This window comes from Chionomys nivalis, chromosome 17 (genome assembly GCF_950005125.1).
Source record: "Chionomys nivalis chromosome 17, mChiNiv1.1, whole genome shotgun sequence".
Lineage (NCBI taxonomy): Eukaryota > Metazoa > Chordata > Mammalia > Rodentia > Cricetidae > Chionomys > Chionomys nivalis.
The window spans coordinates 37,926,818-37,983,217 of record NC_080102.1 but is presented as its reverse complement, the minus strand read 5'-3'; the positions used below and the strand labels follow the sequence as shown (position 1 = coordinate 37,983,217).

General features: G+C 53.3%; 1 protein-coding gene across 1 annotated transcript; it reads left to right on the top strand.

The window, feature by feature from the left end:
- The first annotated feature begins 833 nt into the window (after positions 1-833).
- Positions 834-26,810, top strand: Cyth4 (cytohesin 4). The gene is made up of 14 exons (XM_057792486.1): positions 834-892; positions 1,398-1,596; positions 7,111-7,193; positions 9,020-9,084; positions 10,171-10,237; positions 11,513-11,631; positions 12,476-12,556; positions 13,756-13,868; positions 15,399-15,547; positions 20,893-21,004; positions 23,043-23,119; positions 23,934-24,005; positions 24,401-24,555; positions 25,297-26,810. Exons 2-14 carry the CDS (start codon positions 1,578-1,580, stop codon positions 25,367-25,369), a joined length of 1,185 nt encoding a protein of 394 aa, XP_057648469.1. The 5' UTR covers positions 834-892; positions 1,398-1,577; the 3' UTR covers positions 25,370-26,810.
- Positions 26,811-56,400: the final 29,590 nt, after the last annotated feature.

Genomic DNA, 56,400 nt, shown 5'->3' with positions numbered 1-56,400 from the left:
GCCAGAGTGCTGCAGAGCCCAGCCAGCTCTACTCCATAAGTCAGAGGAGTGCCCCCTGCTGTTGATCCACGAAACTGTACCATCCCCTCTGCTAGCGTCTGTGGGTCAAGAGCTCAGACTCCAGGGGGCAGAAGGGCACCTCCTTTTATCTTATTTATTTGTTTGTTTGTTTTAGTGCAGGGCCTTGGATATGCTAGACAGGTTCCCTACCCATGAGCTATGGCCCCTAACCGTCTTTTTGCTTCTTATTTTAAGATGGGTTTTTCACTAAGTTGCCTGGATCGGCCTTGATGTTTCAAACCTCTACCTCAATCTCCCAAGAAGCCAGGATGACAGGCCTAGACCCCTAGGTCAGAGAAGTGTATTACTCCAGGAAGGAAGTGCCTGTGGGCTCTGTATCTTCCGCAATACCTCCCCTCAGTCGGTTCATTCATTCATTCATTCATTCATCCTCACTTGAGCACTCCCATCCTCCTCTCATTTTGAGAGATCCTAGTTCACAGAGTAAGCCCAGACGTGACTTGAGCACCAAGGAGTGAGCCTTCAGCTGGTGAACATTTCCTTGTGCCACCCCCTTTCCCTCTAGGATTTAAACCAACATGCCAGAAAAGAGCTAAGCAATGAAGTTGTGAATTTCCATCAACAATGGGGGAAAAAAGCTAAAGCCCAAAAGGAAAGCATTTCTTGAGCACCTACTGTGTCCCAAGAACTGCACACTGCCCTTGCTATGTTCCCAAGACTGAGTGTGGCCACTCCCTTCACAGACAAGCAAAGTGAAACTCAAGGCAGATGCACGGCGAGCCCAAAGTCACATGAGTCCCGAGTGGAGGAGCCGAGAGTCAGACGACTGAATCTGGCCTCAGTCACACGGAAGAACTGAACAGATTTGATGGTGAGTTTCCCAGCAGCCTGGGGAGAAAGGGAAACTAGATACTTCATGAGATGGGGTGGGGCACATGTCTTTGGAGGGAGGGAACTGAATGAATTTGTCTTTTCTCGGGTGAGAATTGATGAGGAATTCAGGGAGGACCCTAGAAACGGGACATCCTTTGGCTTGTATATAGGGAGGTTGCTGGGTAAAAGCCCATTCATTCCCAGAGAAGATCTAGCTTCAGCTCCTTCTTCCCCTGTGGCTGAATGTATGTGTGTGTGCATGCGTGTATGTGTGTATGCCTGTGTGTGCGTGCATGTGCATTTGTGTGTGTGCGTGTGCAGGTGTGTGTATTGTGTGCATGTATGTGTGTGTATGTGTGTGCATGTGTCTGTGTGTACATGTGTGCATGTGTGTATGTGTGTTTCTTTACCAGGTCCCAGCCCCAGTGTCTTTCACCACTCCACTTTCTTTAGTACTCAGATGCCAGGGTCCCAGCTAACTGGCGAAATGCAACTGTCTTTAGGAAGTGTGTGCTGCGTCAGGAGCCTGCGCACAGACCCCTGTGGCCAAGGCTGGCTTCCTCCCACAGGGTCTGGGCGGGGCGGGCAGGAAGGTGCTGTGACCAGCCCTGTCAGCCACCCACCAGAGCAGCAGCTGAGCTAGCAAGACAAACAGCTGGACCACCTTCCCCCAGGGCTTCAGAATGGACCTGTGTCATGCAGGTAAGTGAACGGGGCCCAATCATGGGCCTCAGCATTTCTTCCTGCAGAACAGGGAAGCAGTGGTAGCCTTGCAGGGAGGGCCCCAGAGAGCACAGAAGTAAAACTGGTTTTAACCAGTCCCAAACATCAAACCCTGTGTGCAGATTGGGGACCAGGCTGGGCTGCTGGTTCCTGGGTTCCTGGGACCACTCAGGGATCTGAGTGGTCGCTGACCTCCTGGGTCAGCTCCGGGATGAAGGGTAATGTAACAAGGGGGGGTGGTGAAGAACGAGACAGGAGGACACAGTGTAGGGAAGAGGACATTGGGAGGCCTCAAGGGGACACAGCTTGAGCACAGAGAGGGTTCTTGGGTGTTCTGAGCAAGAGTGTTCAGGCAGAGGGAAGAGCTTCTTGCAAGGGCCCAGAGGCAGCTGGACAGAATGACCTCTGGTGAAGGTGGATGCTGTTGGTGGTGAGATTTGTCTGGATGGTGCAAGGGCCTGCAGCACATTCTCTGCTCTTGGGTCTGGTGGCCTTTGATGGAGTCTGGGGACACTGCCCGGAGGAGTAACGCGGACAGTGAGGCCCTAATGCAGTAGGCGTCATTCACTCAGTAGCCAGGGTGCTGGGCCTGAGGGAGAGAAAAGAAGGAGGCCGCAGAGTGGTACAGGCGGGACAAGCTAGTGTGGTCCTTGAGCGGCAGAGACCAGGGCTATGGAAGGAGCCTCAGAAAGTCCCCCTGGAGCTCTGGCTTCTGAGGGACGGCAGCAGTTACCTGAGCTGGGCTATGTGACTCTGAACTGACCCAGACCCATGCCTTTCTCCAAAAGAAACCTAATCCCTGAACATCCTGGCCCCACCCACAGGCACTGGGCGTCCCCAGAGTCTACGCCTAGTGCTGGGGACCCATCAGGATCTTTGGACGGCCATTCATTTATGGACCAGATACATAAGACTATTAGAGAACATGGCTCTGGTCACCTTGCCCAAGGCTCTGGCCCCCTCTCTGGGGTTTTATGGGAGAGGGGAAGGTGCATCCAGTCCCTCAGAGACTGAGTGACCGGGCTGAGGTCGGGGGCCACTGAGAAGGCAAAGGGACACCGGGTGACAGGCAGGCCCCGCCCCAGGTCACTCAGAGTCCTTTACTCACTGGGGTCCTGACATAATGAGGTAACAGGACAGTCCACACTTGGTGTAGATAAGGAACCTGAGGCTCCCAGAGGGGAGCTAAGGGTGTGGACTGGCTAGGCTCAGGTCATAAGACCAATAAACAAGAAGAGCCTAAAAGAAGGGCCTGCCTTAGACAGGGGCTGCAAAAGGCTGGGATGCCATTCAGGCCGATCTAGATACCTGGATGGACAAGGGCCAATCCGTGGAGGATTTGGGGTTTCCATGGATTGGTTTGTCTTTTGGTTCATTCATTTATTCATTCATTTTATTAACGGCCCTGTGATGCGCTTCACGGGAGCTGACATTCGAGGGTGTTGGGTGGATGGAAAGGGGACTCTGACCTATACCTGACCTGGCACAAATGGGCAGAATGAGAGAAGGGGCTGGGGACTTCCTGGAGAAGGCCTCTGGGAAGGGGGCAATTGTTCTGTTTCCCAGAGCGGATCCCACAGAGTTCTACACTGGCGGGGGACTCCCCTCAGACTCATTGTCTGTGAATGGCTGACCCTTTGTCCTCCCGGCCCGCCTCTGAGAATAAGAAAATCTGCCCCGCAAGCGCCAGGGCTGGGCCTCTTCCTTCAGCAGGCCTTGGTTTCCTTGTGATGTTTATGGATAGGACGGTGATGAGGACTCTCTCAGGCTGCCCCACCCCACCCTGGCTCCTGTTGTGGACCTGTCATACAGGGAAGCAAGTCAAATCCCTCCCCCAGGGCCTATAAGAAGGTGAGCCCTGAACGGGAGGAAGCCCTGCCTGATGAAGGCCGGGCGGTGAGCAGATGAGGGCAGGTGGGCTGAATCTAGAGGCCTCTGGCAGTGAGAGGAAGGTACGCTAGTGTTCCCCGTTTGATACCCCTCAACCCAATGCCCCTCAGGAGCACCCTCCCTGTATGCCCATGGTACCCCCTCCACCACAAAGAGGAAGTGGAGCCAGCTGTCCTGGAAGCAGGGTTGCAGACACTAAAAATATGATGGAAAAGAGGAAGGACAAGGGGGAAGTGGTGAGGAGCTGGGGTGGTGGCTTCAGGGCAGTGGGCATCAGGCACTCACTGACCTGAGACTTGTTCACAGAAGACAGAGCAAACAAGGGTGAAGGGTTACAGGAGGCTGGGAGCACAGAAGGTAGAGTGGGCAGGGGTGGAGGGTGATGGGAGGCTGGGAGCACAGAAAGCAGGGCAGGTAGGGGTGGAGGGTGATGGGAGGCTGGGGAACACAGAAGGCAGAGCAGGGGAGAAGGGTGGCGGAGGCTGGGGAGCACCATGGGAGGATCAGATACTCATCCTATGGTGATGTCTGTATGTTTCTAGTGTTTGTACTGTTTCAAAACTGCCTCTCCCAGGACCCTCACCAGTGCCTGAAACCCACCCTTGGTGGGTCGCATTAGAGGCCCCTGTCTGGCAGTGTCTACATTACCCCCATCTTAGATCCTTAGATCTGGAATTGGGGGGGGACTCGGTGTTTTGACGAGTGACCTGATGAAAAGTCAGAGGGTCCTTGTGGCCCGCATGGCCTGTGTTGGGGCAGCAGGCCAGAGATTGTGGTTCAGATGTACTTGAACAGCTGAAACTCGCTGGAGACAGGACTTGGGGAAAGGGGACAGTTTCCTCAGAGGGTCCCTGAATCCTTTGTCACCACAGAGCCTGAGAACGGCTGAGAGGGCAAGGTTCAGGTCACCCCTCACTGCCCCTGCACTGCCCCCTCCCCTAGGAATCCTAGTTCCTTGTATCTATTTCCAACCCCTCCCGTGCCTCAGTTTCTCTCAGAGGAGGTCCTGCTGCAGGCTCATTCCTGCATCTTCATCATTTTCACGCTGTTGCAATTGGCACAGGGTCGGAACACCCAGGCTTATGGGTTTCACAAGGTTACAGGAGGGTTGGTGGCTCCAGCCCCAGGTGGGTGGAATGTAAATCCCAGCCCTGTCACTATCCAGCTGTGCCAACTGAGGGAGGCCATTGAACCCCAAGAGTATCATACATAGGAGGAAGTTAGAAACCCCTTCTGCAGAACAGTGGGGATTGGGAGATAGAAGAAGGCATACAGTGGGTCCTCAATTGAAGAGCAGGCTTGGGGAGCACCCAGATCTGGCACGCAGAGGAGGGCATGGTGGCACTGGAAAGCCCAGCTTCCACCTTGGTAATCGGATGATGGTAGAGGCCATGGAAACAGAAGACTGACAGGACCTGGTGGTTGGGGCGGGGGGAGGTTGAGTGGAGGGGAATTCTCAGAGTTGTTTGGGACCCAGGTGGGGCTTGCTGGCCAGCCAGTCTGGGTTCGTGAGAGATGCTGTCTCAAAGAAGGATGATAGAAAGTGGTTGAAGAACACATATGGTGCCAGCCTCTGGTCTCTGTGCAGGTGAGCACACATGCTCATTCACTCCCCAACACAGATATGCATGTGCATATGCATGCACACACATGCACACACAAGCACATACACACACACACAAACCTGCCTCACCTGGGCAGAGCTGTGTGTCTGTAACCCTGCTGGAATCCCACACTGCCTCTTCCCAACTGCGTGACCTGGGATATGTCACCTCACCTTCCTGAGTGTCTGTGTCTTAAATTGAAAACAACCCCCTTTAAAAAAAAAAAAAAACCACAAGGGTTGATTTCCTTGGCTATTCGGGAGCTAGGATTTCAATGAGACTGTGTCATAATCCTATCTGGCCCACCTTGAACAAGACCTCTAGCCTTGCAGGGATAAAAAGAAAGCTCTGTCAAGCCCACCAGGGCAGCACTCTTGCCTAAGGAGCCCTGCAACCAGCTGCATGTGTCATGAGGAGAGCAACAAGCATCCTGGAGGGACCATTCAAGTAGGGGACCTTCTCCACTGCACCGCCATGAGGCTGCCCCATTCTTGTCAGCAGGCCTTGGTGGTGACAAGGGTGGGGACAAGTAGGTCCCACTGCACACAGCCTTTGCTGCAAAAGAGGCTCTTTGGTTTCACATGGTCCCATGGTGTGTGAAAGCCCTTGGGTAAAGGAGTGGAGCTACCCATGTGTGCCTGAGCCTCTGTGGACTCCAGCCAACATGAATGGCAGGCCAGGATGGGGCTCAGGGGTCGAGAATCTATCCGGCATGTTCAAAGCCTTTCGTTCTATCCTTAGCAATACAAAAATAAAAATAAAAGTCTGACCAGTCTTTGCTAAAGCAAACATTCAAGTCCACGGACCTTCTGGAGAAATTGTGGCACAGGGCCAGTGTCTGATGCTGCTTGGTTGGACATTGATGGGTGGTAGTCAGGGCACCCAGGAAGGAGTCCAGCTTCCTGCCACGCCATGTAGCTACTTCCTTCAATGTGCCAGAACCAAGGTGGCCCAGTAGGAGGCTGGTGAACGCATTGATCAGGTCATTAGTGGTGTTGTGTTTTCATGCCCTTCCTGCCTGCCCGCCTGGGGGTGACCCCTGGTGCCCACCTTCCTCCATAAAGTCACCCATGTCTTCTCCCAACTTGTGTCCCCATCTTTCCACTGTCCTTTCTCTTGGCCTTGGCTTCCACTAGACACTGCTGCCAGGAATTCAGGGGTGCCCTCTCTTCCTGAACCTTAGGAAGTAGTGACCTCATGGTCTTTCTGGGAAGGCCTGGAGCTCCTTAGCTGCCTACATTGCCCACATTGTTGGCCATGGTTTACATTTTTCTTTTCTTTTTTCTTTTCTTTTTTGAGACTGAGTCTCACCCTATAACCCAGACTGGCATCAAACTTGTAATCTTCTTGCCTCAGCTTCCCGAATGTCATGATCACAAGTGTGAGCTGCCATGCCTGGCTCTGTGGAAGTTCTGACTAGAGGGTGGTAGGTAGAATGGGGGAGCATTGTCCTGGTGGGGGGGGGGTCAGAGTCATACTGGCTCCAGGACCATGGGTCTCACTTTGTTTTGAGGGTCAGTAGGATAGCACAAGATTAGAAGCCTGTCCAATCCAGGGTCCCGGCAGCCTTTGTTGCTTTGCCCCTGTGCAACCTTAGCCATTTTATTTCTCTTTTGTGAGTCACAGTGTCTGAGAGCAGAAACTAATCCCCCCCCCATTCTGTTTCCCTTCTTACAAAGTCAGGACAACAGGAAAATCCCATAAAGCTCATTTGCCAGCCTCCCTTGCAGCTAGGTGTGGCTTGGTGACCCCACAATGGCCACGGGAAATCTTTCTTCAGGGAGTGAAAGGAATTTTGGTGGAGAAGCGGGGCTATATAAGTGGGGAATTATGAGGGAGATGTATCCTATCTGTGCAGGGATGACCAAGAATGCCTCTCAGTGCTGGTAGCATCCAGTCAGGCCCCAGGGGTAACAGCAAGTGTCACACTAGCTCCAGCGCCATGGATCTCCCCAGGAGGAGCCCTGGGATGCAGAACCAAACAATCCTCTCTCCTCAGATCTCACCGAGCTCAGCAGCGGGGAGGCCAAGGAGCTCCAGCAGATCAAATGGCACCGGAAGCAACTACTGGAAGACATCCAGGTGTGTGCACACATGCTCACATTCATAGACCCACACACACTCACACTCACCAGACTCATACATGTTCACGCTCACACACACAAACACACATGCTCATACTCACAGATCCATACACATTCATGCTAATTGCTAAACTACACACACTCACAAGTCAGCACTAAACACTTCCATATCTCCTGCTCTCCTGACCAAATGCTCAGAAAGCCAGCCAGACCTTGTCTTCTCCTCCCCGAAGACCCAGGCAGCAGCTCCTCCCACCCCCAGACCCAGGCAGCAGCCCCCTTCCCACCAGTCCCAGAGCACTGACTCTTCTTGTCCTAACCTCAGGTCCCAGAGCCCCTCACCCTAGCTCCAGAACCCAGCCTTACTCTCACCTCAGAAACAGAAAGGAAAGTGGACTGAAACTGCCAGGGACTGAGCGGCCAAGCCCAGGGCAGACCAGCTGTAAGCCCTTGACTCTTCCCAAATGTACCCTTTGGACAAGGTCACACCTGCCCCAGGCTCAGCTCTTGGAAGCTCACCAGTTTCTTAGCTCCCAAGATTGCCAGTGACCTTCAGATTCCTCAATCTGCCTTGCTCGGTCCAGCCTCTGCATACACTCCTGCCTCCACTGGGTTCCTCCCAGTTCTCACACTCCTGCTCCTTCTCCTTCCCAGACAAGGTTCTACCTCCTCCTGCAGGCTGTCTACCACTTACACACACACACATGCGCACACACACACACACACACACACACTTGATAACATCCTATTTAGCACATACATATGTCAGGCTCTCTCTGCCACTGCTGTGACCACTTGCTGCAAAGCTACTTCCTTCACCCCCTAGCACCTTCCCATGAACCCAACATCCCCAAACTGTAGCTCCATGAACACAGAGCCTGGGCCTTGCTCACCACTGGACCTCAATCCCATAGCTATAGCATATAGGCACTCAGCTCTAGTGAAGATGTCCCTGTCATACCTACAGGTGGGAGCCCAGCCAAGATCCCTGGGAATAAGATCTGTCTGACCTCAGAGCAAGGGGTACTGTGCCAGTTCTGATCTCCAGGAACAACCCAGGGGTACCATATCCCAGCACCCCTCATTTCGGGAGAGGGTGGATGCCTCTAAGGTCACTTGCCCTGTTCATCTACTGCCTGCAGGCGATGCCAGGACATCTGCCCTCCTAGCAGTTCAGCAAATGTGGTTGATGGGCAAGCTGGGGGTTTCTTCTGCACTGGGCAATCGCTGGAGGCAGGCTGAGGCAGGCTGGGGTGGAACCGGAAGCCGCACAGCTCTGGAATCAGTTCAGCAGACATGGGATGGCCTCGTCGACCATGGCTGCTTCATCTTCCCTCTGTCCCACTGGACCACACAGTTCCTGTGCTGCCAAGGCCCTGGGGTACCCATAGCACCTAGCCTGTGACAGGCACTTACTGACAAGTGACAGAGAAGACAGGATGCCAGAGAGGAGGTGTGGTCTGTTCCCTCGAAAACCATAGGGAGATCTGGGCCATGCTACTGTGGGAAGCTGCCAGCCAGGTTGAGTGAGGGCTTGTTGGTGAATACAGAGGGCAGTGGCCGGCTGCTTGGGAAGAGAGAGAAAGCTGGAAATAGGGTCAGGTGAGGTCACAGGGACTCCCACCCCTGAGGTGAAGGCCAGTGGAAGGACAAGGGCACACAGAGGCATTGAGCTCCTGCTCTCACGGGGAAAGGGCAGAGGAAGGAGAGGATCTGAGAGGGTTGAGTAAGGCACAAAGGGAGAGGCCTGAACCCCAGGCAGAGTGGGAGCTGTGGGGACATCGTGACCTCCAGGCCAACCCTTCCTTGCATGTGTGCCCACAGAAGCTGAAGGATGAAATCGCAGATGTGTTCGCCCAGATTGACTGCTTCGAGAGCACCGAGGAGAGGTGAGGGGCCCAGCTTGTGGGAAGACAGTTCCCGGGTACATCTCAGTCCCCATGTGCCATGGATGGTACCACGGCTCCATCTAGACTGTCTGAGCCACTCCCCGCTGACTCCCAAGTAACTTCCACTCTCTCCCCCTGTACCTCCCTCCCCACACAACCACCCTACACATTATTGATCAGGGGCAGCTGGAACCAGATGAGCAAAGAAACTTCCCCTTGGATGAGGGTGAAGGAACGCTGGTAACTGGGGACCAGAAACCTGGCCTGGAGTAGGCTCTACTGCTCCCCCATCCCCAAGTCCCTCATCCCTCACACAGGAGGGCTCCTGCTGGCTCTTTGTCCTAGAACAGGACTGTCTCCCTGGGCCTCAGTTTCCCCATTTGTATAAAGAGGTTAGGTTCTCACACGCCTCCTAGACCACAGCCTCTCAACACTGTAAAACCAACACAACGATATTTCAGCTACAAACTGGGAAAAAAAAAACAAAAAAAAAAAAACCTGTGTTTTAAGTAAGTTTACCTTTGTGTTGGGAGACATTCATAGCTCTCCAGGGCCAAATGTAGCCAGGCATGGCCAGTAGGCTGGACACGCCCACTAGAACTCTAGGGCACTGAATTAAAGAACTACACATGGTTTGCTAGTTCCCTGCCCCACTCCCGAGGCCTCTGCCTCTCCACCATCTCATACCCATGCATGTATGCACGTGAACATACACATCCCCTGGGTGAGGGCAGCAGTCGGTTCTTACAGAGAAGGAAACTGAGGCCTGGGAGGGATGAAGCGACTCCCCTCTAGTGGCCAGGTCCCAGAGTATAGCAAGACTTATGCTTGGAAGCAGCCTCTGAGGCCCACATTCTCGCTGGTCCTGCCATTCCTCAGCCTTCTGCAACCTCCCCAATGAGCTCTGCCTGCAGCCCCACCCCTCGATGCTCCCCCCTTCTTGCTCTCCCAGGTGGTCCAGTCTCAGGGGCTGGGGATGCATGTGGAGTTCCAAAGGCATGTTGACCCTCCCGAGGAAGACCCCCTGAGGTCTTGTGGGGGACAGCAGCAGCCGAAGCCACCATGCTTGTATCTCCCTGTTCACAGCCGAATGGTGCAGAAAGAGAAGGAGATGTGTATTGGGAGGAAGAAATTCAACATGGACCCTGCCAAGGTACACATCCAGGGGAGGGGACATGGATCCCACCGAAGTGGGCATCTGGATGGCCACAGGAGGGGAACATGGGCCTCACCAATGTGCACAGCAGAGCTAACTAAGGGCGAGGCTGCCTTCTGGGTACCTTTGCAGCTGATCCCACAACCCACCCAACAGAGCAGACAGCTGAGACCTCTCAGGGCCAAGACTTTGGTCCCTAACTGAGGCTAGTCTCTGTCCATTGCACAGCACTGCAGCCCCAAAATGGGAGGCAGTGAAGTCCCCCCGAATTGAACTCATTCCCTTTCTTCTCTGGCCCTATGCCCTCCTCTGGAACAGTCTTGAGCAGTGAGGTCCTTAGATGGCAAACTCTGTCCCTAGCATGTCTTCCAAGCCCCGGCTGCAGAAACACATCCTAAAGCTTGGTTGCTCATGATCTCAGAGCCAGCCTGCAGCCCTTCACTCTGCCAGGTGGCCATGGGCTCGCTCTCCAGAAGGGGCAGGCACAAAAGGAAGCCACACACTGAACCAGGGCAAGGGTCCAGGCAGCCACAGGGAATGCCAAGCTCTGGCTAAGACTGTCTCAGCTGCACATAGTCCCCTGGCACAGCGTGGACCACTGCTCCCCTTACTGGCCCTCATACAGACATGCACATATGTTCCCAGCTCTGGCCACAGGATGCCCAGCATCCTCAGCCTTCTATCTAGGAACAGCAGGGACACAAGGAGCCAAACACCAGAGACTACCCCATGTCCTCTACACATCAGGGGGTGACTCTTTGGGCCTGGGCAGCAATGAGAGGGGCTCAAGAGCCTATCATATGACCAAAACTAGCTTCAAGGTGTCAAGAGGCAAGGGTATGCCCCCCCATCTCCTAGAGAAGGGGCGTGAAGGTCATTGCCATGGAAGCTGGCTACCTCCCAGGTGAGGTCTGTACCATCTCCCCCCCCCTTCTGATTTAGCTGGTTTGTGTGACTTTTACACAATGGGCACCGACTGCTAGTGTGGTGAAATGAAACTATTTGAAATAATATGAATTTGGAGGAAACAAAGGAGAGGCTGAATCACCGAGTCTTAGCACTGTAACTCCCGGCAGCCACGAGAGGCTGTAGTCTAAGCATGCCAGGCTGCAGGGACCCTGGGAAGCACATGGCACAAACATGTGTCACTTAGCACACCTTCAGAGATGGGGAGGCCTCTACCTTCCAAAGGCAGCTCTAGGGCACCCCTCCTCCCCGGGGAGCCAGGGGCCTATGCTATTGGGGCACACATGGTCTCTATGTCACCTCCAGGGCATCCAGTATCTCATTGAGCACAAGCTGCTGACCTCTGGTGTCCAGGATATCGCCCAGTTCCTGTACAAGGGTGACGGCCTCAACAAGACAGCCATTGGCACCTACTTGGGGGAAAAGTAAGAGGACCCCAGACAGGGAGCGGGAAAGTGGGGGTGTGCGGGTGGAAGTGCCACTCAGGGTGCTTGGAAAGAAAACCACCATGCTTAGGACTTGAAATGAGCACTGGCTCCAAGGCTGGACCATTCATTCATTCATTATGCTGTTTGTGTCTTCTGTGATCTGAGCTCCCTTCCAATTGGCAGCTATAGAGGAGATAGAACAGAGAATATAGAATAGAGGAGATGGTCTTCAGGGACAGGAACTTTCTGCAAGACAGAGGGACAGAAAGCTCTGTCCGGTACACGGAAGGCAGAAAAGAGGCAAAGACGGGAGGGTTCTGAGCTAGAGCTCTGGTTTCTGTCCACGTGGATGTGGGGGCAATGCACACTGGAAGATTCCAGGCAGCGAGAGCAGTCGAAGCAGAGGCCCTAAGGCAGAGCGGCTCATCTCACAGCAGGCTGGAGAGAATGAAGGAGTGTGAGGGAGGAAGGAAGGAAGGGGATGAGGCAGGGGGATCCGTGGAGGCTCTAGACAGGAGCACCTGACTGGCAGAAGGGCCAGGCCACAGGTGAGGAGGCTCAGGAGTCACCAGCCCTTCTCCCACACTTTCTGGGTGACGTGGCACACAGGTCCCTGACCTGAGAGCTGGGGGGAGAGGAAGGAAACAGAGAACCCTGCTTTTCCTGCAGCTGATGAGGAAACTGGGGTGTGGAACTTGAGCAGGGTCACCAGGCAGGAAGTGACCAAGGGAGAACTTGACTAAGAGGCCCAAGAGGTCCAAACCCAGAGCTTACCGTCACCCAGGGCTGATTGTATGTGTGCAAGCTGACAAGTGTTCCCCCTTTTCCTGTCCCCCTCCAGGGACCCCATCAACTTGCAGGTCCTACAGGCCTTTGTGGACTGCCATGAGTTTGCCAATCTCAACCTCGTTCAGGCCCTCAGGTGAGTGGTAGGGGTGGGGGAGGGGATCCAGCCCAGGGCAGCTGCCTCTCATTGCTCGGCCACCATTATTAAGGCCTGAGAGACTTGCAAGTGCCTTTCCTCCCGGCCATCTGGGGACTCTAGTACTGCGTTCTAGCACTTTCTAGATAGCACAGGTACATACCTGCGCCCAGCTCCGTGTAGAACGGGGCTGCTGACTTGTGATTGCCCGATTCCAATGCTCACTGCTATTTGTGTTTTCACATCCGTGGGCCCAGTGCGGAGCCCCGAGTTAGCAGCACAAGCCCCAAACCATAATGTCCTCATTCCCCATGTGACCCAGGGCAAGGCACAAATAAGAAACCTCACAGCTGGGTGTGGTGTTTCACACCTGTAATCAAGGCACTGGGAAGTCTGAGGCAGGAAGATTGCTGTGAGCTCCAGGCCAACCTATGCTACGTAGTGGGTTCCAGGCTAACCTGAGCTACCCTCTCTTTAAAAAAGAAAAGAAAAAAGAAAGAAAGAAAACAAGACGCAGAAAAGGAAAATGAAGGCAGATTCCCTGAGTCAAATCAGTACCAAATCCAGAAGGCAGAAGGACTAAATGAGGAAGGACTTGTCACCAGCCATTGCTGGTCACTTCCACAAATCAGTTGTTAAGTCTTAGTAAAACTTCACGCCTCTTAGGGAGTCTTAAAGCTGCTGTTGAGAAGGCTTGGATGTCTGCTCCCAAGAGAGTCATTTGATCTGGGCTTTGAAGGAAGAGGTCACTAGCATCCATCCAGAGAGTATGGCTTCCTGGAGGAAGAGTTTAGGAAACACTCATCTCTAGCCATTCATTCATTCATTCATTCATTCTTTAACTCATTCAATAAGCTTTTGTTAAGTAGGTTTTAATTGACCTGTGGAGACAAGAAAACTTAGCTGACACCAAATCACAAGCTTCCAGAACTGGGGGAAGACTAGGTCCCAGGACAGGGAGACCCATCTAGGAGAGACGCTGCCCAGGGCCCCACAGCCAGAGCCTGTTGCTCCACCCCAAGTCTCTGTAAGAAGTGTGACTCCATGTTCTCCTGTGTTCCTGGCCCCTTCACATCCGAACCCACCTGCCCTGTGTTGGAACCTAGAGGAGGTTCCCATTTGCAGGGGCAGAGGCAAGGCACTGCCTGGTATCACTGAGAGCCCCATCGGCTTCACTGACCATGGCCCTGTCTCCCTAGGCAGTTCCTGTGGAGCTTCCGGTTACCTGGTGAGGCCCAAAAGATTGACCGCATGATGGAGGCCTTCGCTGCTCGCTACTGCCTCTGCAATCCAGGTGTCTTCCGGTCCACAGGTGATAAAGCTCCAAAGCTCCTCATATTCTCTAAACACGTTAGCCATTTGTTCAGGTCCTTACTAAATCCTCACTGGGCACAGACTCCATGCCTGCCTAGAGATTGAGCCTGGGGAGAGGCAGCAGGGAAAGATAGACCAGCGTGTGGGAGTGTGGAGTACAGGAAAGCTTCGCAGGGGAAGGCTGGTCTGGGTGAGGCTCTCAAGGATAACTAGGAGTTCTCTAGGAACTTACGATAAGGGAAACATTTTCATGTCTCAGTTAAAGGGCCCAGTGCATCCTTGGAAGGGCAGATAAGGGGTAAAGAGCAGAGCAGGTGACCAGCAGGCTCAGTCACCCCTGTCTCCAAGGGTAACCACATACTGGGAGAGGGACAGGATGAGGGAGGGGCCGCCACAGCCCACTGGCTGTGCCTCTTCTTTTGGCTCTGGAGTTACCACATAGAGAAGGTTCCAGTTTTCGCAGCACTTTTATACGCACAGGGCCTCTGGATCCTCTTGTCAGGAGCATCAGATCCCAACATCACTCTCTAAGCTCAGCAGCAGATTGTCCCTGATGAAGCGTGACTCAGAGTGTGACAAGAAGCAACTTGTCCCAGGGCAGACTGTTCCCTTTCCGCTGTGCAGAGGGCAGAAGCCCCTGGAGCTTCTGCCACACTTGGCTACAACCCAAGAACTGGCATTTGCTTGCCTGCAGGTTTCACACACCTAAACCCACGATTATCTGAGACTTCCAGGGGTGGTGGCATCCATCTCTAACATCAGCATTAGGGAGGCTGAGGCAGGAGGATAGCTGCCAGTTCAAGGCCGGCTGGGTTTCAAGTGAGACCCTCAGTCAATCAGTCTGGGTAGAATGGAAGGCATTTTAATCAGCCAATCAGTTTATCACTGTGTGACCTGGAGCATGTGACTCGCCCTCCTTGTGCCTCAGTGTCTCGTCTTTAAGATGGAGGTGTAGTCGCACCTGTCTTCCGGGCTAGGCCTGGGAGTGCTGAGAGCTGAGCACAGGTCGGGACCACGGCTGTGGGAGGGAGAATCATTGCTTCCTATAACATCAGCTTTCAAGAGTCACATGAGCAGGCTGAAGGTCAAGGGGTTGGAACTGGCCCCCTCAGGTTCTGGGTCCTCAGAAGACCCAGAACAGCAGTCACACCCCCAAGCCTGTGGTCTGCCCGGTGCAGCAGGCTGCTGGCAGCGTGACCCACCAGGCAGCTCAGAACAAGCTACTAACTAGCAGGGCAGCTAACAATGAGCTCCCCTTCCCAGGAGGCAGAGAACAGAGTGGGCGGGCCTGGAAGGGCTGCAGCTGATGGCAAACTGGATCTGAAAGGGAAGGAAGGCGTAGCCGCAGGGGGGGCAGAGCTGCAGAAGCTGCAGCTGAAGTTTGCAAGGGTGGGAGGGGGAGGCTGGGCCCTGAATGTCTGCGAACATCAGCCAGAGACAGGGTGAACCTTCAGGGCCTTGCTAGAACTGGGACAGAGGAGGGGATGGTAACCTGGGCCAGGACGGTGACCAGCGCTAGGTTCCACAGACACCTGCTACGTGCTGTCTTTCTCGGTCATCATGCTCAACACTGGCCTACACAACCCCAACGTCCGGGACAGACCGCCCTTCGAGCGCTTCGTATCCATGAACCGCGGCATCAACAATGGCAGCGACCTGCCGGAGGAGCAGCTGAGGGTGAGAACACTACCATCTTACTGGTCCTCTGGGAGTCCCACCCCTCTGAGGCACAGCCAAGGCAGAGGGCATGAGGGTCCGCCAGGCTAGTCGCTGTTGGGAGGTGGGCCTCCTCAACATGGCCTCATCTCCACAAGGATAGCTGCAGGTGGACTCCAGGAAGTCCTCCAGATACAGAATTTGGGGAACTCTGGCCAAGCGCTATTCATACTTCCCCCCAAATGATACTTCGGGCCGGGGTGAGGTTCAAAAGCATGCACAGGCCTTGGGATCCATCCTGAGCTGCTCCTCTCCCCGCAATAAAAGGGGACAGTGCCTCCTAAGGTCAGAATCCCAGAGTCTCTGCAAGTCAGGAGGAGAAAATGCTTGGCTGGAGTCCTCAGAAGAAGACAGTCTCCCACAATCCCCACTAGCTCTACCGCAAGGCTAGGCCCAAGCCTCATGTTCCATTATCCCAACACCCCATCTCACGACACCCCACCAAACTCTGTTCTGGGCACAGGGACCTGGGATGACTCCATGCTGGTCCTGCCTAGACCAAATCGGAGGTCTGGTGGGAAGGAATCTACACATAAATTGCATCAGCAGTCAACTCCCGAAGCTCACTGATGTCATCCATGCTGACTGTGGGAGCTTTGCTACAGAGAGATCTTGGGGGACAGGCAAAGGTGTCACCCCAGAAACTTGGCCAGAGCAGGTGACTTCCGCACTGGGCTTAGACACCCGGATAAGATTTGTCTTAGGGTTTCTATTGTTGCAACTGAACACCATGACCAGAAAGCAAGTTGGGGAGGAAAGGGTTTATTTGGCTCACACTTCCGCATCGCTGTTCATCACTACAGGAAGCCAGGACAGGAAGTCAAGCAGGGCAGGAACCTGAAGGCAGGAGCTGATGCAGAGGCGATGGAGGGGTGCTGCTTACTGGCTTGCGTAACATGACTTGCTCAGCCTGCTTTCTATAGAACCCAGGACCACCAGACCAGGGATGGGCACCACACCATGGCTTGGGCCCTCCCCCATTAATCAACAATTGAGAAAATGTCTTACAGCTGGAGCTCATGGAGGCATTTCCTCAACTGAGGCTCCGTCCTCTCTGGCGACTCTAACTTGTGTCAAGTTGACACACAAAACCAGCCAGTACAAGAGTCTTCCCAGAGGATCAGGGCAAGGGCATTCTGGAAGGAGAAAGCATGGTTTAGCTGGGAAGGGTCAGCATCTAGTGTTATCCCCTGAGATGCAGTAGATGTGAGTGAAGGCCAGCCTCAGGAATACATGGAAGCCAATGGTTGGCAACACCAGACATTTGGCCTGGTGAGAAACAGTCATACCGTTCAACAACGAGAGGCACCCTGTTACTCAGAGCACCAAAGTCTCCCCAGGATCAAAATCATCAGAAGGGTGAGCAAGGACATAGCCCCAGATCAGAGCCTAGCCATCCCCTCAGCCCACAGAACACGGGTCCTGCAGGAGCCACTCTGCGTATAAGGATTGCTACAAAGACACCAGAGTTCTGGGCAACCCCATCTCCCTTATCGCCTGCTGAGTAGCCTTGGGTGGTTCCCGGGGGTTCAGTCCACTGTGCCCTCCAAGAGTGGGAGTGATCAACCTGAATCACGGCTGCTGTAAGCAGTCTTTTTTTAATGTTAAGGGTAGGGTCTGCCCTGTTCAAACCCAGACTTAAAGGCAGCTCGTGTCATCAGAAAGAATAATTCAGAATGTGCTGGCATTGCGACTCAGCTGGTAGAATCCTTGCCAAGCATGCACAAGGCCCTGGGTTCAATTCCCAGTATAAAAACAGGCCTTGTAGCACACATCTATAATCCCAGAACTGAAGAGGCAGGAGGATCAGGAGTTCAAAGGCATCCTTGGTTACACAGCAAGTTTGAGGCTAGCCTGAGCTACAGAAGATGCCATCTCAAAGCAAATAAGTAAAAAAGAAGCCAAAACACAAAGAGAACAAAACAAAAACAAAAAACAAACAAACAAAACCAGCCTGAGAGCAGGCTATAAATACAGGCATTTCATCACACTTGGGGGCAGAAACAGCATGTGTCTGACATGTGCCCTGAACGTGCAAGGCCTCCCACTGACGGCCCATTCCTACCTTCCACCCAGAGAGCCTTCCTCCACATCGTCCCCTCCTCATGTCCTCAGGCTGGGACTTTCTTGCAGGCGGCCTACTCGGTCATCTCCATGTAGCTTCCACCCTGACCAGGAGGCCTGGGAAGGGCCCCGTGCCCTGGTCAGCAACACAAAGCCAGGCAAAGAGCAGAACCAAGCAGAGCCTCAGCCAGCTGGCTGCCTGTCTTTCAGCCAGGAACTGGACTCTGGAAGTCCTCGAGCAGGGATAGCTGGGGAGTGGCTGGTGGACAGGAATCTTCCCCAGCTCTGTCACAGAGTGCCCAGGCCTGCTTTAAGAACAATCCCAGGTTTTCATAGGCAGCCACATGGACCCAGGATCCTCTCACTTTCTCCCTGGCTTCATTTGAATATTTTAGAAGCCAGAATCCAGGGTCATATTATCCCGTTGCAGAAGTGAGTTCTCCATGGACCTAGGAAGCCCCAAAATGCATTAAAGTGCACCAAGATGCAGAAGTAAATTTACACATATATATCCCAAGAGGTCACCCCAAGGTCACACAGCCCCAGAGGGTGTCCTTGTAGGATAGACTATGAGAGATGTATTGTGGCTACAGGGGGCAGGCAGGCTGGGACACAGTACTTAAAAGTACTTAAAGAGGGGATGAACCCCAGCTCCTCCCTGGGCCATTCTGGGCCTCCTTGTCAGAGCAGGCCGTGTCCTAGGCATGCTGCTATTGTGTCCCCCCCATTCCCAGGGTCCAGCTAAGGTCACAGGGCACCACCTGAGGCTTCGTGTTTGTAATAAGTTGAGTCCCAGCTGCTGTCTGACTCTGGAGCTCTGCCTCCTGCAGAAACTAGAAGGTAGCACCTTGAGGACAGAGGACCCGAGCATGCTTCCTCCCCTGTCACAGAGGAGGACCTGAATCCTGAATCCACAAGGCATATCCACTGATTTCCAAGCTCTTGTGTCCTGGAGCAAAGAACTGGGCCAGGGACACAAGGATAATGGGAGAGATCGAGTTTATTAAGGAAGAAAAAAGTATTTCTGAGAAAGGAGGAGGGCTGGAGAGCTGAGACAGGACTGAGAGTCATGAGCTGCCAGCCACCGGTCCTCATCCTTTGGAGTCCCTTTGGGGTTCCTCACACCTTCTCCAGCATTTGGAGATGGGGGTTCTTCTATGTGTTCTGTCTTACGTGTTGCCACAGTACACATGTGAAGGTCATAGGACGACTTGCGGGAGTCGGTTCTCTCCCTCCAAAGACTCGAACTCGGGTCATTAGGCTTAGTGGCACCTCCACCCACTAACCCATCTTGCTGGTCCATCATACGTAAATTTTGATGTCTCTTTCTTCATGCCTTTCTGTCCTGCCACACTGGATGGAAGAATCACAACTAATATCACTAAAAAGAACAGGGATCCCTTTGCCTTTAGACTGGGTGTGGCTAGATCTGGGAGCTCGGTGGCCTGAGGGGGCTCCATGTCACAGCGAGCCTGTTCTGCACAGTGGTTATCTCTTAGATCCTGCCTACTGCAAAGATACCCAAGTAGGTCCAGCCTACTAGGTTCTCCCTGCAGAACTAAACCCCTGGAAGTAAGTCCTGTTGACTGGTTGGGGTCATGTGTCTTTATCTAAATTAGTTTCTATAGCACACAAGCAGAGAGGCTCTAAACAGCCAAAGGGGAGTGACTGTCCCTTCCTGGAACCTGGGGATGAAAGAGGGTACCCAATTTACTGAACAACCTAGACAGAAAAAGAAGAGAGGGGATCCTGGGACAGGGCCCAGAGCCCCAGGGAGACGGGCCATGCTGTAAACCCAGGGCCCCAAGAGGTCTCTATGCAGTGGTTTGTTTGGTGACAGCGACTTCAGGGTGTTTTCAAGACACAGGAAGTGTGGGTGTGCTGCTGTTTCATACACACCATGATACTGTGACCACAGAAACTTCCAGGTACCCCTGTGGGTTTAGCAGAGGCTGAGGCCCTGTCTGCCACCCCAACGCCTCCTCAGGCCTCCCTAATACTTGTCTGAGCTGGCAGCTCAGCTACTGCTCAGGCCTTCCTGTCTCGGATACTCATTGTACCAGTCAGCCACCTGGGGGATTCCTAAGGCAAAGCCTGCTACCCCCGCAACCACATGCTCCCCCCTCCACCCCAGCCCAAAAAAGCTGGTCCCCACTTTTCTCTCACCCCCACACCACAGTGAGATCGAGAGGGGACGTTAAAGGCTTAGCTGGAGGGTGCTCCAGCCCCACCTCCATAGACTCAGGAAAACTAACTTTAGGTCTTCTCCCCGTGGGGACCCCTGGACAAAGGACAGGATGGCAGTAAATAGTGGGAGTCAGGCATTCATTCTTCTGCCAACCCGTCCATCTACATACCCACTCACCCATACATACGTCAAGCTGTGAAATCATCTGTTACAGTCCCAGGAGACATCACTGCAAAGCCAGATGCATTGAGCGGTAATGGCTGCACACTGCCTTCTGGATTTCACAAGCCGGAGTAAGTTAGAATGTTAGAAGTCCAGTCCCAGCACTGGAGGAGACCAGCACCCCAAGAAGGTTCAAAACACTCTGGGGGGGTCTGCACCCACACCTTGCCCTAGGGTACGAGCCATCTTATCTCTGGCTTGCATACCTTCCCTGACAGAGAGTGCATCACCCTCCAGGGTCATTCCTTGTATATTTAAGCAGCTTTTTACAGTCATTTATGAAGGACTGAAGTCAGCTCTTGGGGGGCCCTCTCCATCCCAATCCTTGTAACCAGAGACCATCCTGGATAGAAACTGTGGTCAGCACCCCACTACAGACCTCTCCTGCTGGGCCTCTGGGCCTGAAGCTGTCAATTCCCTCCTCCCCAGGGCCTCACCTATTTTCACCCAGCATGTGTTATCTAGAAGGTTCTATTGTCTACCTAAGTAGAAGAGGGGCATCTCCCATCATGAGCACTGCCTGAAGTAGTCCCTACCCCAGCTATTGTGCCCAGGGAGGGTGGGTATGTGTGTCTGTGTCCCCATGTGCCAACCTAAGGCATCCACCCTGCTCACTCTGCCCAGAGGCAACACAGGGGAGGGGACACAAAGGTGTGGGTGTGGCCAGCGCAAAGGAGAGCACCAGTCACCTGAGGGACAGGGAAGGCTTTCATTAGAATGGCCCAGGAGGGGGTTTACCAAGAGAAGGACGACCTGCCCAAGGCCACCCAGGCCAGGTGGCCCAGGCCCCAAACCCAGTGGACTGAACCCATCTTTCCCGTCTTCTGGACAGAATCTCTTTGACAGCATCAAGAGTGAGCCCTTCTCCATCCCTGAGGATGACGGTGGTGACCTCACCCATACCTTCTTCAATCCTGACCGTGAAGGCTGGCTACTCAAGCTGGGTAAGACCTCTATGCACACACTCTGATAGGTTCACTTGCACACATGTGGTTGACGCACACACATATACCTCAGGAGGGGACCTGTGCAGCTCTCGGTTACCTGACCCTCGGCCCAGTAGTCTGCTTGCCCATTCTACCCTTCCTCTCACCCACCCTCCCAGTCATCCAGCTCCCCGCCCATTGCCTTGCCTATCAGCTCATCTGCCTACTCATCCATCCACCTAGCCAGCCTCTCATCTGTCTACCTACCTGTCTCATCGTCTACCCAGCTATACACTTATGTATCCATCCATCCACCCACCCCTCCACTCATTCGTCTATCCACGCATCCATCCTCCCACCTACCCATCTACCTATCCCACACACCCTTTATCCATCCATCCATCCTTTCTCCTGCCCATCATCCCTTCATCCATCTACCCATCCATCTGTATGCTCACCCACCCATACATACATAAAAACACCTACCCTCCTCCCATCCTTCTGTCTTGGGATGCAGGCAGCAGGAGGAGGCTGGATGTAAGGGAGCAGTGGGAGACAGGGGCTCCATGGACATCTCTGTTTCCTCCCAGAGGGATGGAGAGAAAAGTCTAGCAGACTAGTAGTCTAGCAGGACCACTGAACATGAGATGCTGGTCCTCCAACAGCCTGACCTTTGGGTGGCCATTCTCGGGAAGTCAAGACTCAGCAAGGTTAGGGCAACTTCTCAAGGCCGCACAGCCAGCAAGTGTCACATTTGGGGCAGCAGAGGGCTGGATGTCCCTGAAGTAAGAGGAGGGGGAGATGGGATGTAGCTCAGACAAGGCGCCATGGGAAGTGCGGCGGTGGATGCGCCTTTGGTTGAGGGAAGCAGCCAGCCCTGCCTCCTCCAGGAATACTCCCAGGGGCCTCCCCAGCAGGACCAGCCAGCCAGGGACGGCTGTCTTCCAAGGTGGGTGAGGAAAAAAATACCTCGTGTTGGGGGAAGGTCCTCAGCCAGGCAGCCTCCATCACTTACTGTGTACCTAGACTATGGCAGACTCACCGGCATCCCAGATGCCCCCCAAGCCTTCTGTCTGTCACCGTACCCCAGCCTCTCCTCCTGCAGGCCTCAGGGCCTCCCATGCTGCCCCAGACACTAGCTCCCGGTCCCCCAAAGTATCTCCAAGTCACAAAGCTGGTCTGCAGTGGGGCACCAGAGCCTCATGGCTGACCCCACAAGCCACTCTTCAGCATCTGTCTGCAGCTGGACAGTGGAGACAGTGACCCAGAGAGTACCAGCCACATAGCAGCATGGCTGAGAGCTTGGGCTCCAGGGCAGTGGCGCTGGAGTTTGAATTGACAGGACACATGGCCTAGCTTTTCCTAGCCTTGGTTTCCTCATCTATAAAAATGGGGTGGCCGGTGGCCCTCCTCCTTCTGGATGGCCACCGGGGTTCGCTTCCTCATTTTTTCCCACGCCTGGTGAACCAACGCTAGAATGCTGTGTCAGCTACTGTAACCAGGGCTGCAACAACACACCTAACAAAGCAGCTTAGGCGGGGAATGGTGCGTTTGGCTCTGAGGGACGAGCTCCTCCTGGCAGGAACTTGAGGTGGCTGATCACATCATATCCACAGTCAGGAAGCAGGGAGCGATGATGGCAGTCTGGGACCTCAGCCCCTGGGATGGTGCTGCCCACATTGAAAGTGTGCCTTCCCACCTCAGCTGACTCAATCTAGAAACTTACTCACAGACAGGCTCCGAGGCTCACTTCCAGAGGGTTCTAGAGCCTGTCACCCTGACAGTCAATACTAAGCACCATAAGCACATAAAGCAAGTCTGGGTCTGGGTGGCTTTCGGTGGGGGTCAGGTGACAGCAACCTGGGAGAGCAGGGGACAGTGCCACTGTCCCCTCTATCTAATCTCTGAGAACCCAAATACGAGTAAATGGGGCGACGGGAGCCACTAACACTTAGAGTATAGAAAGGATGGATCTGGAGGCTCGGGGAATGGGGGGTGCATGCACGGTAGCCCAGGAGAAGGAAGATTGACCTAGAACACTGCCGGCTTCTTTCAGGCGGCCGTGTGAAGACATGGAAGCGACGCTGGTTCATCCTCACGGACAACTGTCTCTACTACTTTGAGTTCACCACTGTGAGTGTGGGGGAAGGTGGGACTGGAACACAACCAACCACAACAGGCCCTCCAGCTGCTGCCACCACCTGAGAGTACCAGGCTGTTTCAGAGTGCTCAGCTCCTCTCTACTCGCATTTCACAGATGAGGAGAACTGAGGGACAAAGAGGAGGAGGGGCTGGGCAAGAGAGAGCACTCACTTAAAGTTGGGTTTCCTGGGCTGGGGCTGTAGATCAGGGTTAGAGCATGGGCCTAACACATGTGAGGCCCTGGTCAAATCCCAGCACTAGAAAAAAAATACTTGTTCAAAGATGGATATATCACCTAAAGGCTAGGCATGGGGCCTCATACCTATAATCACAGAACTGAGAAGGCAGAGACAGGAGGGTCCTAAAATGTTCAAGGCCAACCTGAGCTACACAAGACTCTTTTTTAGAAAATAAATAGATAGCTAGATAAATAAATAAACAAACAAATAAATGAGCTGGAGGATGACTCAGCAGTTAAGAGCACTGGTTGCTCTTCCAGAGGACCTAAGTTCAATTCCCAGCACCTACTTGGCAGCTCACAACTGTCTGTAATTCCAATCCCCAGGTAGGGGGGAATCCGATGCCCTCTTCTGGCCATTGTGGGCACTGCACACGTGATGCACATACATGCATTCAGGCTAAACATCCATACACATACAATAAAAATGAAAAGAAATGTTTAATTGGGTCTCCCAGATCCCAAACAGGGCTCTTGCACTGTGTCCATCTGTGGCTGGGTAGTCTGGAGAGATGGTCTGGGGAGGCCCCAAGCTCACATTTCCTGTCCTTGACTTCACTTCCTCAGGACAAGGAGCCTCGGGGGATCATTCCTCTGGAGAACCTTTCCGTGCAGAAGGTGGATGACCCCAAGAAGCCGGTGAGAGTCCATCTGGGGATTTCCAGTACAGCGGGAAGGTGTCTACAAGGTGCCCTCCACAAGGCAGGGCTATTCTGTAGGGTCGCTCCTGGAGCTTTGGATGCAGGACGGTCAGTGTCATTTTAGCGGCGAGCCTCAGTTGTCTTGTGGGGCTGGATTCTGGCACTAACTGGAGGACTTCTAAGTCACAGCTCTTTTCTGAACCTTGGCTTCCCCATCTGTTACATGGGATTCTAGGGAGCCTGGTATATAGTAGGTGCCTGGTGTCCTCTCCTCCTGAGTGGTTGGGGAAGGGCATTCCGTGGGAGTGCTGCTCTTGCCTCTGTGGTCCCCCACCCCCCAGGGGTGGCCTAGCCCTGTCCCCCAACCTTGCCCTCACCTGGCACCTCCCACAGTTCTGCCTGGAGTTATACAACCCTAGCTGCCGGGGCCAGAAGATAAAGGCATGCAAGACTGATGGGGACGGCAAGGTGGTAGAGGGGAAGCATGAGTCCTACCGCATCTCAGCCGCCAACGCCGAGGAGCGCGACCAGTGGATCGAGGCCATCAGGTGAGGGCAGCCGGGACATTGAACACATCCTGTCACCTTCCTGCCTCTTCGGGGTCTTCTTTCCTTGTCTGTAAAGAAGCAAACGCCAGGTCTCCCTCCTATTGGTGGCCTTTGGTGGGTGAGTTCTTGCCCTAGTTTCCATGTCACGCCTAGGCAACAGAAGAAAGATGCCAACTTCATGGGCACAGTGGGAGGCCCCAGCACTTGGTCCTTGCTAGGAGCTCAGTCAGAGGGGAGACTTGGGCAAGTGGTAGACCTGTCAGCTAGAAGACAGGGGTAGCCACTGAACAGAGACCGTGTCCTCGGACCTGGATGTAGTGGGAGCTGTGGGCTGTGTTCCTGCCACCCAGCTCCCAGCCTGGCTAGCTTATACTCCGAAATAACAACACACAAGAATCAGAGGCGCAGAGATGGCAGAGCCTTGCCCAGAGCCACACAGTGAGGGGCCCAGCTGACTTCAACACTAGCTCTCTCGCTTTTCCTGGTTCTCTAAAGGGGCCAGAAAAGGAGTCTTTGGGGGAGTCTCTGCTGGGCTCTCACCTCCAGACTTGAGGTCTTGCTCTTGCTGGGCGTGCCTAACGGACAATGTTATTAGAGCAGGGTTTCTCTACATCAGTCCCTGGCCTTTCCCGTGCAGCGGGGTGAGCCATCACCTCTGTGGGAGTCACACACCCAAACCACAAGTCCAGAGGTCCTACGCTCCAGCCAACCTTGAAGTCTCATTTCCTCCCATACCCCTAGGGCCAGCATCACCCGTGTCCCCTTCTATGATCTGTTGTCTGCTCGGAAAAAGAAGATTGCCAGTAAGCAGTGAGCTTCTAGGAGGTGGCTCTGGCAAGCCGGTAGGACCTGTGGTATCTGGAGACACACCTCTCACCCACTGCACCTGTTCCTGCTCACAAACCTACCCTACCCCTCCCCATCACTGGAACTGGCTATGGGGGATGCAGAACCTTGGATGGCACAGAGCTCACAGGGAAGCCCCTGATACCAGGACTGCAAGCCAAGAAGAACCTCTGAGGCTCCACCCTGGACCACTGCAGCCCAGGGTAAAGATGGGGAGATGATCCAGCCCAGAGCACACTACCGGTGTGTCCCGCCCTCTCCCTCTCCATCAGGAGGACCATAGATTCCCTGGAAGCTTCCGGTTCAGAGGCATCCCACCCTTCAATTGGGCCAGGCTCTCCCTGACAACACCAGGAATCAGCCTACACCCAAATCTGAGCCTGAAGCTTCAGACACACCCTTCTGCTGAATCACAACCATCTCTGGGTCTTACAGAAATTCAGGGTTTGGACAGGAAACATCTTGGCCTTTGGTCAGCTTGACTTCTGGGGTAGCTGGGACATTAGGTGACTGAACCAGACAGACTGTGCTGGAAGGTTCTGAGGACACCACTGTCACCATTGTCAAGGCCTTTGACATGAGAAGAGGCGCAGGGGAGATCCTCCAGGCAGTAGCAGTATCTGGCTGGCAGATATGAGCTACAGCCGAGAGAAAGGGAGAGGAGAAAACGCTGTAGGCTATACCCACCAGGAGGACTGCCTGCAGGCCTTGGTGAGCCAGCTAGTAGCAGGGAACTCACGCTTGAACAGACTCTTGCCCATGGCACCACTACTAGATGCCTGGTCAGCAGAGCTAGGGTGGTGAGGGGTTACAGACTGGACCCTTGTTCCCACCTCCTGCCAGAACAAAACCAGCTTTCCATGCACAGCAGGTTCCTTTGTCCCCACCGAGCCCTCACCTGGAGGAGGCTTCTTACCCAGAGCACGTGTTTGAGGAGCATCCCATCCAGGGAAAACTCCTCAGCAAAGCTGCAAAAAATGGGGCTTCCTCTGCTCTGGGCCAGCCTGGGCTCTGAGCAGGAACAGCAGGTGGCCAGGCTGCGTCATCCCCCCGAAGCAGCCCACACGTGCACACTTCCCACAGGGTATGTGTGGCAGGAGGGGTGAGACTCCTTGTCTCTGATGGGCACACACCTGGGAGCTGGGGCACCAGCAGACAGAGCCCTTGCTGGTCAACTGGGGGCTTGAGCTGAGCCCACCTCAGCTGCCCCCATTTAGGAGTTAAAGGACCCTAAAGCATTCCTCTGCCTCTGGCATGCGTTGTGCACAAAGGCTGTGGGACCTTTGTTGTCCCCCTGCCTCCCTCCCATCCTCAGCTTCCTCCCCAGCACCAAGGTGGTGGGGACGGGGTCATCAGTTTACTTCCTGTCCTGACACTTAGGAGCAAGAATAAAGCTCATGATCCAACTCATGGACAGAAAGCTGTCCTTCTGCAAGTGTGTCTGTCATCGCTGCCCCTCCCTGGTCCTCCCCCCTCATCCAGGAAGAGTGAGCACCCAGGGGTCCCTAGAACCTTATTTTCAGGATGCTGGGGGAGGTGCCAGGCTGGACAGAAGTTCCCCCCAGGATTTGGGCTTTCTCTGGGCTTCTTCGGGGCAGGGTTAGGGGCTAGGCTGAGTTAATTCTGCTATGGCCAGGGAAAGATAGAATTTTCCAAAAGGCAGCACTGTCTACAGATTGAACAGCTGAGCCGGAAGACAGGTACTGATCCCCCTGCCTCTGGGGGGAGGGGGTGAAAGCACAGGCCAGCTCAGGGACCAGTGTGGGCAGGGTTGTGTAACCTTTGCTGACTGTCTTCCCACAGATGTTTATATAACGTCCCTGCTGTGCCGGGCCCTGTCCCAGGCACTGGCAGGCCAAGCCAGAATCCCTGCCACCTGAGCTCATGTTCCAGCGCTCCTGCGTCCTAAGGCCTCCTCTTACCTCCCTCATACAGCCCCTGCCTAAAATCCCACCATTAGCGCCTTCCTTCAGGATCCTCGTGGCTGAACTAGCTCAACTTGCTTGTTCTTTTCTTCTTTTCGCCCATGTACCGAGGTACCTTGTGTACCAAGATCTCTGTAGCAAAGCCGGTGGGTCCAAAGAGTCCTGTGACCATAGTCACGTCCTTGTCCTCGAAACGAGTTCAAGTCTGGGGGCTGGAGAGATGGTGCAGCAGTTAAGAGTACTTGCTGCTCTTCTCCATGGGAGAGACAGGTGAGATGGGCCCAGGCTGGCATGTGCAGGGTCAGTGCAGAACTGGGCCGGGCTGACGAACAGTCCAAGAGGAGGGTGCCTAGGCTAGGCATCTAGGCCTGTACCACACAGTCACCTCATCCTGCCAGACTGTGAGGTTCATGCAGCTCTGACTGTGTGCTTGCTGAGTACCTGGCACACACCGGGTTCATAATAATTGTTTGACTGAAGTTACTTGATTAAATACAAAACAACAAAGCACCAGGCCTCAGCATCAATAGGCTCCAGGGTCTGGCGGCCCCTGAGACTCTGAGACCAAGAAAAACAGATATTTCGAAGGACAGGAGAAGGCCCAGGACCACATCATTCATTGGGAGGTCCCTCCAACTCTGGTCCAGCTCTCACTAGGGGAGGGTGGCTATCATCCCTTTCGGCTTCTGTGTAGTACTAAATATGGCCAGCAGGGAGCGCTCACCACACATAGATGAGCACTTTCCTCCACAGCTGGAGGGACAGAGTTTGGACCCCTGACCAGCACAGAACCTGGTGTGGGCATGGTGCGTGGGGAGGCACCTGGTTGACTAGGACCTGTGGCCTTATGCAGCCCTATAAGGGCCTCCTCCCTCACAGGGACTCCCTGCCTCTCCCAATGTTGTCCTGGCTGTGCCCCTCAGAACAGACTGCCACTTCTTTGGATTAGATTTTCCTTTCTGAGAACGCTTTTAATAGCACTAACTTTTAATGGAGATGTCTAGGCAAGGGATCTCAGGCATGGACCTGGTGCAGCTACTGCCATAGGCTGGAACAGTGGAGTGGGGTGGCAGCAGGTCTCTGAATGTCACTTACTGTGAGAGGCTGTAAGGGCAGCCATGAGAGCCACTCAAGAGGGCTGGCTCTCTCCATGTCTTAAGCAATTTCTTCAGCATTCAGAGCCTCGGACTGCCCACTTGTAAAACGAGAATAACTGAGTATATATGAAATGCTTAGTCCAGCAATATACCTTAATGGGTAAAAGCACTTGCCACCAAGCCCGAGGATCTGATTGAGATCCTGGGGACCCACACTGTAGAAGGACAGACCAAATCCTGAAAGTTGTCCCCTGACCTCTATATATGCCGTGGCACACATACATGCATATATGTGCAAGAACACACATGCACACATGCATACATACATACATACATACACATACAGAAAGCTGAAAACAATGGTGTGCAGCTCCTTGGAGTTATCTTACATGCTGTTTATTGCATTGCCTGCATGCTGTCACGGGAGACAAAGAGCCCCTGAAGGAGAGGAGACCCTCTAAGGAAGGGAAGGAGGCAATCAGGAGGCTTCCTGGGAGAGGTGCCATGAAATACAAGACCAGTAAAAGCCTGGAGCCCTCCAGCCAACCTGACCTCTAAGAGACAGGATGAGATGAGGTGTTTGGGGAACTTCCCTGGGCCCCCACACAAGCCCCTGTGGGGCCGAGAGGGCACTGGGTCACAGGATAGCCAGGGTCAGGGCTGAACTGTGCCGGATGTTGCTAATCCCTGCATCCATGCCAGGCAGCTTCTAGCTGCAGGAAGCTCTGAAGGGCTCCAGGACCGCAGCTGTTGAATGCAGGCCAGGCCAGCATGAGGAGGCCTCGCCTGGCCCAGAATGCTTGGGGAAAGAGAGGAAACAGCAAAGGGACCACTGCCAGGAGCCTGGGGGCTGGAAGTCTCTGCAGTGCCCAGATGTCAGGCGACAGGAGCTGGGGCCAGGCAGCCTGGAGTTGGAGGCAGGTATGAGAGACCTGGAGAAGTTGATTTATTAGGGATGATGAAAGAAGCTAAATATGTTTGCAGCTCAGCGATGACTCAGGCGTTCCCCAGGGGTTCGAGAGAATGAGCATCAAAGAACCAAAGGCAAGCCTCCTCCTACCAGGGCACTTCCAGGTCCCTCCCCACCTCCCCGCAATAGAAAACAGCCACTCTGGCCCACAAAGCCCAGGCACCAGCTGACCTCACCCAGAATGGCTGAAGGAAGACCCCTCAGATAGAGAGACAGGTTCAATCCTGGATTTTCTCCACACTACTGTGTGATCTTAGGGCAGTGGCTGACCCTCTCTGTACCCTCGTTCACCAGAAAGCACTGATTCCACAATGGACTAGGCCCCGCCTCCTTCTCTCTTCCCATTGGCTTCTCCCAGAGGCTGATGGATGCTTCCTTTACCAGAAAAGCTCCCAACTGCTCTCCAGGAGAGAAGCCAGACTCCACAGAACCTGAAAAAGGGAGGGCAGCTTTTCAGTGCCAAGCTGCAGGCCTGGCGCTGGGACCCAGGATAAACAGATGTCACAGGGGTAGAAGAGCAAGAAGGGAGTGGTTGGGGGACATCCCAGCCTGCAGGAGTACCCTAGGAAGTGCAGAAATCCCCCAAACAGCAGCTAGACACGGGTGAGAAGTAGGGAGTGGTTTGGTGGACAGTGGGGACCTATCTTAGAACAACAGGATGTGGAAGCAACAGAGAGGCCTGTCTAGCCAGGCGTGCACAGCCTTAGACTGTTGGGTAGTGGCCAGAGTCTCTCTAGGGACGCTCCATCAAGATGGATTGAGGAAGACACGGGGGACTGGCAGGTATGTAAGGAAGCTGGTGACTGGGCTGGGCAGCAGCATGAATGTCAGGGGGCCTCCAGACTCCACAACAGCCTGGTACAGGGCTAGGTTCAGGATGAACAGGTCACAGTCAGTGGAGGGGGCGCAGGTTCCCGTGTTGGGACTGATACCTAGGCTAGACCGGAAGTCCTCCCCTTCCTCTGCTGTACCTCCTTTTGCCTTCCTGATAGTCCCCTCTTGATCTTGTCCTGTCTCCCTTTCTTGCTTATCCTGCCCTGGCCCAATGGCACATTGTAAGTAATTGCATACCTGGGTTTAAATCCTAGCTTCTCAATGGCCGTGTGGTTCTGGGCCATATTAACTCATCTTCTGCCACTGGAAGCTGGGGATTCCCCACTCTAATCCTGGGACCCAGAGCCCATAGCTGGTCTGCTGGCTCAGGACAGCCCCAAGGAAGAAGTAGACTTTCTATGGGTCTCAGAAGTCCCTGGCCCTTCCCAAGCCCACTGGCTTCTCTGTGATGTAGCCTTAACAACTTTGCCACTAATGATCCCAGAGGATCCCTTGAGTTTCATTTTCTTACTTAGGAGAATTGTTTTGTGGCTTTGGTTGCTTGAAACAGTCTTACAATTCTAGACAGGCATAGAATTCATGGGCAGTCCTCCTGCCTCGACTTCTTGAATACTGGGATTACAGCTATCTGAGACAGGGCCTCACTCTGTAACCCCGGCTAGCCTCAACTCATGGTGACTCCCCCTCCTCAGCCTCTGAAATTCTAGGGTTCCCAGTTGCACCTTCTCACTCAGTCTCCCCTTCATTTCTAGAAGACCCAGTATTCCATAGTAGGCACAGACAGCCCAGCCCACCTGAGTCAGCACTGATGCCACAGCCCAAGATGCAAGTACATACCAGCCACTCTGCCAGGGCCTCTGCCAGCGTGTCCTGTTCCTCCTCCTGCATTCTCCAATGCGGGGACAGTTATCCTGTGTCATAGAGTGCCAGTCCAGCTCTTCCCAAAGACTCCAGCCTTTCTCTTGCCCCAATAATGTGGTCATAGCTCAGTTTCTAGTGCAACAGCATGGAGGTCTGGGACTTCCCTCAAGAAGGGTGAAAGCACTGTGCGGCTGGCTCCAAGGCACTCCATCCCATCTCCTGTTTAACCAGAGCCCCAGTCAAGGGTGTGTTAGCCAGTAACAAGAGCCTGCTTTCCTTCCTTCCTCCCTCCCTCCCTCCCTCCTTCCCTCCTTCCTTCCTCCCCTCCTCCCCTCCTTTCTTCCCTCCCTCCCTTCCTCCTTCTTCCTTCCTTCCTTCCAGAGGAAACAAAAGCTCCTCATTGCTAAGGCGCCAACACACAGGCCCCCTTGAGGAAGCCAAATGCAGAAGATTGCTCCATCTTCTGAACACATTGCTTCCTCCCAGCAGCCCACAGGGAGACAGGACCATTCCCATCCAAAGGATGACTGTTGGGAATGGATTGCTTAATACAGTGGTGCTGGCCAAGTACGGGCTGGGAGGAAGCTGAGGGTCAGGTCCCAACCTCCACAGCCTGCCCATCCACTGAGGCTTAAATCTATCCATCCCTTCTCCATAAAGTAGTGGTTCTCAACCTTCCTAATGCTGTGACCTTTTAATTCAATTCCTCATGTTGTGGTGACCCCCCAAACCATAAAATTATTTTCATTGTTACTTCATAACTGTGATTTTGCTACTGTTATGAATTGTACTGCAAATATCCATGCTTTCTGATGGTCTCAGGCAACCTTTGTGAAGGGATTGTTCAACCCCCACCCCCACAGGGGTCGTGACCCCACTGCCATAAACACTATTCCCTGAGTAAATAAAGGTCCAGAAAGGACCCATCTCTGCTGCAAAGAAATTATAATTTTAATAAAATATCCACCATCCAAAAACTAATGGCATCCTCCATTGAGAAAACTGGACAGTGTAATAGAGAAGAAAATACAAGTCATGAGACTTTAGTACAGCGGATATTGCCAGCATTTCCCAACCTGTCCAGCACGCCCACATGTGTAGCAACTTAGGTCTCTGAAGTGGTACCGCAGATACAATTTAGTGGTCTGCATCTGCTTTAGTCCTGTGATGTTCCCATATCCCACAGGACCAACCAGTCAGGGCAAGCGAAGGCATCCTTTAGTAACAAGCCCTAAGGCTTGCTGTTGTGTAAGCAATTTCCTGCCATACGAGCGATACAATGTTCCATCCTAAGGCAGCTCCTTAAGACACAGGTTGTTCTAAGCGATACAATGTTTCATCCTGGATGTTAAGACACAGGTTGTTCTAAGCGATACAATGTTTCATCCTGGAGGTTAAGACACAGGTTGTTCTAAGCGATACAATGTTTTATCCTGGAGGTTAAGACACAGGTTGTTCTAAGCGATACAATGTTTCATCCTGGAGGTTAAGACACGGGGTTGTTCTAAGCGATACAATGTTTCATTCTGGAGGTTAAGACAGGGGTTGTTCTAAGCGATACAAAGTTTCATCCTGGAGGTTAAGACAGGGGTTGTTCTAAGTGATACAATGTTCTATCCTGGAGGGCAGCTCCTTAAATTCAGAAGTAGGAAATCCCTGAAACCAGCCAGATTCACTTGGCCCCTCCTTCAGCATCTCTCAGCAGTAAGGACTGCTCTCCAAGCTGAGCTGCCTGGAAAGGACCCTCTCAAGCCCGACCAGCTGCCTACAGACTGTGCAGTGGGCTCCAGGTTGCCAGCTTTTGTGAGCTGTCACCCATGCTGGGATGGGCATTGGTGAGGAGGCTGTCTTTGAGTCATTTCTGTCCCTATAACTCTTCACCCACACTTCTGTAAATAAACGCAATAAACTCAGTGGCTCACCAACTGGACTAGACTTTGGTGGTAGTCATACTTTGGTCTGTCATTGGTTTCCCATCTGGGATGAATAGGCCTTTGTCTGCATCTTCGCAGGAACAGTATCACACAACACTAGTGATAAAGGGTGTGTCTAATGCTATCATGTAGGGAGTAGAATAGGGGTCTCTGTCACAGGAATTCAGGACCCATCCTGGCACAGACCACCAGGAGCGCTGTCTGAGAAGGACAATCATTCCCTATCACATTTCACTGGCAACGAAAGGTCATGTGGTCACCTAGCTTCAAGAGGAGTGAAGTACCATGATACTCCCTGCCCTGAGGGAGGACAGAATGGAACAATTCTGCCTGCAGCATTACCAGCACTTCCAGGTCGGGTGGCCACGTGTCCGCATTTGCTCAGGACTGAGGTGGTTCTAGGATCAGAATGCCCTTTGATAACCCTGGGAAAAGCCTTGGGCAGAACTGAAACTCACTGTGCCATACTGTACAGCCTTCACAAACCGCCTTTTTACTACACAGCAACCATACTACCCAACCCCATAGCTCTCACGGCTGGAGACTTAGGTTGCTTCCAGTCTTATATGTTTCTAAACCCAGTGCCAGGCTACAGAGATGGCTCGGCAGGTCAAGGGACCTGCAGGAGAAAGGGAACTAAGATAATCAGATGGGTATTGTTTAACCCCTGTTGCATACTCCCCCAGAAGGCAGAGGGAGCCATCCCAGCCCCATCACCCCAATGAGAGCTTGAACAAATAGATGTGTGGCCCCAAGGTTTCCACTCAAGTCTTGGGCAGAACCTACCAGTGTGGTTTCTAACATGTTCCTAGGCCACGTTGAGGGTTCTAAGACCACACTTTTGAGATCTATCAACTTAGCTATTCTATGCCACCTGTTTGTCACCTGACAGCTGATGGCGAGGTGACTCATCCCTTCTCAGTTTCCTCACCTGTGAGTTGGGGCCCGGCTGGGAAGTACCACATGGCAGGCTTTGAGGGGACGCCCAGGCTTGTGACGAGCTGTTGAAGACAGTGAGTGTTCTTCAGTGGTAGATTAAATAACTGCATGTTTTAAAATATTTGTTCATTTGAATGGAATTACATTTATTAAAATTTCCATGGCTTTCAGAGCTGAGTGGGAATGAATTATCTCTGTGCCGTGGCTAAGCACGTGCGTTTCCTCTCACGCGTGAATCACCAGCTCCTGCCTTTTGCCCGTTGTCTGCAGAGCCCCTGCCCTTCCCCACCTGCTCCATCCAGAGCAGACAACCCACCCCCACAGTCTTCTTGTGAGATGTGCACAGAACAGGAAGCCAAAACCACTCACCCCGCTTCTGTGTTTATTCCCCCTGTCAAGGTCAAGCTTAGTGGAGGACTTGGTCCAAAATATGACAAAAAGAAAGAAAGTGGGTTTGGAGGATGGCGCTTCCTGCTTCGTGATGGCTGAACGGGGAAGGGGGTGCCCTCTGACTCACTCCAAACTATCTGGTCATGACAGAAGACAAAGTCAGGAACTGGGGTCTCTCTGTTCTACACCCACCCCCACATTAGGCTCCGCCGTATGCTGTCATGTCCTCTCCCTCCCCACTGGAAGGTTCCTGGGAGGTCCCATTGCCCACTACCAGCTGGAAGCAGGGGCACAGGCTTTAAGAACAGTCCCCAATTGCTCACATTCAGAAGACAGAGGCAGGCGGATCTCTGGGGACTCTGGTCAACACAGTGAGTTCCAGGCCAGCCAGAGCTACAGAGTGAGACTGTCTCAAAACAAACCAACAAAGAGACAACTGGCCTCATAAACCAGTATGGTGCCATGTGTCTGTAATCCCAGGAGACAGGAGTTGGTGGAGAATCAGAAGTTCAAGGTCACACTTAGCTACATAGCAAGTTCCAGACCAGTCTGGGCTAGAGGAAACCCATCTCAGAACAAACAAGAATGGTCCCAGTTTTAGACAAGTCAGTTGGGTTAGCTGAGTCCCATGAGCCTTGACTCTCTAGGTCCCTGTTCTCTTGTACATACTTTGTCCAAGGGGCTGGAGAGATAGATGGCTCCGTGGTTAAGATCACTGGATGCTCTTCCAGAGGACACAGGTTCAATTCCCAGCACCCATGTGACATTTCACAACAGTGTTTGCAATTCCAATTCCAAGGAATGAGATCCAATGTCCTCTTTGGCTTCTGCAGACACCAGGGAGATAAACATACAGGAAAATTGCCCATACACATAAAATAAAATAATAAAACAATGTCCAGGTCAGAAGGAGTTAAATAGATCACAGCTACCACAGCCGCTAAATGGGGTTTGCTGCTCTGTCCAGTCCTGTTCCCGGGGTGATGGCCTTTTCCTCTACTTGAACTGATAATGGCCAACCCTCCAGGAAGGCTCCCACAGGGTTCCCTGCCACGCTGCCACCGCTGTCACCACGGGAGTCCAGTGTTTAAAAGCATTTGAAACGCCACCCAGAGGCTACAGAGAGGGTAGGATGCCATTCTTTAGTCATTAAGGAAGACAAATGAAAAGATGGGGGACTGAGGCACTTGGGAAGCAGGCAGTTTCTCCAGGCACACCCCTGGTGAGAGCTCACAGTGACCCTACAGATGGAGGAGTCTTGAAGCTCTCAGGTCTTCCCACTTGGGGAGCCGTTGGGGAAAAACCCTCTTCTAGATGGGGGACTCGGGGTTGATTTTCCTCTCGGTGCCTTCTGACTGATCTGGGTATCCTGTGAGCGAGTTCACTGTGCAGGCATCCCAAGGTGGGAGAAAGAGGTACCCAGTACAGATAAGACTAGGGAAGGGGACTCAGCTTTGGACAGCACTTTGGACCAGTCTACTCTGGAAGCCAAAGACACTTGTGGACCACCATCCAAGGAGCCCCAGTCCTGTTGCCAATTGCCTTGGGATAACCACCAATCAATCATTCTTTTTATAGCTGGGTGGTGGTGGTGCACACCTTCAATCTCAGCACTTGGGAGGTAGAGACAGGTGGATCTCTGTGAGTTCTAGGCCAGGTTGGTCTACAGAGTGAGTTCCAGGGCAATCAGGGCTACACAGAGAAACCTTGTCTTGAATAAACAAAAACAAATCATGCTTTTTTCCCCCTTAAGACAATTTGTTCATTTGTTTGCTTTGGGACAAGCCATCACACTGTATAGCTCAGGCTGGCCCCAAGCTCACTACATAGCCCAGCCTGGCCTCGAATTCAAAGCCATCTCCCATTGCCCCAGCCTCCCAAGCAGTTTCTTTCATTTTATTGCATTTATTTGGAAGGAGAACCACAACCCAAGGCCAAGCTTTGCTTTGTTTTTTTTTCTTTTCTTCCCTTTTTTCTTTTTAGACTGGATCTCACTATGTAGCCCAGGCTGGCCCCTATTTTTCAGTTAGTTCTCCTGCCTCAGCCTCTGCATGTTGGGATTACAGGTATGCACTTTTATGTTCGGTTCAGACGTCTGTAAAGAGAAAGAAAACAAACATTTCCTGCCTTGTGGAATTTGTATGAGATTGGGCTTTCTGTGTTCGAGCTCACACTGGAATGGTTGTTGTTTTTTGTTTTGTGTGGTTTTTTTTTTTTTTTTGGTTTTTTCGAGACAGGGTTTCTCTGTAGCTTTGGTGTCCGTCCCGGAACTAGCTCTTGTAGACCAGGCTGGCCTTGAACTCACAGAGATCCGCCTTCCTCTTCCTCCCAAGTGCTGTGCACCAATGCAGAGGGTGGAGCCCAGGGCCTCTGTGGGGCTAGGCTGCCACTGCCCACTGAGCTTCATCCCCCTTCCACATGAGCATGCGGGCGCACACACACACACACACACACACACACACACTCCATGGCTGTGTTTAAATACAGCCCATTTGGTGGTGGTGTTTCCATGATAATAGCAAAGCTGGGTAGTTTAGCCCACAAGGTATAACTCCAAAACCCAAAATAAGAATTGTCCAGTCCTTTCCAGAATCTGGCTGCCATCCCTCATCTCTGCTCACGGCTCTTCCTTCTCACATGTCTCTTGTTTTGGTGGCAGTGGTGGCTGGCTGGCATTATTTTGCTGTGATTGCTTTGGTGGGACAGGCAGAGTCCCATGGAACCCAGGCTGGCCTCGAACTCGCTGCATAGCCAAAGATGACTTGGAACTCCTTGGCCTCCTGCCTCCACCTGGAATTATTGGCATTTGCCCCTACATCTTATTTATGCAATGCTGAGAATTGAACCCATAGCTTCACACATGCTAGGCAAGGACTCTACCAGCTGAGCCATGTGTCTAGCCACTTTCTTTTTCATCCCATGGAGGCCACAACCTCAGTCAGTACCTAAATGTCGAAATACAATCTTTCTCTGATCTTACCACTACAGTCTGCTCTTCCTGCGCAGTGGATGGGTCTTTGTCCTTGAATTCTCTTCCTTAGCCACAGTCCGGTGTGGCCCCACATCATCGGCTTGCCCTTCCTCCAAGTCTCATAGCAAGCCCCAAGTCCTGGACACCTCTATAGATCTGCCCCAACCTCCGGGCTGCCCCTGGTGAGATCTTGCTGTCTTTATGAATATGCATGAGCCTCTCCTGTTGCCCTTATGAATATTCATGTGTATCTACTGGTGCTCCTGTTAGCCCAGGGAGCACCAGGACTTGAATTGGTTTTTCTGAACCTTTAGTCCCAGCAAAAGTGTCGACCAGACTTAGCTAACTATGTAATAAATGAAAGCCAGATGGGGGTGGCGCACACCTGTAATGCTGCATCCCAGAGCTGAAGAAAAATGTGACTTGGAGGCCAGCCTGGGCTACGGAAGCAAGGCAAGCACTCTACCAACTGATCCTTGTCTCCAGGCTCTTCCTTTTCCATCCCACACTCTCAGGATAGGTGGCCTGCCCCCGTCTCAAAAAGGAAAAACTAAATGAAAAAGAATGAAATGAGTAACGAATACAGCTAGGATCTCCACTCCCCTCTTTGGCTCAACAACCATCCGAATCTCCTGGTTCCTGCTCTGAAGACCTCAAGCTCTATGCCTATTGTCCTTGTTCACCTGTTTGTACCTGTGGGGGCTGTGGTCCTCCTTGGAAGCTTCGCGGCACTTCAGGAATCCAGGAATATCAGAGAGTACAAGAATATAGGGACTCTGCCCCCATGCCAGGATGTCAGGATGTCAGGCTGGGTGGATCCTGCCAATTCTCCCACTAGGGATGGGCCTCACCTCCCCAAAGAAGACCAGGAGGGCCTCCCTGGCTGCTGGGTTTGATGAGCAGAGGTTTGAAGTGTTTGAAGTTCCGTGTCGGCAGTGCTCAGCTGCAGTGTGATGTGTTGTCTGGCCGGAGCTGGACTAACCTATCCTTCTCCGACCCCAGATTGAGGCTCAGGCAGTCACCCCGGAGCACCCCCACAGCCCCCTCCCAGCCCTCAGCCTAACCTCTCTGCCTTGCTCCTTAACCCGAATAGCTCCTGCAGCTAGCCTGCAACTAAGGCCGCTGTGGGTAGAATGCCAATGAGGCCAGGCCTAAAGCGCCCATCTGGGGACCAGAGACCAGGCAGAGGTTTAGACGAAAGAGGGTGAGGAGGCGGGGCCAGGACAGAGGGCAGAGCTGGGGCAGGAACCACAGTCCAGGAAACAGGTTGGGACCAGGACCAGACTCACTGTAAAACTGCCCCCAGGGTCAAGAAAGGAGACGGGGGGGGGGACTGTCCCAGAAGGTGGGGGGACTTAGGGGTTGGGGAGACAGAGAGATGCAAGAGCATGAAAAAGCAAAGAACCATACCAGTGCCTGAGTATACCAGTCTTCTTCACCTGTGGTTAGGGAGGCTAGAGATTCTGCAGGTCTAGGCAAAGGAAACCCCATTCCAGGCCTGGAGGAAGCAGGCAGAGGTCAGGATAATTAAGAAAGCAGGTGCGGCCAGAGCAGGCAAATCAGAAGACACCAGCCTGCCATGCTTACTGGTGCCCAGAGTCCTGCTGGTCACCCCGCCCTGTCTTTACCTACCCTGGTGCCCTGCCTGATCCCCTTCCCTCCCACCCCACCATTTTCTCAGCCAAGATGTACCCCGCTTTATCTGTCTCTCCAGCCCAGCCTCCCTCAGCAGGGACTCTCTCTCCAACCTTAGGGTTCCATGCTACTGCCCTGGTGTCCTGGTGGGCCAGAGGTGTAAGTTGTTCCCACTAACTGTTTTAAGACCTCACAGTGCCTCCGCAAAGAAGCCTCTGGACCTACTGGTGAGGCTTCTAGGCTTGGGATGTGCCTGGGCCAGGTTCAGTTCAAGGCCCTGGGACTCCAGCTGCACACAGTAGGTGCTTCACACACCCCAGGGCCTTCCTCCTTCTACGTCATCACGTGCGTGCATCCAGATGCCAAGGATGGCTCTTGAGCTGAGCTAAGGTGACTCCATTGGGGAGGCATAGGTGCCACCGCTGTTGGTGGTCTCCCAGGCAGCCCAGCTTGGGAGACAGCTCAGGCTCCTTGAGTCTGCAGCTGGGGCAATCAATCGGTTGCCATGGAAACCGGCCACGAATCAGAGGCAGGCACTTCTTGGCTAAGCCAGCATCACCTACCCACCCACTCAGGCCTGGCTGCGAAGGTCCCTCACTCAGATCTGATAGAGAAGGTACAGAAAGGGAAGGAGTCGGGCTCTGATATAACTCGGAACTTCAGTCTGCACCCCCAGACTCTGCGACCCCCAGTGACTAGGTGGTATCTTGCGGGGACTGACCCTCCCAAGTAGTCCCCTCCCCTTGGGTTTTTACAAGGCTCACTCCTTACATTGTAGCAACAGTTCTCAACCTGTGATCATGGTAGGGGGGTGTCGAATAACCCTTTCAAGAGGGTCTGTATATCAGATATTTAGATTATGATTCATAACCGTAGCAAAATTATAGTTATGAAGTAGCAACAAAAATAAGTTTACGGTTGGGGGTTCGCACAACATGAGGAACTGTATTAAGGGGTCGCAGCACTAGGAAGGTTGAGAACCACTGCATTATAGCCATACCTGTTGTTACTTAGAGCAAGACCTGACGGGAGGGGCCCTGGGCCTGTTGGGCAGAAGGGAAAGCTGAGACACAGTTCGGGAGTCCTGGCAATGTAGGCCTAAGCCCTCTTCCTGAGCCCCAACTCCCAGTCTCCCCTCCTCAGCCTGAGAGATGAAGGCAGTGAAAAAGGAGGGGACAGAGGAACTCTGCCTTCCCACCAGATCAGAACTTGAACTTAGCACTTCCTGTTCCCATTCATGTTAGGCCTACCAAAGGCCATTAGCCAAGCCTGTGGGCCTGCTCCCTCCTGGCCACCCACGCAGCTGCAGCCTCTGACTCCAGCAGGGAGGCCAGAACTGGGCAGAGCCCTGGCTCCATGTCAACCCAACCAAGCCCATCCCTAGGCTCCTCGCTGGGAGAAGCCCGAGTTTCTCCATTTGCAAAATGGGAGTGATTGTCTCTGCCTCACTGAAGAGTAATGAGAAGTCAGCTCAAGGGCAGAGAAAACTTGACAGGGTATCAGGAATGCCATCTAGAGTTCTTGGACATGAGCATGAGGCCAGTTCACCCACTCAGAACCCAGAACTGTCCCTGGGAGCTGACCCTCCCCAAGACACCCACCTCGCTGGAGCGGGGCAAGAAGATGAACACTACCACTATCCACAACCAGCCAGACAAAGAGAATGGCAGGTCCATGTAGAGATGCCCCAACAAGACTCCAGGCACAGCTAGCAAGGGGTCCGATGCCACGCGAGTCTGTCTGATTGCTGCTGTGATGCCCAAATCCATGGGGTCCCCACAAAAGCCAACAAAGGAGACCGAGTCCCATATGTAAAAGCAAAGAGTCTTTATGTTAATCAAGTTTGCAAACTTGGTATTGGGATAACCGGAGAGCCCTGAGCTCAATTAGAATTGGGTTTATATAGTAGTAAAGGTGGGGGTGAGGGGTCTCTGAGGTTCAGGACCCCTGATTGGCTGACATTTGTCTAGGGGTGTCCTGGTGAGGTGCGCTGGCAGGTTCCTTTGAATGGTCTGCTCTTTGGTGGGAGTCGGGTAATCTCAGCTTGTGGGGTTTTCCTGCTACCAGGTATTGCTTCAGGGTAAACTACTGAGACTCAGGCCTCTTATTTAAATTTACCGATGGCCAGAGTCCCAGGTGATAATGGTTGGAAGTAAAGAACTTCCTTTGGGTGACCTGCCCAGACTTAGATTATCAGGGCTGGCCCCCGTGGCCGCCACTGCTGGGCTGTGCACGGGTGACAGGAGGGAAGCCGAGTGGGAGAGGCTGATCAGACCCCTAGAGGACTGCAGAGGGCCCGGCACTGCCACCATCAGACTCCTAGAGGACTGCAGAGGGCCCGGCACTGCCACCATCAGACCCCTAGAGGACTGCAGAGGGCCCGGCACTGCCACCATCACCGGGGAGCAGGCCGCCGCCTTCTGCCAAAGTGGTTGCACAAGTTTGCAGTCCCACCAGCAATGGATGAGGGTACCCCTTTCTCCACAACCTCTCCAGCAAAGGCTATCCTTGGTGTTTTTGATTTTAGCCATTCTGACAGGTGTAAGATGATATCTCAAAGTTGTTTTGATTTGCATTTCTCTGATCGCTAAGGAGGTTGAGCATGACCTTAAGTATCTTTTGGCCATTCGAACTTCTTCTGTTGAGAATTCTCTGTTCAGTTCAGTGCCCCATTTTTTAATTGGGTTAATTATCATTTTAACGTCTAGTTTCTTGAGTTCTTTATATATTTTGGAGATCAGACCTTTGTCTGTTGCGGGGTTGGTGAAGATCTTCTCCCAGTCAGTAAGGTGCCTTTTTGTCTTAGTGACAGTGTCCTTTGCTTTACAGAAGCTTCTTAGTTTCAGGAGGTCCCATTTATTCAATGTTGCCCTTAATGTCTGTGCTGCTGGGGTTATACATAGGAAGCGATCTCCAATCCATAATCCCCAACCCCAGCTCTGTCTGCTGGGATCTAGAGTCTGTGGCCCAAGCCTTGCTCAGCAGGGTGCTCGAGCCCAGTCCCAGCCTAACTGACACCCCTTTCCTCTTCCCCTCAGCGTGGACCTACTATATTCCTGAACAGTCAGAGGCACATTATCAGGGCATGGGGCAGCCTCACACTGGGTTGTCCCCTTCTTAGCCATGAGGCTGGCACAGAGACCTGTGGATTTCTCATGGTTGTGCCACTGGTAAATAAAAGGCAGAGGCAGGGTTTGGACCCAGATGTGAGAGGCTTCAAAGCCAATCTCTAAGGAAGATGCTGGGCTCTCCTTCCCGGGGCTTCACTCCCTTTCTTCCTCCCCGTGGCTCCCGGAGAGCAAGATGAAGCAATAGGACCCAGCTCTCCTCTCTCCAGGTCCTGCTCCTTTTCTTCAGAAAACAAATGGATACACCAATTATACTTTAGTCTTTGCCGCGGGGGGGTGGGGGGGTGCTGACTGGCACTCCGGTAGGAAGAAGGTCTGTAATCAGCCCCAGGGCCAGGTGCCCTCCCCAGCCAGGGCACTTTTCCACATTCTAGAACCTCCTGTGATTAAACACTAATTGCTGCCACGCTCTCAAATTGAAGACTTTAATTTTCCCCCGAAACGAAAAGTACATTTCAATCAGTTCCCTCTCCCAAACCATTCCTCCTCAGGAGCCAGGGTGGAACACAAGCCCCCGGGGACCAAGGAGGAAGCTCCCCCCCACACACACACACAGCTTGCCATCCTCCTCCCCACTCCCCCTCCCCCTGTCTACAGCAGGGTCCTAGGCACTTGGAGTGTGGGAAGAACACTAGAGAGACCCAGGAGCTTTTGGAGGTAGCACATACCTGTGACCCCAGCATTTGGGAGGCTGATGCAGGAGGATTGCCTTGAGTTCTAGACCAGCCTGGGCTACATAACCAGAAACATCACCCCTGGCCTCTAAGGGTAAATCTGGGCAAGAGATTCAACAGGACAGAGAGGCTGGGCCCAAGATCCTCATCTGTCAGGGCCGAGGCTGGACCCTGAGTCAATAGCCTGGAATAGCCTGGGGTCCTTTGTTCTGCAGTTTCTGGGCCTGCAGATTCCCTGGGGTGGGGGTGGGGGGTGGGGAGCGAGTGTTCTGGTTCACATTGGGTGTGAGGAGGGGTCAGGAATGGACAGGGTGCTGACATGCAGCTAGGATTTGAAAACTGCTAAATTGGGGGACCGGTGTGAGCTAATGTGGACACAGAGAGGGTGAGTATACACCCCAAAGTCACATAGCAAATCAGAGGATCAGGCCTGACTGAGGCTAACAATCTCTTCTATTTCTGGATATTTTTAAAGAAGCTGGTGAGCAGAAAGAATGACCAGGCATAATGGCAGGTGCGCAGTCCCAGCTGTTCCAGAGAATGAGGCAGGAGGATCCCTGGAGCCAGGAGTTTGGGAATTCTTCTGATTTTATATGCTGTAGGCATCAGAAAATTGAGAGGGCTGGGAAGCCCTAGTGATCTCTCCAAGGTCTCCAGCATCAACCACAGCAGCGACTAACTGGGCCCCTGCTAAAGAAGACCATCGTTCAAGATCACTTCCTCCCAGACACTTCACCTCCTTCCTAATCTGGCTCTCCTGCTCCTACCCAGTTCACAAAGAGGAAAACATCCCTGCAGGAATCCAAACCTGCAGTGACTCTGTCAGACCACTGGCTAGAACCCAAGATGGGCTAGCCCAGGGCCTAGCTAGGACCCAAGGTGGGCTAGCCCAGGGCCCAACTAGGACCCAGAATGGGTGTGCCCAGGACTCAGCACTCAAAAGCTGTTCTCTCACGCCTCAGTGAAGCTGTACTAGGGTCACAGGGATCCTGGGACCTCCACAGGGAAGGACAGAACTTCATGGGAGGGGCAGGGGTGACACCACCTCTGGACTTTCATATTCTGATACCGTCTGCCCCCACTATGCACCCATTTTTCAGATGGCACATGCCAGCTCCAGTGGCCTGCAGGGGAACTTGAACAGGGATGGGGCAGGCAGGGTGGGAGGTGTGGTCAGCCTGGTGCTCTACTCCCAGGAGGAGAGAGGAGAGAGGAGAGGGGAGAGGATGGGAGAGGAGGGGAGGGGAGGAGAGGAGAGGAGAGAGAGGAGAGGAGAGCCCACCCCCACCCACTTCCCCAACCCCATCCATCCCTCTTGCTTTTCTTTTTCATCCCTTGCCTCTCTCTGGAAAATTACCCTGACTGTGCTAGCCCACACCATAGGTGTACTGTGACGGCTGAACATCCTGCCGCCAGGCATTGTGACTCCAGATGGGTGTCTTAACCTCTCTGGACTTTTAGTAGTGTTCTTGGTTGTTAATGCAATGCTGGTCGGGAAGCTACCCTGGAAGCCCCCAGTGATAGAAGGCCACTCTCTGAGTTACAGGGGAGAACATAAGGTCCTGTTTGCTTTTCTTCTGCCTGTGTTTGTTCCTTTCTGCGAACACCTTGGAGGGGAAGTCGTTGGCAAAGCAGGCTGCCTCCAGGGAGGGAGTCTGGTCCCTGGGGGAGGGGAGGGGAGCCTCCGTATGGCACACACACTTACCTTTTAAATATTGAATGCATAAGTGCGCCGGTAATTCCAGCGAATAAACAAATAAAGCGCAAATGTTTACAAAACGCAACTTTAAAAATAACACCAGTAACAGGAGGGTGTGAAGATGAAGCCAGGTAAAGGTGTCCTGGGAAAGAGACAACAAAGACAGTGGGCACGGCCCTCGCCACAACCCCTCCAGCTTCCGGTGCCCCATCCTGGGGTGCAGCACCTGTCACTTCCTTGAAGAATGGCAGGATCCGTTGCAGGGAGCAGCTGATCCTGTCACTGGCCCCAGGACTTGAGAGGGGATTCCCAGTCCAGCTTCAGGGGTCGGCAGGTCTAAGCCCACAGAGGACCTCAGAACCCTGCCCATTACCCAACAGGCCCTGTGATCAGGGGGCTCTTGAAGTCATCAACCGTTCCCTCCCTCATCTCAGTGGTCCCTCCTTCCAGCTATCCCTTCTTAATCTTGTCTGGCATATCCTCAGTCCTGCCAGCGGCCTGAGAGTGGCAGGCAGGGCAAGCTGCCCCTGCCTTAAACATCTCCCAGGGCTCTGGATAGGGAGTTCTAAGACAGGAATGGGGCACTTTGGGGACCCCAGAAAGCCTGCCCAATGGGTGGGGCTGACTGGGACCCCAGAACCTCCAGGCCTCCGTCTCTGAAGATCGTGCATAGCCTGTTGCCAGCTCTCCAGCACTCGTGGGCCTGGCCTTTTAATCTCAGGAACCATCCCTCTCAGGCTGGAGAGTTGGCCAACAGTTAAGAGTAAACACTGCGCTCCTAGAACAACTGAGCTCAATTCCCCGCACCCACCTGCAACTCCAGCTCCAGGTGACAGGAGACAACACTTCTCTTTTTATTTATATTTTTTATTGATTTTATTGAGCTATATATTTTTCTCTGCTCCCCTCCCTCCACCTGCCCTCCCCTTCAACCCTCTCCCGTGGTCCCCATCCTTCCAATTTGCTCAGGAGATCTGAGACAACACTTCTAACCTCCATGGATGACCCCACTCACACATATACACACACATAAAAAATATTTTTAAAGAATCTCTCAAAGACTCACAGGCTTAGATTGACATTCAGGCCTGTTACTTGGCCCTGGAAGGCATTCCTTCACTGTCTACAAGAGTTTGTGCCCACAAAAGCTCCTAGAACCTGCCCACTGCTTTCTCTGCCTCTCTGACTTGGAAAGTTCTTGAGGGTCCAGCCTCACCCATGCCCGCTCTCCTCTCCCCACTGGGGCTGAGTGCCATGCCTTTGAAAGGGGCTCTGCAGTCTGCAACCCCAGTTCAATCTCCAGTCGGGACCTGGAGGTCAGAGAGATCCCTGAAGAGTAAACAGTCTGTCCCCTCAGGCTGAAGAGGGCCTTGCAGGGGCCAGGCCACACTCAGGGAGCAGTGGGCAGCATCCAGAACAACAGCCCTCGTGCTGTTTCTGGCAAGCGAGACTGGCAGAACCAGTCTGCCCAGCAGCTGAAGACGCCAGGGCTCAGAAAGCAGTTTCTTCCGGCTCCATATCAATGGTCTCCTGTGGGCTTGGTGCGATGGGCAAGCAGGAGGCCCTGGAACAGGCTCTTGAGGGAAGCTGGGAATCTCCCACATCTTTGCCCCAGAAGAAGCTTGGCCAAGTCTGCTGCTGCTCCCACCAAATGCACAATGAGGTTCCATGGTCTCAGACTATGGTGATGCCACTTGCTTCTTCCCAGGACATCAGCTAGTCTCCTTTTAATTCCTGTGTTGCTAGGTACCTCAGCTTCATCCGGTGGTCTCGGTTTCCTGGTACGACCCGTATGCGGCTCCTGTGGAGAAGTGTCTTCTGGAAGCATGGTGTGGTGGTACTGTCCACACCTCTCACCTGCGGCTTCCTAAGACAGACAGCCCACTTGAGGGCCCTCTGCAAGTGGTGGCCTGTCCTTCAGAGAGCCTTAGGTGTGGCTTGGCACACTCAGCCTGCCACTCCGTACACTGGGCTGTATGGAATCCCAAAGAACAGCTGAGTGAGCTAGCCTCTTTTACAGTTTGGCATCCGTGTCCAGCACCGTCCCTGGGTACAGCGACCCTTGGTCTTCAGCCAGTCCCCACTGAAGGGACAGATCTGCAGAGGTGTCACTAAGCATATGGTAGCAGGACCTGCTTGTGAGTGGACACATGGAACACCACAAAGACACACCACACACACACATACACACACCACACAGACACACCACACACACACACATACGTTCCTGTGTCGAATGACACCTTCCCTGGTCAGAGGCCTGACTTGTTAAGTCCCTCGGCTCACACTGCCAGCACAGTGAACACTTTGTCTTGTCCTGAATGGTTCCAACTCCCAAAACACACACACTCATACACACTCTTATGCACACTCATGCACACGTGTGTACGCACATAGACACACTTACACAAACCATGCACACACACTGAGCCTCAGAGGCCCAGACACGGGAGTGGGGGTGGGAAGGTGTCAGGCAGTGGAGGTCACCTGGAGGCCAGGACCACATCAGACTCTTTTTTGCCTGAGGTGTCCCCTCGGGCCATGCCACTGACTACCAGTCTGTCCCCTCCCTTAACCACACAGCCCAGGAGAAGTGATGTCAGCACAGCCTGGGGCAACCTGCAGGGCCTGATCTCAGGGAAACAGATGCTGGGACCAGCAAAGAGGTGTGATCACCCTTGCTCCTGTCACACGCAACCCCTCCTCACTGCTTCCATCTCGCCTCTCAGCACAATGGGGCATGGCAGACACACAAGGGAGCAGAAGAAAGGGTACAGGAGGGACAAGCAGCTTAGGGAAGCACCAGAGTTGCTCTGTGCCTCAGTTTACCCATCTGTTAAAAGGGTTCATTGGAGCATTCTGTGATTCTACTTTGGGGGTGGGGTTGCTGGAGAGGAGCATTGCTTTTGATGAGTACAGGGCTTGGCTGGTAATCAAAGAGGTCTCCAGGAACGTTACAGATGGCTGCCCAATACAGTGAACACATGCCATGCCACTGAAAAAAACCCCAGGGGGAACTTTTATGCGCGCGGACGGACACACACACACACATGCGCTCGCGCTCCTCTTCTGCCCTTCCAGGGTTAGCCGGGTCGCTTGTCACAACAGGGAAGAATGGATAAGGCTTGAGGGCCGGCTGGAGTAGAAAGGCCTCTCGACCTTGGCCTTCCTTGCCAAATGCCTGGGTACAGATGGGGCATTGAGGAGGAGCCAGGACCCAGTGTGACCTGGAGGACTGGCAGAAGGCAGAGTTAGGGTGGTGGCAGGGTGAAGAGTGCTGGGGTCTCAGGATTGTCACCTGATTGGAAGGCGTGTACACAAGCCCCTGGGGATCAGAACCGTAGGTGTGAACCCAATAAGGTAAGGCAAGTGGTCACCGGCAAGGTCACTAGGCTGAGAAGGGCCTGGGGGGAGACTTCGAAAAGTCACTGTGGAGCTGGTCTACAGGGAGGGGGAGAAAGACAAGAGACACAGAGAGCCAGGGAGAAGAGGGGGTGATAAAGAGAGACTGCCAGCCATGCTGGGCAGCATCTTTGGTAGAAGCGGGGCACTATGGAGGCTATGGAGAGAGGCTGGAAGCTTGAAGGTCCTCCACTGATGCTCTGCTTGCTCCGTTAGGGTGTGGGGAGCCATTGACAACCATTTTGTATTGCTGTCCAGAGCAGTGGCGGGTTGTCACGGCCCTGGCTTTCTATCCCTGTCCATCCTGCCACTCAGCCATGGGGTCAGGGAGTTGGGCACACTTTGTTCGGCTCATACCCTGCATCCCTGGGACCCAACTAAGTGAAAAAGTCCAAAGATTTGGCACCTAAAGTGGTACAGGCATGTAGCCTGGGTCAAGTCAGTTTCCAAAGTGGGTGATTTTGCCTCTGAGTTTTGCTGAAGATAACCCAGTCTGGAGAGGATCCTGGGGCTGTTTAGCCAGGAAAACCTCAACCACTCACCCCGTCCCTTCTCTGAGCGTTGCCTGGTGCCCAGAACTGACTCAGAGGCCGGGAACACTGATTTCTCTGATGACTTCCTCATCTGAAAAATGAGTCAATGCAGACAGATCCCCACCCTCAGAATAAGGAAGAGGCACAGATGAGACCATGAGAGGAAACTCTACCACCCCCCAAACCCCCCTCCTCCCCCCTCCCCGCCACCTGCAGTCCGGAGCTCCTGCCAGACTCGGGCTCTGCCACCCGTCTTTGGGATCACCTATCTAGAGAACAGCACACCAGTCCTACTTCTAGCGCTCTTCACTCCCCTCACCCCTGATGGAGAGAGGCCTTGGGACCCCAGAGGCTGGCTAGGCCTACCCTGAAAGCCCCATGCTGCAGAGACGGAGAGACAAGGAGGGAAATTGCATTTCCTCCCATCTGTCCTCAGCTCACAACCTTTCACGGCTCCCTGTTGTCCCACAGACAATCCATCCCTTCCTTCCCAGGCACTCCAGGATCCCCTTCAGGATAGGCCCCGCATCCTCAGAACACCCAGAAGGATGAGGAAGGAGGGGATTTCCAGGCTGACTAAGAGGGTGATGAGAGGGCGGCCCCTCCCGATGCACCTGCTGAGGGTGGCAGTCCCTCCAGGCCCCACCCCCGGAGCCCCTGGGTTTTTTCCACTTTGATCTACTTGGATTCCGCCAGGGCCAGGGAGCCCTGGACTTCAGTGTTGATTTGTCACAGGAGATTATTGGCAGCAGGGTCTGTCACCTGCACAATGAAAAGAAAATGAACCTCTCATCAGAGCAGCCCTCCAGGGTTCTGGGAGCTGGGATGGCACAAAGTTCAGTGAGGAGAGAAGATGAAGGGACAGCACTCAGCCACCCTGTGCCAGCATGGCCCTGGGAGACCGGGGTCCCCATGCAGGAGGGAGACGGAGGCACAGACTATTTGAGAGTAACCAGAGGTCCAAAGCTAAGAGGCAGTTTTTCTAGGGCCCCTCCACTTCCTCTGAGTGCTAGAACCACGGGGTTAATCACAAAAGATGAAAGTATTGACAGATAGCCCAAGGCAGGCCCATTTCACTGCCAAGAAGACTGAGGCCCTGGGGCAGTCGAGACTAAGCTTGGTCTGTTTCTCCTCAGGTATCCTCCCTTCCTGTCCAAGGATTCTCTGGGTGGGGCAGATGGGGGTCCCGAGCCCTAAGGACTCATCGTATCTCCTGCTGCCCTCTTCCAGTGCTGGGCTCTGGAGTCCCAGCTCTGACTGGTTAGCTTCTGGACAGCCTGCTCTCCTGAGCCTCAGTTTCCCCACATGGGTGGGCAGTCTGACAGCCCATTCTTTGGCATGCTATAAGGATGGCTTTCACAGAGAAAGGCATGCTACCAATCCCTGCTCCAGGCCACCTCTAATAGCTGCTCTGCCTTGCTCAGTTGGGCCCCTGAGGCCCTGTTTCCAAAGGCTCCTCATCTGCCCCCACCTTAGCCAACTTCCCCTCCTGCTGCCGCCACTGCACTGCGCACCCTTCGAGCTGCCTTGCTCCCTCCCCAGTGCTCGCTGCTCAGCTGAGCAGTATTCAACACCCACGGCTGCCAGCCAGAGCTGAGCCAGACAGGGAGCAGGTGGGGCCTGCACAACTGCTTTCCCTGGCTCAAAAGCCACCAGTCACAGCCCACCCCAGCCTCCCACCTCCCCAAGGGCCACCCTCTCCAGCCCAGGTCCCTTCTATTCCCCACAACTGCCCTAACCTCTAAGTCTCCCCCAACCTGTTCTGGCCTCTTCTTCTCCAACCTATTTATTTCTTGGACTGTCCAGCAGCAGCAGCTGCAGTGGTGGAGGAGGCAGTGTTGGGCAGGGAGGGAGGGGCCAACAAGATGGACCTCCCACCTGACAGGGCTGAGAGTTACATTCAACTCCTACAACATAGAGGTTCATCAGTGACAAGGCCAACCCCTGCAGAGCTCTGCCCCCAGACCCTGAGTGACACCCTCCTAGGACAGACACCTTCCTACACTGGGCCAGCTGCCCCACATCCATCACACACACACACACACACACACACACACACACGAGAAGTTGGAAGGAAACAGGAAGGAGAGGAGGCCATACACACTCAGGGTGCTGGGAAGTCCATCCTGAGAGTTCACATCCAACAGCCCTTGTCTCCCTGAGTCCTTGATCGCCTCTGCGCCCACTGTGTCCACATGGTCAGTCACTGATTCTTCCAGAGGACTCCTGATGCCTCCCCACCCTCCAGGAAAGGTTAGTACTTGTCCTCCCCCCATCCTTTCCCCTCCCCTTCCCTCCTTCCTCTCTCATTTCTCTTTGGAATCGCTTCACCAAAAGTTCATTTTGAAAGAAATCGATTTCCAAGCTCTCGGAGATGCAATTTGGTTTTTCATTTTGAAGATATGATGGTTAAGGAAAAGTTTCAAGACTTAATCACCATGGAAGGCAAGACTCGGGAAATAAAAGAATCCTCTACCCCCAGCCAGGGTGATGGGCAGCAGGCATCTCTTGCTATAACAGCAGAACACAGGTATGACAGGCAACTGTCGCCATGTGATACCAATGGGCACACTGTATACTCATACAGCTGCAAATATACACATACCACACGTCTACCCACACGCTCATACAACCACATAGAACTACATGCATATACATATGTATGCACACTCATGCTCTTACAACCACATATGCACACATGACAACACAAATGCAAACACATATGCATACATACCCATGTATTCGCACAATGACAAACGTGTCAAACATGTACATACATGCAACCCATATACTGCCACAACCACAACACACACCTACACTCATATTCATGCATACAAACACACATACATAAGTAAATGCAAGTATGCACACATAATATTAACACATATGTATTAAATCCCAGCTTTCACTGGGGAGCTGATACAGGAACCCAGCCCTGAGTTTCTCTGAGGGAGTCGACCTAAGATACGTTCAATGAATGAGGCCCAGACCAGCACAACTTGGTCGCAGCAACCATGCTCTCCTAGACACAGGATAAAGCCATGCCTGAGGTCCTGCGCTGGAAAAGGAAGGCATAGCAACTGACTGAATCCTGCCTCCAGGAAAACCGTGAGCAGAAGGGCTCCAGAGTAGATGTCCTAGCAGGCAGGACAGGACCACATTTTCTTGGTGGGGTGGCATCAGGAGGTTTCATGAGGGAGGTGTGGTGTGAAACAGAGCCCTGAGGTCATTGATATAACTCCTAAAGACTTGGGTCATGGGCTGGAGAGATGGCTCAGTAGTTAAGAGTGTTGACAGCTCTTCCAGAGGACCCAGCACCCACATGGAAGCTCACACCTGTCTCTAACTCCAAGATCTGACACTCTCAGCTACCTCTCTTCTTCTCCTGGGCATGTGACCAAGCTGGAAGACATGTCATTGGGCCCTGCAGCCCTCCAGGTCCTCCAGCTGCTCTGGCCCTGCAGCTTCCTCACACAAGGAAGAGGCTGAACTGTAGTATCAGGGAGGCTGGGCCCAGACCCCAGGCTGCTCTTTGCTGTTTAGCCAGAATACAGTAAGGGTTGTGCACTGTGAGGCTCAGGGCAGACCGGCAGTGGTGGACCTCGTACTGCCCAGCTCTCTCCCTGGGGGCAGGTGGAAGAAAGAGGTTGGAGCACGTGGTGTCACCCCAGGGACCAATCAGGTCCTTGGCCCAGATTCCTCATTCCTGCCCCAGTTTGGGGCCACTGCATTGGCAGGGCCAAATCCGGCCTACTTCTCCAGGAGGCCTGGAGATTCCTGGGAGGCCCCAGGCCTTGCCCACTGCCACATTTAGCCTCCCCTCCATGCTGAGCTCACACAAGGGCCATCGGTCAGCTTGGCACAGGGTCAGTTCAGCCCAAGGGTCCTGCTCCATCCCAGGGGAATGCAGCCGCCCCCCACCCTTTGAGTCTGAAAAGCAGTATGGTTGGCTTCTGTGCCCTGTAGGTATTCCATCCTAAATCCCACTCTCCCCACTAACCTGTCGCTCACCCCCTCCAGCCCAGAACATTCCCATTCATTGCCTTCAGGTTGGACAGTGGCCAGGGAGGCGGAGTCTCAGCTTTCTGTCTGTTTTGAAACAGTCTCCCTAGATGGGCCAGGCTGCCTTTGAACTTATTTCCCATGGTCCTCTTGCCTCTGTCTCCAAAAGGCTGGGCTTATAGGTCCATACAGTCAAGCCCAATGAAACACAGCCCTTGAGATTTTTGTTTGTTTGTTTCAAAGTTAGGAGGGGGAGCCCTAGACTGTGTGCGTGCTTAGCAAGTGCCCCCCAATCCAAATCCAGATCTTGAGATTTTTGTCTCCCCGACTCTTTTTGTTTCTTAGGTAGGGGTTGAGAGGGGACCAAGAACAAGGTCTCACATTGTGTCTTAGGAATTTAGGCTGGCTTTGAACTCACAACAATCCTCCTGTCTCAACCCTCCAGAGGGCTGGGATTACACGTATGAGGCGTCACACAAGCGTGCTACAACACTCATTCAAAACTCCAACCTGAGAGTGCAGCGCCTCACAATGGCGAACACCTTTAATCTCAGCACTTAGGAGGCTGAGGCAGGAGGATCGTGAGTATGAAGCCAACCAGAGCTACATAGCAAGAACCTACTGGAGGCAGGATACTTAATAATAAAGCTGCCCCAGGGGTATGTACTTCCTGAAAACAGCAGGTTTGGTGGGTGCATCTCTGGAGCCCTGAGAGAACCAGAGAATCCTGGATCTCAAAGACAGTGCCCACCAGAGGCCTGCAGGCAGCATCTAGTAGGTCAAGAGGACAAGCATGGACTAAGGGGGCTGCTCTTGGGACAGATGCAGCATCTAGAGGTACCCTTGCTAGCGAAGGGACACCCAAATCCCAGCTGGTAGAAACAGGACCCTTGGGAGCAGTGGTGGAAGGAGACCCAAGGTGACGGCACTCTCTACGTGAGTAGAAGCAGGACTGAGTCTATGGGGCTTGGCTCTCCTGCATTAGTTACATCTCTGCCACCTGAGTTCCCAGACTGGATGAGGTCCCTCTTGTCAGGAAGCATACTTCGCCATGAGGGGACAGAGTCCAGTGCCTGCAGCGGGCACAGAGGCCTAGGTGAGTTCTGAGTCCTGGGGACTGAGAGGCGCACCTCCATGGAGAAACTTGAGCAGACCCAGGGCCTCCTCTTCTTCCTCCCTTCCTATCCACCTTGGCTCTCTCCCTGGGCTACCTGCCAGCCCCTTCCCACCTCCTGGGCCCTGAGCCCCAATAGGGCTGAGAGTGTGTGATAACACGGCCCCCAATCCTATCATTAGTGCTAATGACTCCAGTCAGCACCATGGTGGGTGGGAGGGTGGGGGTGACACATGGCCCACCCCAGCTGCACAGACACTATCAGAAATGCCAGATACTGGCGGGGGATGGTTCAGCCCCTACCGTGCTGGCTGTGTACATGAGCATCTGAGTTATAAGGAGCATAGCACCTGGTACCTGCTGTCCCAGAGTGGGGACACAGAGACAGGAGAATCCCCAGCGCTATTGGCCAGCCAGTTTAGCCTATTAGACGGCTCCAGATTCAGTGAGAGACCATGGGGGGGGCGGGGGTGAGAGTAAGCTGGAGAGGCGGCTCAAAACATTAAGAATCCATACTGCTCTTATAGAGGACCTAAGTTTGGCCCCCAGAACCTATGTCGGGTGCCTCACTGCTGGCTGTAATCCAATTCCAGAGTTCCGACACCCTCTTCTGACTGCCTCGGACACCTTCACTTATGTGTGCACACCCCTACACCCACAGAGACACACAAACACAGTTGAACATCAAACAAAATCTCTCTTTAAAAATTGAATGTGAAGAGCCAGCAAGACGGCTCAGCAGGTAAAGACACTTGCTACCAAGCCTGATGACCTAAGTTTGAGCCTTGGGACCCATTTGGTGCAGGGAGAAAACCGATTCCCACAAGTTGTCCCTCTGACCTCTACGCTCAGGCCATGGTGTGTGTGCACGCATATACGATAAACAAGCAAACAAAAAGATTTTACTTTTTCAAAAAGATGTTTATTATTTTTTTAAACATGTATGATGTCTTGCCTGCATGTATATATGGCCTGGAGAGATGGCTCAGTGGTTAGGAGCACTACCTACGCTTCCAAAGGTCCCGAATTCATTTCCCAGCAACCACATGGTAGCTCACAATCATCTGTAATGAGATCTGGTGCCCTCTTCAGGAAGAGACCTGGTCAGTCATCCTCATCAACTTAGACCATGAAACTCGATACGGACAAATTCAACAGAACTGCCATATACAGGCTGCCCATGCATGCTTCACCATACACGGGCTACCCATGCATGCTTCACCATACACGGGATGCCCATGCATGCTTCACCATACACGGGATGCCCATGCATGCTTCAACATTGCCAAGGCATACATTTCAATTTGCAATTTCACGTGTGTGTACCACATGAGCCTGGTGCTTGTGCAGTCCGGAAAAGGGCATCAGATCTCCTGGACCTGGAGTTTCAAACTGCTGTGAGCTGCCATGTGGGTGCTGGGAATCAAACCTGGGTCCTCTGCAAGAGCAACAAGTACTCTTAACTACCGAGCCAAAACTCCAGCCGTTGCTTTTCTTATGTGTGTAGACATATGCATCCATATACAGGTGCCCTCAGAGGTACCCTAGAGTTGTTACAGGCAGTTGTGAGCTGCCAGACAAAGGTGTCGGGAACTGAACTCAGGTCTTCTGCAAGAGCAGTGTGTGCTCTTAACCAACTAAGCCACCTCTAACCCATTTAAAAAAAAAAAAAAGCAGTGAGCATTCAGGAAACCATCTAATTTCAACCTCTGGCCTCCGTGAGCCTATACACGGGAACACGCTCACACATCAGTCTTGATGCCAGTTACCGCTGTGGCCACAGAATGGAGACAGGCAAGCAAGGTGGCATCTAGAACTGTCCATGACCAGGAATCTCGTTATACACATGCCTCTTGCCCCTCCTCTGTGCCCTTTGCTCTCATGCCCACCCTAAAGTCAGGAAACAGCTCTTCCCTCTGAACCTGCCTTCCTTCCTGGGCTGTGTGTCTGCAAACAAGCCACTGCATCTCTCTGGGCCTGTGTTCTTGTCTAAAGGTGCAGCTTTTCTTGGTTCCCTTCCAACCTTCCCAGCACAGCCCCCTCTGTGTCCCCTCACTCCCTCTCTCCTCCCTTCCTTCCTCCACTTCCCCCCTCCATTGGCTCACCTCCTCTTTCTCTCCTCCTCCAGTTCTCTTCTCCCCTCCTCCCACCTCCATCTCCTGCCTCTGTCCCAACCCCAGCAGCCTCCTCTCCCTGTCAATTAGCTGGCTCTAGCAGCAGACACTGAAAGTCAGCTAGAGCACCCAGCTGGAAAATTGGGTGTCGGCAGCAGTCAGGAATACTAATGCCCCACCCTGCTGGCTGGGCCTAGGTCTCTCTTGGAGACAAACTGGATGCCGGTGCTGACACTCCGCCCCCATCTTCTTCTTCCCATCCTGTCCAGGGACAAATCCTGCCCACCCTAGCTCCTCTCCTCTTCCTTGAGCCCATCGGTCAGGCTCCTTCTGTGGGTTTCATTGGCTGCCTGGCCCCACCAACCCTGTTCTGGTGGAAGGCCCCATTTAACTATGGCCAGGTCTGCTGGTTCCCTCCTCTTCAGATCCTCCCTCCCTCCTCTGGGAGGTACCAGTCTCTCCTTCATCCGTCTGGTCTATGGACAAAGTCAGCCAGCATGTCTACTCTTGGGGTATCTTAGTTTGCTTCCTATTGCTCTGATAAATACCATGCCCAAAAGGAAACTGGGGAGGAAATGGCATATTTTGCTCCCATGTCCTGTTCACACTCCATCCCTGAAGGGAGGTCAGGGCAGGAGCTCAAGGCAGGAACCTGGATGCAGGAACTGAAGCAGGAGCCATAGCAGAATGCCGCTTTCCGGCTTCCTCTTCATAGCTCATTCAGCCTGTTTTCTTATAGGACTCAGGACCACCTGACCAGGGCTGGCACTGTCCATA

What these genes read in the sequence shown, in the direction of transcription:
- Cyth4 (XM_057792486.1), top strand. An exon ending in TTCGAGAGCACCGAGGAGAG is followed by an intron (nt 9,085 to 10,170) that starts GTGAGGGGCCCA and finishes CCCTGTTCACAG; the next exon opens with CCGAATGGTGCAGAAAGAGA. An exon ending in TCAACATGGACCCTGCCAAG is followed by an intron (nt 10,238 to 11,512) that starts GTACACATCCAG and finishes TGTCACCTCCAG; the next exon opens with GGCATCCAGTATCTCATTGA.